The sequence below is a fragment of the Dipodomys merriami genome, unplaced genomic scaffold (assembly GCF_024711535.1).
Source record: "Dipodomys merriami isolate MVZ:Mamm:240054 unplaced genomic scaffold, mDipMer1.0.p SCAF_181, whole genome shotgun sequence".
Taxonomy (NCBI): Eukaryota; Metazoa; Chordata; class Mammalia; order Rodentia; family Heteromyidae; genus Dipodomys; species Dipodomys merriami.
The window spans coordinates 1676077-1748165 of NW_027203171.1; the positions used below are offsets into that span (position 1 = coordinate 1676077).

General features: G+C 38.9%; 2 pseudogenes; both read right to left on the reverse strand.

Annotated features, from left to right (window-relative positions):
* Nucleotides 1-14021: 14021 nt before the first annotated feature.
* On the reverse strand, nt 14022-53904 carry LOC138830038 (protein lin-28 homolog A pseudogene; annotated as a pseudogene).
* On the reverse strand, nt 19416-19516 carry LOC138830055 (U6 spliceosomal RNA; annotated as a pseudogene).
* Nucleotides 53905-72089: the final 18185 nt, after the last annotated feature.

The window sequence follows — 72089 nt, forward strand, 5'->3', positions numbered from 1 at the left end:
GAAGTGATTGTGTGATGACCAAAAATTTACGAAATTGGTAAGGTCAACTATCCCTTGGGCCAACCATAGCTAAAAGTTTAAGTAAAACGGGGCCAAAATAGTGTGTACAGTGTGTCTTGATTTACCAAAGTGAAAATAGACCAATATTTGGAAAGCCACTTTTGGGACATGTCGTTGGAGTGGCAATTACTGCAGTTTATTCAAGTGTTAGTAGAAAGCTACAGGTTTAGCACAATGATAGAAATCTTTCAGTGATCTGGTAGATTTTCCCTCTGTCTTCAATTTCCCTTTTTTTCTGAGAGCTAAAATATCATTACTGGAAGCCTTTGGCAAGTTAACAGATAGTCAGACTATCACATGCCCAAATAAAAGAGAATGGGAACAGGTCTACATTGAGTACTCACAGTAGACGGGTCTCTGGACTTTCTTAGGAAGAGCCTTCTGCCATTGTGGAAAGGATAGGGCTGGATAATATGTAAAATAGACACCATAGATTGAAAGTATTCTGCTAAGTTGACACTTGAGATATCGGGTGTTTTATCTGCATTGTGTTGATTTCTATGAATCAGTTCATCAGATTCTTCATACCATATGATGTTACTAGATTAAAAATGCATGCTTATTGCATTTCCTTTGTATAACATATCGTATGTTTTGAAATTTGGTATAAAACATTCGTCTTTTCATTTATTTATTTTTAATATGGATTACTCTAGTTCTCAAGAGTAGGGAAATGCCCTGGAACTTCATAATTTGATGTCATATGTAATTTTTATATTTTTATTTATTGTCTATTGCAGCACTCAGCTTTCTAATAAATATGTAATATATTCAATTTTGAAAAGTACTGCTGTACCTTCCACTTATTTGTGGCATTTCTGAAATCCAGGTTCCTCTGTGTGTCAGGGTGGTTACTTTTGCTTGTAACAGTTTTGTTATTGAATACATAACATCTGACTACTTAGGGAACAAAGGATGTGAAACTACAGTATCCCGATAAAGAACTTCCAAGACAATACAAGGGCAACTAATATACTCTCTGTGTAGGTGAATAGGAGCATAGAAAAGAAATTCTTATACATGAAAGTGACTGAGATTGTGTGCACATAGGTGTTCACTTACTTATCTGTTGCTATAGTTTTACATATTCACTATTATATACATATCATATATATATGATCACAGTTTCCAAATCCAGAGAACTACATCCATGGGCATCGCTTTCCTATGTTGCTCTTTGGGTAATAAGAATGAAACCTGGTATTGTCCTGTGGTAGAGAAATAAGTCAGAGATTCAAACATTTTTCTTTCAATAGGTTGATTGCTCCTAACTCTAAAACTAGGAAGTCTGTTAATATATAATACATGTTATAATATATTTGATATATTATATAATGTATAATCTATTCTATATTATAACATATATTGTATGTAATAACTGACAGTATTATATATTTATAAGGAAAAATACCACAACGTATCGATGACCATACTTTCCTAGCCATGATTAGGTTCAGTAGAATTAGGTGCATTACATCTCTACAGGATAAGTTTGCTGAAGTTCTGATGACATTGAGCTAGATAAGGAGAATCTCTGTAAAAGGAGCCTCTGTTCAATTACGAGAAAAGATAACTTTTTCTTTTGTTTTATTTTTTTTTGTTTTTATTTAGGCCAGACAGGGGGCCTGAACTCTGGGCCTGTGCACTGTCCCTCACCTATTCAATTCAAGGCTAGTGCTCTACCACTCGAGCCATAGCAGCACTTCTGGCTTTTTCTGCTTATGTACTGCTGAAGAATGGAACCCAAGGCCTCATGCATGCAAGGCAAACACTCTAACACTGAACCACATTCCCAGCCCAAGTTTGGAAGTTTTTGAGAAGAGATATTTGGCATTTACTTTGCATCCTTGATTAGTAAAGAATAGATATGATTTTTCTCCAAATTTTGCCTCCTTTTATGTTCCCTAAACAGTTACACATGATCATCATTACATCGCATATATTTAAGTCCTTCTTTTATTTCTTTTATCATTATTGTTTTCTTGTTGTTGTTTTGCTGATCCTAAAGCTTGCACTCAGGGCCTAGGCATTGTCCCTGAGCTCAAGGCTCTTGTTCTACCACTTGAGCCACAGCACCACTTCTGGCTTTTTCTGCCTGGGCTTGCTTTGAATCATAATACTCAGATCTCAGCCTCCTAGTTAGCTAGGATTACAGGTGTGAGACACCATTGCCCAGCAAGTCCCTGTCTTTTAATTATTATTCTAAAAGCCTCCTATCCAAGGTCACTCCTAAGATAGTTAATGGACCTATGTCAATAGTTCCTTCATACTCTCATCTCCTGTTATGGCCATGGTGTCTTTTCCATCATATCCTGAACCTACTTCACTGCTCTCTTCCTAATACATGATTCTAGATGTATTTCTAATTATTACCTAAATCTTGTGGCAATAAACCCTAAATTACTCAACTATTAATTTCATTTAATTTTTTTTCAATATGATTGTTGTTCTGTACAAATCTGAGCTTATATTCAACTCTTGCATCTACTTCTAGGCATAAGCAGAGCCTGGGCCAATTCTACCTTTAATACAAGAGGTTAGCCGAAGAATAGCCAGCAGTATTCCTGCCTAGGAGTCAGGATAAGTAGTTGAGTGCCTGAAAGAAGCAATGTATTCCTGACATGAGAAGGGGTAAGAGAGACAACAGCCTAGAGAGCAAACTGGCAGTCACAACATTTAACAACTTCTCCTTTGGAGAAATTGACCTCCTGCAAAGTGGCAGTGAGATAACTTATCTAGTGAATTTACTTATATGAAGGAAATTGTCATTTCTCACTACACAACTCCCTTGTAGTCAAAGATAGGGCATTCTTTTGTTTCCTCCGTAGGCCCAGACTCAGTTTATCTCCATCTTAGACTTTGCTAAGACTATATTCCTACCAGAAGATCTCTGATGAGGAGGAAAGTGTGATCTCTTGGCTTCTGAATGGCCCTTTGGGAACTGAGGCCACTTTTAGTTTTCAACCTGTTCTTTCTGACAATGGAAAAGCTCATTCTCTGAATTGTGCCCTAGTATCAAATCTGTTCAGAGAAGGTCAAGGAAGGACAGATTCTGCCTGAGGGAGTGAGTTTCTTCATATCCAATGAGGTCAATTAATATCTGATTCGAGGCCCAGGTGCAAGTCCTTCACCAGATCCCCAAGCTGGAGTGGATGTTAGCTCAGACTCAAAGCCATCCTCATATTTCTGCAGCTCTTTCTCATGAACCAAGAGGTTACAGGAGTTTAGTTCAGAATCAAGGAGAAATGAGAGTAGCAGAAGGACGATTGGCAGGGTGAGTAATTAGAAACTTTGGGTGAAAAAAGGGCTCAGAAAATCTAGGATCACTCACATCATTTGGGAATCACATCATAAGATTAGAGAATAAACGTAATAAATTACTACCTAAATTAGTAACTCCACTATTCTACATTACATGTGTTCTGTCAAAAGTTAACTGTCCTAGCTCTATTTGGTCAGGAAAATGGAACACATTCTTTCCTCACTAAGTTCTACTGAGTATCTTTATCCATAGCCCAGGTTGTCCTTACTCTCTAATTCTCTGTTACTTTCCTTTGCTGGATTCAATCAATGACACTTGAAAGTGTTAGCATCTTCAGACATGTAATTACACTTTCTTTTAATCCATTTGTTATAAAGTAAAACAAATTATGGGGAAACGTATATAAGTGGTACATTATCTTCCAAGGCATATTTATTTAATGTTATTAAGTATTATTTTAATAGTTTCATCGTTAAAACTTGAGGAAAATGTTTTACTATTAGCAGTAATTAGTTGCACATTTTTTGTATTTTTCCATGTCTGTGTATTTGTTAAGCTTCTAACATCATCTTTCCCCCAACTGTTGCCTTCTTAAAATTGCTTCAAATTATAAACTACATATGATGGTATTCTATGTGTTCATTGATATATTTAAATTTTGATCTAATATCCACATAATATAGGATATCTTCAACCTATTGTAACTGGTCTGAAAATCAATATGGACATTCCTCATTAAAGCAAAAACACAATGCCACAAAACCCAGTGAAATTAAGATTAGTTATATATTTAAAATATTTAGCAATTATACAGTAGAAACATTCACCTCTCATATACCAGAACATGTTTGTAGGTATTAATAGCACATTTTCTTCATTCTTTCTTTCTGGTGCATCTAAGTTGATTACACAGCTTGGTTGCTATAGAATATTGCTGCCATGAACATGGATGTTCATGTTGATTTATATTCCTTCAATATGTATCCAGTTGCAGTAAGGTCATCAACATATCTGTCTTTTTGGTGTTGTGTAAACTTCCATTAAGATATCCCTATGGGTTGCACTAGTTTACAATGCCACAAAATCAAATATAGTTCCTGATTTATTTCAACCTATCTAGCAGTTTATTTATTTGAGTGGTAATAGCTATTCTGGTGTGTAAGATAGGATCTCAGTGACTTTCCTCTTTATTTTCCTTCGTGTTTGCTATGTGGATATGAATCTCAAATATTTCATTTATTTATTAAATATTTACATTTGTATTTCATTCCTGATCAGTGTCTTTCTTTTTTTTGGCATTTGATCAGTTTTTAAGATTTATTATATTTTATTTTTTCCCATTACAAATACTCACTTTAGTTAGTAAAAAGATTTTTTTTCATTACAATGGTGCACAATTAACTAAAAACAACAGATTGTACATTTATATCACTGGATGTTTTTGTTTTATTTACAATCAGGAAATTGTTTTAATAAAGATGCTGAACTTCTTTCACTGATATTCTGAAAGTATAGTATCTCATATTGGCCTAAACTAATCTCTGAATTACCAGTCACAGCATGGGCCCCCACAGTCTGGGCTAAGTAAAACCACTAATACAGCACAAACTGGATTTAAAGAGAGGAAAAGGCTTCATAAAAGTTAGAAGAAAGGCATCACCTTCATGAAGCAAATGTTGAAGTTCACAAGCAGACCTTAGGAATCTGAATATCAAGAAGATCAAAGGATAAAAGTATTTACAATGACAACTTTAAAACTCCAGATTGGGGAGGTGGGACAAACAATATATACCAAAACTCAATGCTGAAGGGAAGGAGTGTTTTACTCCAAACCTCATCTGTGTCTGACTCTCTCACACAACACACACACACACACACACACACACACACACAAAACACACACACACACACACACACACACACACACACACACACACACACACACACACACACACACACACACACACACACACACACACACACACACACACCTAGTGAGAGGTCTTTGCCAAAGTACAGTCATTCTGGACATAGACTCCGAATAATCAGAAAGTATCCATTGTGAAGACCTTTACTGAAAGTACCCATTGTAAGTAGACTTTTACTGAAAGTTAGAACTCAGGTTCCTGGAAAAACTGTGAAATGTCACAATAATGTTCTGCAAATAACTCCCCTAGCAATAGCCATCACCAATGAAAGAATGTACATAAAGCTACAGATTTTTTTAAATTTTTCAATTTTTTTTTTACTTTTTATTGTGAAAATACTGTACAGAGTGGTTACAATTATATGGGCAAGATAATGAGTACATTTCTTATCAAGCATTGTAGCCTCCTCCTTTGTTTCCCACTCCTGTAACTTCCCATCCTCCCATAGTTCCCCCATCGAATTCTCTGCCCCCTTCCCCCACCAAAGTTGTAAAATTCGTTTTTCTCCATAAGAAGTTGTACATCTCATTGTTGCAATGGGTCCACCTGTATCCCTATTTAACGATTTGTTTTTTTTTCCCCTTCTCCTCCACAAATTATTGCTCATTGCTTAGCCTGCACTCGCTAGCCAATAAGATTGTTATAAGATTACCCAGTTAACTGAAGGGTCGGGGCTCTCAATTCTGACCCACTGCAATGGTGACAGTTGTGAGTCCAGGCTCGAGCTTGAAATAAAGGACTCTAATGTGCTCACATGAGAACTGGCTCCATGGTGGTCTTTGGGAATCCTTATCTAAGCGAAAGAATAGTGTAAACAGCGAACCCCAGGGGCAGCTGTATGTGGGACAATGATGCTTTTTTCCTCTTCTTTTTAGATAATCAAACATTATGTTGTAGTTAGCTCCACAGCTGCTCCACACCTGAGGAGGAGGCAGGAAAGGATGCCTTAGACTGCAGGGCAGCCTTGTGTACCTCTGGCTTTCTGTGTAAGAATGCAGTTTGTGATCCCCTAGGGAGGGGTGGCCAAGCTGAAATGGGGGTATGCTTTGCCTGGAGGATGGCACCCTGTGAGCCCTGCATGCATGGTGAAACAGCCTGGAAAGCCCTGTGAGCATCTCCAGGATGGCCTCTCAGTGGCTTGGAGAAGTTGACTCCTGTAGTTGCACATGGCAGGAGGCAGGAGGAGAACAGGAATCCAGAAGATGGGAGAGGCACAGAAGCAAATGCACCTCTCCATTGAGACTCCTCGGCCATTCTAAGGAGGTTCACAACCCACATGTGGCGGCCACTGCACAGATCTCCAGAGGCCTTACTTCTCTGGGGAGCAGTGCCTGAGCCTGATCCAGTGCAGTAACTTCCCCAGTGCTCCTGAGCTTGGCTGGGCTGGAGCAGAGCCTACCAGCCATGCTTCCTCTGCCTTGCTATGTATAGCCTTCCAGCATCTGCCCAGGTTCCAGCACCCACAACAGGCCAGCTCCTTGGGGCAGGGTGAGGCTGTGCTGACAAATCCTGGTGCTGGCCTCAAGGCAAGAGCGAGGCCTAACCCACAGGAGAGCTGGCCCTCACTTCCAAGGGCATCGAGAGAGGCATGACAACCACAGGCCCATCCTTGCTGCCCTCACTGGCCCTAGAGGTTACCTATAAGTCCCTGACTTTGTTCTTGAAATTCTTCAGCCACTGGTTGTCTCATTTTTCATTATCTGTATGGGTGGGACTCGAGACTTCTTCCTCTCCTCACCAAGCAAATAGGCCCTAGCAAATCCACCCCAAATTGCACACCTCACAGACACTCTCCAAAACCCAGCTGCCTTTAGGGCTGCTGTTGCATGAGCTGTTGGCCAACTGCCTCTTCCTCCCTTCACAGCCTCCTTCAGGGCCTCCCCACCATCCTCTCCCCATCGCTCTCAGCCCCAACCAAAGCTCTGCTTCCCCTGTGTCCTCCTCCCTCTCCACCCAGCCCCCATCCCCAACCCCAGCAGGGCCAGTGCTCTAGGGAAATGAACTGGCGCAGCAGAATCAAAGGTGTCACAGTGTGCAGCCTGCTGAGAATTGGAGGCAGCATAGGTCTCTGATCACTGTCTTTCACTTCACTTACACATGTATTCATTATATTAATTTGGTATTTAATATTGGATCTCATAACTTTTTTTAAGCCTTTGCTGAATAGCTGGTAGAAATATAGTCCCAAATTCGAATTGTCTCTTGTTTAATTCTTTCGAGATTCAGAGATATTTTAAGTAGATATAACCATCATAAATTCTCAATTACATAACATAGTGTTATTCAGAAAACATTTGCTTATGCATCTGTCATCAATTATTTACAAAACTAGAAACTTTTAAAGTTTCAACTATTATAGGAAAATCTTTAATTCATGTTGAATGGATACGAGAAGGTTGAGCTGTTGCATACATTCGTGTGTGTGTGTGTGTGTGTGTGTGTGTGTGTGTGTGTGTGTGTGTGTGTGTGCATGTGCATGTGCGTGTGTAGGGATTATATGTATCATTGAAATCAAGGACAGGAACTTTTTCCTTTTTCTGAGATATGCATTATGGTGTTTCTTTGTTGGTGGTAGGCTCTGATTTCTTGCTTTTACCTGATGTGCACATTTCAGCTCAATTTTTCAATTAAACCTTCTTATTTAATATTGAGCATATAGTACTCTGATATTGCTTTGTCTTTAGTTTGCCATTTAGGATCTCTTTTTCCTCTTTAACTATTAATATTCAATATAGATTTTACCTCCTGACTGATTTTCCCCTACACAATTCCATGCACCTGTTATTCTAAATTCCAGGAAGAATAACATCAAGTAGACTGAGGCTAAGATCATACACAAGTATGAATTTAGTTTCTAGCTAAAAAATAATCAGGATAACAGGGCTGGGGGCATGACAACGTGGTAAGAACACCCATTTAAGGGGCACAAAACACTCAATTCAAACTCTAATATTAGGGGTAATAAAGAAAAAAACTATGATTTTAAATAATTAGAACAATTGTAACACTTGAGTATTTGAGTGGAGAAAAATCCATGAGAGAGATAGAATGAACCTACGTTCCAATGCTTTCTACTTTAGTGATAATGTTTAATGGTACTTCAGACAAAAGAGAGTTACTTTGCAAATGAGCATGGATGTGCATTTGGGTGATGGAAATACTCTACTTACACAGGTGTAAATTAAATAGATTTTTTTCGGGTAGATTGTAATTCTTGAACTAAGAGCCTGGGTGATGTCCCTGAGCTTTTTCTCTCAAGGCTACCACTCTAATACTTTGAACCACAGTTCCAATTCTGATTTTCTGTTGGTTGTTTGGAGATAAGAGGCTCATGGACTTTCCTGCCCAGGATGGCTTCAAACCACGATCGTCAGATCTCAGCCTCCTGAGTAACCAGGATTCCAGTCATGAGCCATCGATGTTTTTAATAATTTAGTAAATTGTATAGTTATAGAAGTTATACATTATCATTGTAACCTGTGTAATATATGTGTGTATGTATAGATTAATGCATAGATAGAAATATTTCTACATATTTTTGCATGTACAGGAGACTTATGAAATCATCATTCATTATAAAATAAAATGGAAACAAAAGTTAATAGGAGCAAAACAAAGGGAATTGTTACACGTTTCTTTTTGTTGAATGCAATATTAATTGTGAGAATCAGTTTGGGAAAACCATCTCTACTTTAGCAAAATGGATAATTGCTATTAATTCCAATCCATCTATTGGCCCATATTGTGCATCCTCACACAAGAGTGTCAAAATCAAACCACACTTTTTGACTTTGTATTTAACTTACCTGTTATAATTTAGGCGATAGATGAAGTAATCAAATAAAGATTAAAATAATAGTAAGCGAGGCTCTAAGTTAGAGCTGAAAAAGATTTTAAATATGATAATAGCTAAATAAGATGCATATTTCTTAATTTCATTCTGTTGTTATGTCTCTCATTCCCACATTAGGAAAGTACATAGAAGTTTCTCAGTAAATTATATGTACAATTATTAAAAATGTATTGAAAGAATATGGGCACAGTGTGGTTTTAGCTTATTGAGACCTATATGGGGTAGTGTGTTTTTGAGGACTTGCAAAACGTTGCGATGGAGATGATGGGAAGGATGTGCTTATTCTGGAAAACAGGTTAGGGGATTGCTCCCAGAAAGATAGTGATGAATTCTTCCAAATGGTTTCAGTAAAATCACTTTCACAACCATGTTCACTATTGCACTATTCACCATAGCCAAGTTATGGAAACAGCCCAGATGCCCTTTGGCAGAGAGATGGTTGGCAAAACTGTGTCATATATACATAAGTGGATTGTACCTATCCTTTATGAAGACTGTTACATTATTTACAATGAAATGGATAGATCTAAAAATATGTTAAGTAAAATAAGTCAGAGCCAGACACAAAAGGACCCATGTTCTGTCTCATATTTGGAAGCTAGAACTTTATACAAGTTTACACAGCAATATTAACCAAATCATGCTATTTACAGAGGAGTATTTAAATGATGTCATATTTTTTATAAAATTGAACTTTTAATACAACAAAATGAATACCAGGAAACAATCTGTTGGAAGATGTGAGGGGAAGTCAAAGGGAAGGAATAAAGTGAGCTATGGAGGAAGAAAGTGAAGACATAATATTCAATGCAGATAGTATGAAACTAGAAAATATTAAAGTGTGGTGAGGTTTTGAAGGGTAGGGAAAAGTTATATAAATATCCATTATACATAAAAACATGATTTATTGAATGAAAATTCCCTTGTACAACTAGTTAAGATAATAAAAATATAATTAAAAACAATGGAGACATCTGATCTTAAACAGTGCTCTCTTAAGCCATGAAACAATATAATAGTTTCTTCCTCAGAAATTTTCTTTTCAGGTTTTTTCCTTATAGTGACAGAAAAATGATCAATGCAATGAATATCAATACATCACATTGCACATCATAAAGAGACAATATAAAACCAGAGTAAAAATGTTAGAATTCATCACATGATAAAATAACAGGTAGAATTTGCCAAATGCTAATTGATTGTTTTTCCAATACTTTACCTATGGTATCTAATTTAATCCTCACAATAATTGCATAAAGTGGAACTACTTACATTTTTAATTCTCAGATGATGATATTGAAGTCTTCAGAGTTGTAATTACTACTACAACATTGCACACATGGTAAGTGTTAGCCTGAGGTCCATCTCCAAATGTATCAATTAACCTCATTCTATTTTATGACCAAAATACCATCCCTTTGTCTACAAATTCTAGGAAAAATTCCCAGTATTGTGTACACTCATAATATTTCACTTTATCTTTCTTAGAAAATAGATAATTGTAATATGAAAACTCAAAGTTCATAATCCATACATACCTCCATTGTGAAAGGAACTGCTAAAGTGTAACATTCTTGATTTCTAGGTCAAAATAGCAGAAATAATATTCTATCCCTTCACTCAACACTGCGCTGCCTGGGGACCCTATCTCTGTTTAACACTGTCTTACTGAAAGAATGACCTCCCCAATTCCTGATGGAAACAGACTGCAGGTCTTATACACCAATCATTTCCACAGTGTAGCTCACCTAGGTTGTTTACTATTAGAAGTTTTTTGACTGCTTTTTATACCCAACATTTTGAGAAAAGGTATACTTTAAAATGCTATTAAACCAAGACTGATATAAAAATCACCTTTGACCCCAGATAAATATTTTACCTTTCTTGTACCCAAAAATACAGACTGACCTATCATTAATGTTAGGAATGAGAGGATAAAAATCATAGACAACAAGACCTAAGCATGAATTAAAGCCTTTCCAACTTCTGAATACAATTGGTTTAAAAAGACATAAAGGGCTGGAAGGTGTCTCAGAGGTAGAGACACCAGATAAGCACCAGATAAGCAAAAAGAAAAAAGCTGGAAGTGACGCTTTGGCTCAAGTGGAAGAGTGCTCGCCTTGAGCTGAAGAGCTAAGGGACAGCGACCAGGCCCAGAGTTCAGGCCCCACTACCAGACTCCACTCCCTAAAAAAGACATCAATACTACTATATTTTTTCAAAATTTCTTTTTTTAAGTATTTATTTATTTATTCATTCATTGTATTTTCCCAGGAAAAGAAAGGGAAGGGAAGAGTCAGGATGTGTTAAAAAAAAAATGGTTAGAAAGGAGGAAAGGAAGTACTTGGGTACAGCACAAATCAATCATGAAATAAAACACCCAGGACTGGTATCATAAAAGCCCAAGGGAGCTTTAGTCTGCAGGGATCAGAGGAAGGACAGACAGGTACACACTTTCCCACCCTCCCTCCCCATAAATTCAAGATTTCTCACAAAACTTTGGTTTCTCGCAGTAAACATGGAGTTACATTTGTCCGTCTCCCATTAAACAATCTTGTGGCCACTTTGACATGACTTTTCTTGCACCTGTGTACAAGTTCCTGAGTGACTGGAACACACATTAATATTCCCTTTCCTGGTCTCCTGACCCCACTTTCTACAAGGAAAGCCACACTTGATTTTCTCTAGTATTACAGAACAAACAAGTTTGGTCACAAATGTCATATTTGATGAGAATTATGTTTAAAAAACATGGACTCAGGTTGGGAACAAGGTGTGTGTGTGGGGTGTGGAGAGGTTGGAGCCCTAGCGTCTTCAGAATCTTTGCATAAGTCACATAAAAGTTGAAGAGACATTCCAAGAGTCATCTGTGTATGGGCATGTAGGTTTTCTTTTGAGGGAGAAAAGGGTAGAAGATAGGGACTTATTATTATTATTTTTACCAACGAAGATCTAGTCCAAAATGGGAAATAGAGGAAGAGAGGGAACAAAAGAAAAACTAGTTCAAGATCCTCACTTTAGAAGGTCCCCCAACTTAGCTTCAGATCCTTTTGTCTAGTGCATAACCTTCTGTCAAAGATGGTTTGGCTATTTTTCTCAATTCTAAAAGAAGTTTGTAAACAATAACACCTCAAAAAGAACATGGAGAAAAAACCCACACATTATTATTTACGCAAACTAGGCCACCTAGCAAATGATCAACTCAGAAACTCAGTAAAGTCCTACAGAGCCTAGACAAATACAATTAACTAGAGGGGCCAGCATTTGTGGGGAGACAAGAAACTAGGATCAGACACACATCACCCAATGCATTCTATTGCATTTGTCCTGTTTCAACACAGTGAGGTAGGTTTGCGGTGATCTCACAGAATGTAAACGAAACTCCCTTTTTCTCCTTTAGCTAACACAACACTATGAACAATTATGCAGCAGGGCAGGACACGGGCTCCAGAGAGAGGCCTTCACTTATGGATTTCCCTGGAAGCCGAGACTGAGGATTTTGGTCCTTGCTTTTTATAGAGCCATCCCTGCATGGCTAGTACAAGGTGGACACATATCTGTGGTCTTAAAATCCAAACATATCAATTCCCATTCCTTAGAGGAAAAAAAATACATATACAGTTACTTGCACAGTAATCCCAGGCTAACCTAGTAAAGGATAGATGTGGTATATGGAAAGAAAACAAGTCCCAGAGCCATAGGATTAGACAATCATTACTAACCTTGTCTTCCTCTTTGGGCCTTTTCTACCTTGTCTGCACCACCATTTCCTGTTTAGACTAATTTCCATTCTTCCAGCAGAAGGAGAACAAGTCATGGGGCAACCCAATTAAAAACTTAGTCTCCCATGAAACATTTCCAAGGGTTGATGGGGTTTCAAGATGACCTTATGGCAGAAAAACCAGCTCTAATTGGCAAAAATGAAGTAGTTCAATAGGCTAGGCACTACAAATGGTTGTTCTCCATGGTGATAAAAACAACAAATTCTTCCTGCTGTGCTGACCTGGAGTTGTTGCCTACTTATCCCTGAGATTGCTCATGTACCTGAGAACACAGTGCAGGAAGGAGGGCCTTAAGATTAAAATATATAAAAATACAATACCAGAATATTTATAATAAGAAAAAAAGTTAAAATGCACAAGATATATCATTCTCACATATAGTGCAGTTTTGGCATCCTGAAGAAAGCGGGGACCCAAGGTGCAGTTATCCAAGGGAACAAATAAATTACAATCACATTGGCCCAGAATTGGGGCGGGGCGGGGAGAAGCACAGAGCAGCAGGTTTACAGCCATTCCCTAGTAACCCATGTTGCCTGTCATCACAACCAAATGCCTGGACAAGCTCTCCCAGCACTACGGCTCAAGATAGGGTGATGAGGAAACAAGATGTTTAGGAGAGGAGGTGGTGGAGAGACAAAAAACAAAACAAAACAAAACAACCCTACCTTGCTCCTGACGGGCCCTCCTACCCGAGGTATTACACCTTGGGGATTTGGGCCCATGGATCTGCTGGTCTGATGCTTATTTGTTTCACACCCTGGCAAGAGAAATAGGACACATCCTTCTTTAAAGGAACAACTTGCCAATCTGGGTCATTTTTAGAAGCTGGAGGCTGGGGGGGGTGGGGCGGAGGGAGGGGAAGCATGTAGGACAGGTGAAGCTTATCATATAAAGTATGCAGGTTTCAAAATGGTTCCCCCAAAGCCCCTCACTTGAATTGGGATAGATCATGATGGGATTCCTATGCATAACCCCTTCCCCTCATCAAAAGACAAGATGGGGTGATGCTGGGACATTCCGGCCTGAGACATATGGCAGTGCCAGCTACTCACCAACCCATCCCATATCCCCATTTTCTCCACTTTGCCGTTTCATGCCTTCTCCTTGAAACTTCCTGCTGGCAAGAGTAGCCCCCCTTACTCTGGTGGCTCAATATTGGGCCTCGGGGAGCAGGGCAGGGCTGTGATCTCTTCTTGTTCTTCTTCCCTAAAGTAGGCAGGCTTTCCCTGGGAACTGGGGACCTGCTGAGCCTTCAGTGGACAGGAGGACACCATGTGGTTGATGCTTTGGCAGAAGTGGCACTTCTTGGGCTGTGGTGGCAGCTTGCATTCCTTGGCATGATGGTCTAGACCACCACAGCTGTAGCACCTGTCTCCTTTGGATCTGCGCTTCTGCATGTTCTTCAACTTTGGCCGCCTCTCACTACCAAAGAGAACACCGCACTGGGCCCAGTGAATCCAATGGATTCTACGCCTTTGGCAGACTTCTTATAGGTAAACTCCACAGCCTCTCCCACCCTCAGGCTCCAGAAGCCCTCCATGTGCAGCTTACTCTGGTGCACAAAGACGTCCACCAGGGGGTCCAGCGCGACCATGGTGCAGGCGGTCATGGATAGGAAGCCGAACCCCATGATCACGTTGAACCACTTACAGATGCCGGCCCTGTGCAGCAGCTGCAGCTCCTCGGCCGCCGGAGCCGAATCCCCTGGCGCCTACTCGGGCGCCTTCTCCACTGCCTTGGCACAGCCACCTGCAAACTGCTAGTTGGACACCAAGCCCATGGTCATTTGCTGAGCCCTCGTTCCCGTGCCCCTGGTCGGGCTGCTGCTGGCCCCTGAGAAGTCCGGAGGCAAAGGGGAGGTTCGGAGAAGAGGCAGCTACATCTTACCCCGCACAATCCATTTTTTCAAAATTTCTTATGATACTGAAGATTCAATTATAAACTATTAACACTTGAAAATAACTCATTTTTAGGGGAATAGGACACAAAACACAAGATTAATCCTAATCATTTTCAAAGACTATTTATACTACAAATTCACTCTTTTTTTTTTCAAATTCACTCTTATAACTACAAAGATTCTAAAATTAACAAGCATAGTGTCACAAAGGACATAATTTAACTTCATCATGTAATTCAAAAGACTATGCTAATAGAAAACAAAGTTATACTAATAATTAGCTCACCCAATTCACTTCCATTCTTTTATTCTATATCTTTTAGTTTCATAAAAACTGGCTTTTCATAAAATGATGCATAAAAAGCCTATATACCCATTTACATTTTCAGATTTTAACAATGTTTATTTCAGAAATGTTTTTAGCTGTATAGTCAATGAACTGAAAACCATGATCCTCAGATCTCAGCCTCAATAGCTAGGATTACAGGTGTGAGCCACCAGCACCCGGCTGCTTTATTTATTTATTTATTTATTTATTTATTTATTTATTCATTTTCGGTTGTGGGGCTTGAACTCTGGGCCTTAGCTTTGTCCCCAAGCTCTTCAGCTCAAGGCTAGTGTGCTGTTACTTTGAGCCAGAGTGCCACTTCTGGTTTCCTGGTGGTTAATTGGAGATAAGAGTCTCACGGCCTGGCTTTAAACTGTGATCCTCCGATCTCAGTCTCCTGAGTAGTTAGGATCATAAAATATTCAAAGGGTTTTCAGAAATTGCAAGACTTTCTTTGGGATCTTATTTATATTGGAAAAGATATTCAAAAATCCTTATTTGTTAAAGTTGTGATAGTTACTCCCACAAAAGAACAATTAATTAAGAAACATTTGTATGTACAAAACAACTTCAAATGCATCCACAATCTGGAGGTGACACATGCTTTTTGTTTGTTTTTGCAATGTATATCTAACAAACATATCCACAATACTGATTTTCAGTAAATATGATGGGATATTCAAACCTAAAAAATATGGGGTTTATTATCTTAGTGTGAATAGATATGATCTTACAAACAAAGTTATTTTCAACAGAAATCTGGAAAGTGTTTATCCACCTTGAGTTTCACAGGAATAACCAGAGTAATACCTGTTTGGTTGAGTTGGTCAAAATCACTCTATGAGTATATCTTAAAAGTATATCCAATTTAAGATGTCAAATACATATTTTGTACTGACAGTCATCTTACAGCAATAACTCACTACCTAATTATATGTGTATCTTCTTGCCTAACATATACTAAGAACCGAAAGTGATCTCTTTTATCTAACTTAATGGTGTAAATGCTTTGATTATGAGGATGTTATTATTTGACAAATAAAATGTACAGAAGGGTGGTTCCACTGAAATGACAGGATGGAACCCTGATAAATAACAACATTTCAACACAGCTCTTTTCAGCCTCACTCTATCCACATTGGCAAGCAACATTGCAACCGCACACACACACACATACACACACATGTGCGCACATGTACACACACACATACATGCATGCCAAACTCAGGGTTTATTGTACAATAAAGTTCAAATAAAATATTAATGATTAAGAAAAATGATAATTTGCATTTTTACAAAATAATACATAATCCAGTCTCCACGATTGTTATATTTTACCTGCCTCTCCACATGTGACCACTTAATTTATTTTTAGTTAATTCATTCATTCATTCATTCGTTTTGTGCTAATACTAGAGCTTGAACTCAGGGCCTGACTCTGTTCCAGAATTTGTTATTTTTTCGTTTTAGTTTTCTCAAGGCTAGCATTTTAATGCTTATACTACAGCTCCATTTCAAGCTTTTGTGGTTACTTTCAAATCAGAATCTAATGGACTTTTTTTTCTTGGTCTGGTTTCAAAGCACAATCATCCGATTTCATCTTTCTGATTAGGTAGGATTAAAGACCTGAGCCACCGATGTGGCTCCTACTTTTTCCTATACTTATTTAATGCACATACTTAGATAGTAATTTAAACCTGAGAGCATACAACCAAGATGTACAGTGATGATATTTTCCTGTCAGAAATTCATGTTAGTAATGTAAATTTATTCTTAAGACCATACGCAAAAAATAAGAAGAAATCTGATGATGATGATGATGATGATGATGATGATGTGTGTGTGTGTGTGTGTGTGTGTGTGTGTGTGTGTGTGTGTGTGTGTGTGTGCTGTTGCAATATGTTCCACATATAAGCACTGTACAGGGGTGTCCAGCCATTCACAGTTATTGCATGAATATCTGCCTTGAGCTACCAACTCATGGACAATTTCTAGTTTTCCACTCTAGGCTTCCCAATGAAGAGGGGTTTACTCATCCTCATCCCTATTATTCATATGTGTGGCCTTTTTGGAAATAGTCTCTGCTGTAGTAAGCTGCAAGGCAAGCACTCTACCACTGATCCAGCATCCCAGCACAAGTTTTAAGATTCTTGTTTGTAATTTGGTCAAAGCTCTGACTCTTTATGTAGGCTACTAAAAATGTATTTACTAATTTCAAGTAAATACATATATTCTAATTCCATCTCTTTTAAAAAATAGAAGCATGGATTTTGTGGCTAGCTAGGTCATTGCACATCTCTATCTATTTTCCTCTCTCTCTTTCATGGTTCTCATAGACAATATGATTGCTCCATAATTATTCTAATTTATTTTGTTTTTATATTTTTGGTTGCATCATTTCACTTTCTGCTCTGCCATTTCCCAAATCAGCACCACATAAACAGAACCATCCAGAAGTGGTGCTGTGCCTCAATTGGTAGAGTGCTTGCCTTGATTTGAAGAGCTCAAGACAGTTCCCTGGCCCAGAGTTCAGGCCCCACAACTAATTTTTAAAAAAAGAATCTAAATACTTGATAATTCTACTAACAGATCGGACTAAAATCAGTTGAATCACACTTTTCCTGTACAATGAAGGAATAGGTTCAGGCTAGGAAAGCAGCTAGAGAAGGCAGGCAGATTGTATCTGTGACAAATCTTTGTGGATAATGGTATCGAGGATTACTTACTGGTTATTCACTTGCACTGCAAGCATGATTCTGAACGATTGCTTGCTGATTCTGAATTATTGCTTTGATCATTATATCCTCCAAGAAGAAAAAGTGAAATTTATTTGATAGAAAAGGACTACTAATACATTTTGACTTCTCATTAAGCATCTTCAATCATCAAAATCACCTGAAGACAATAGACAGGCCTATTTTTTAGATGAAAACAAATGTCTTTAATAAAACAAGAATTTAGGTAGTCATACAAAGGACTTCTATTTTACTACTGCATTATACATTTTTTCTAATGTTGAATACCAACATTAGAAAGCTATTAGAAAGTTCTTTAAGCCCATAAGTTGAATAGTGAGTTCTCTTACACTATAACATGGTATTTCCCAAATCATTTACATAGAAGCCATTGTTTCCTATTTTCTCATTCCTAGAATAAGCTACACATGAAGACACCACTGTTCCTAATTTTCAGTCTGTACCTTTGAATATTGAGGAAAATCATTCCTCTGCTCTCTATAAATTCCCTGCTCTCCAGTTAGAATAATTTAGAGTAGTAAAAATGGAAAAAAGATAAAATAAATCATGGTGAATAAATATATGCAGAAAATTCACCAGATTTTTCTGACCAGTTCAATCAATGTGAACTATTGGAGAAAAACATGGACATCTCATTCCCACAGGCACTCAAAGTCTCCGGTTAAGCAATTCTGACGAAGACAGGAAGTAAGATGAAAAAATGAGGAATGGTATCATTTGCAAGAAAAAAATTGAGGAAGATCCAAGCAAATTTCTTCTTTTGGATCTCGAAAACTGCATTTGATATTTCCAAAAGGATAAGTAAGTATTACTACCTCTTTGAAGTTGTGGAAGACTGTACAAATTGTTCTCCTAAGTTGTAATGGTTTGGTTGAGTTTCTTAAATTTCAAAAATGCCAGTCCATCCTTTGTTTCCCTACAATTTTTATTTTCAAAATACAAAGCAACAGCAATATCTTACTTTAAAAATTCATGGATTCCATGTATTCATCCAAGTGAATTGCCTGACTTTGATGTCAAAATATATTCAAGAGTTGTTTGTGTACATCTATAATGTTTTCTGCAGAGTTTGTGATTTTTTCAAATCAGAAATAATTTTAACTTATCTTTTGAAATAAATAGTATAGAAACTAAAGATGTTCATGGTGCTTTTCTGAAAAAAGTATATCTGTTTGTATAATGTCCACAATCTATTTAATTCACTCCTAGATATAATACTTTGAATTCTACATTGTTATATAATGTATATGTTCATTAATAAATGTGTCCTTTCAGATTGCATTACATATAGAAAAAGTTTAAGATTCTTTTTTTCCTAGGTCCTTGTATTATTTTATTTCTTTGGGATAAAATGACAATGTTAACTAATTTCAAGTTTTGTAAAGGTTATGCTATGTAAAGGCCTTTCTCAGGTGAAGATTTAATATACTTATGTCAAACTAACCTTTAATTCTATGAATTACACGTATTGTTACACTTCTATTTTTGTAATGAACTTTTTAATAACTGTTTTTAACTGTTTTTCATTTCTTGCATCAGAAGAATGAAAAATATGGAATACTTCACAAATTTTCATATCATCCTTCGGCAAGTGCCATGTTAATCTCTGTATTGTTGTAATTTGGGTAGGCCTGCTGCTGAAAGATGTAGTATCATCTAAATTTAAGTACTTAATGATGCACTCTTTATACAGGCATATATCCATGGTTGACTATTTATAACAAGGAACCCTTATTGTTCCTAAAAATTCTATTGATCTTATTTCTCTAAAATTCTGTGTATAATGGAAAAAAACATATTTCTTGGTCGATTGCTCATATTTGCAATTTTTTGTCAATGACTATTTTGTCTTTTTCATTTTAAATTTTATCATACTTTGAAGCCTTTACAGCTATGTCCAAAGGTGATTGCTTTTCAAGTATTTATCAACTGAGTTAGCTTTGTGGAGCTAATGGATTCAAAGAAAGCCTTGCTTAAGAGCTACTTCTTAACTTGTGCAAATTAAAATTTCCAAAATGAGGTCTTGCTGGGACAAATGTCTAGCTGACCCTTTACCTTTCTTCCATGTAGGAACAGACCAATCAGAATATCTTACCGTGACAGCAAAGATTGTCCACTGGAACAAAACTAACCTTAGTTACAAGAGATCATAGAGAGATGAACAGTTCAGACAGAATTGTTTAGAATGGAAGGCATTTTATCAAAATATAATTGTTTATTATACTTATCATTTCAAAAGTAGCTAAAGCCAAGAAGGTGAAAAAATTGTTCATATGCATGATTACCTACTGTCCTTGCCTGTCTATCATCCAACCAGGCAGGAACTTACACTACTGACTTTCTATCACCAAATATTTCTATAGCTCCTGGAGAAGTCCATAAGTTTCTCCTCGATATTAGGCCTTAAATTGGTAATGTTTTAATCACAGTGTTTCCTCTTGCCTCTAGGCTGTAAATCAACAAATGGTAAAGCTTTAAATCTAACTCTACCAAAAACTGAGGTAGAGATAATGGAATAATACTTTAAAACAGAGTTGCCTTTTTTATATTATATATACTTATATATTTTATATTTATATGTGCTGATTTTAAATTTCACACAGTGAATCTTACTAGAATTGATAGTTTGACAAATATATTGACATTTATACTCATAAATAGATTGGAATATAAATAATTAGGTTTAGAATATATATTAGAATATAAAAAGTATCAATTCAATGTCTTCGGTATAAACTTGTGATACCTTCCATGTGTTCGTGGTCTTCTGAATTCATATGGTAAAATAACAGTATTGTTTTCCACTAATGTATAAGGGATTTTACTCTGATACTCTGTTTATTGTTTTAACTTGCTGGTCCCAAAGTGTTTTTCTCCATATTTCTGAAGCATTCTTACTGATTATACCCAAATTTTGCTGATATGATGTCTAAAAGCTATTATTCTTCTGCAGGACCCACGGGCCCTAGGATACCAGGTTCAAGTTATCTGCAACATCAGATAACAAGGGCAAGACTTCTCACTTAGGCTCATGCAACATGCCAACAGAAAGTAATTGAAGACTAATCTCAATTTCTCATGTCCTATAATATTTCAGGTCCCCAATTCCTTACACGAATTAGCAGTAATCAACTGTGAAATGCAAGGCAACATGAAATGAAAGATGAGATCACAAAATATGAGAGAAAGTACTGTAGTTCAAATTTTCAATTTACAAATGACCAGCCCATATGAGTGAACAAAATCACAAATGAACAAGATTATTTTTAATACCCCTCTCCTAATGATTAATGAAAGATTTCAGTGCAGCATAAGTTGGCCAAAAATAGTTTCTGGAACGATAGATCCATAATTGGTCTACCAAGGCAAGGAATACTTGATTTAGAGGTCAAATATAATTTAGAAAAACATTAACTAAGAAGATCCTTAGTGCTTCAAAACACCGGTACTTCAGAAAACTAGGTTGTATAGTATAAAAATGTTGTTATTCTCAAACTAATGATAACCTACCCTTAATCTCCTGAAAGTATATTCATTTTCAAATAAACTATTTAAAATCACATTTGCCAAAATAACACTTGACAAGTAGATGATAGTGACATTAAAAGGCTTTCAAGTGTAGGGAGCAAGTTAAAATAGAGTTGATTTACTTACCCAACATTAATATCAACCAAATTCATTCATTAAAGTGTAGAAATAGTACCTCCCACCATTTGTGTTGTTTAGTAGGTGCCTTCCATAAATGTGTTAAATAGATCAGCCTCCCATATTCCAAACCCAAGTATTAGCTAATAAAGTAAATTTCATCACATAAGAACGTACATTTTAAAAAGTCACTAATAGTTGCTTTATCAAGTGTTGTTTTATGTTTTCCCTATCTGTCTAATATAGTAAGAAATATGACTTTAAGTCTTGCATTTGGGTACTGATCAGAGATGTGACAAATATAAAATATGTCTTCTATTTCTATCATATTCCTCTACACTCGTAAATTTTAGTTTTCTTCTTTTTCCAAAACTTATAGGTAGTAGAAAATATTATCCTAGGTAAAATTAAATAATCACACACCATTGTACAAAGCCATTTATAAAAACTGGTAGTTAGGAATACATTCTAAGTAATTTTTAAACTTTCTTGCTGCCTAAAGATTAATCTTCCAAATGAATGAGAATAAAATCATGTCTAAGTGATTCACATCTTCAGTCTTGCAAATTGTTATTGCAGATGAATGAATTATGGAAATATAAACTGACATCAGTTCATGTATATGTGGGATTGAAACTCCATGGAATGTATATAAACCTTTCAAAGTATTAACAGGCAGTTTAACAGAATGACTATCAGGAAATTGAGAACAGAGAGGAACAATAGTAAAGAAATAGAATGAATGAAAAATACAACAAGGGACAAGTACAGCTAGAATACTCAATGTACACATGTAATAAAGGAAGTGGTAAATCTGAAATAAATCTTGGAGAAAGGGTTGGTTCAGATTGATAGAAGGAGTGACTCTGATCCAGGAGCATTAGACAATTAGATGGACATATTTAATTGTAACACACTTGCACAACCTTTTGAAATTCAGTTAAAACACACAACAACAAACAAAAACATACAAAAATTACAACCAAACAGCAATCTCTAGACAGTATGAATATGACCTCTCAAAATTTTAAATAGTTAATGAAGGTCAGTCTTTGGAAAAGCAAACAAAGCTGTGCAAAGAGGGCAGTTTGGGGTGTGGGGAGAATTTTAAACAGATTTAAATAGATTGTCTGAGGTTATAAATCACCTATATCTACTGCAAATATTTTCTTCTGCGAATGTTCTTTGTCTGAACTGGATACTCCAGTCCTGAGGCACATTTGATAGCTTGTGAAGACAGAATGGAAGAAACAAGAACAAGAACCTATTACTCTACTGGAGAGAAAGCAGTTCTCTTTGTTTTCTCTCAATCTCTTCACTACTCTATTTTCATACTTTTAATAAAGTCAAGAGATTTGGAATTTTTTCTTTCCTTCTTTGTTGTCACAACTATGTTTATGAAGACCAACACTAATGCAAATCTTTGTCTCCAAAAAACCAGTCCAAGAACCCGTAATCACAAATATTTAGCTATATTTTTTTTCTTTTTTCTTTTACCTTGAAATCTTCTTGTGTCTAATGTGCCCACAAAAATAAGTACTCCACCCCTTTTTGGTTCAGTCACTTTTAACCTCAAAGATATATTTTGCTAACAAAATGCTTAGAGGAAACTGAAGAATAATCCATTTTTATCTTCTCTCTTACAACTTTTATCTTCTCTCTTAAGACTTTCCTTAGATACCATATTATGAACAGTGAAATAATTCTTTGCAAAATCATTTCAATAGATTATTTTTCTCTTGGTCTTGCTTTTGCTCAACAAGATGTATGGAGAAGAATAGAGTTAAATCACCCATTCCTTGGATTACATTGTCTGTTACAAAGGACAATACTTCTATGTCCTACTTCTATGTCCCTTCTTAGCTCTTGCCTGATTTCCAATTAATCAGTTTCTTGGCTTCAAGTCTAGTGAAAGTGAAGGACTACACTGCATCTGCCACTGCTACATCTTCAGGTTTCTCTTTTAAAACTCTTTTATTTGGAGGTGGAATTTATTTTCATGTCTTCATTCATTTTTTTCTGCATTATACTGAGCCAAATAGGCTTTGTAAAATCACTTTATGTAGCAAAAACATTAAGACAATCTATATCAAAAAGTTTTGGCCCCCTCCACGGCTGAAGCCAGGACCCTTAGCTAGGGCTTCTAAGAACGCGTTTTCTTACCTTTGCAATTTGCTCAATTCTTTTCTGATCCCGAAACTTTTTGGCTTATGTAATAAGAGAAGTCTTCACTATCTCATGTTAATGAGGATATTATATTTTTGAGCTACTTAGAAATGTGAAGTATCCAATCAGATTTTTGTTCTGTGTTTCAGTGCTTCAAGTGCAAAGACACTGTGTAAACTCAATACGTTCTTTCATTTTGAAGGGCACTTTCTCCGTAAATATTTTGACCAAAATTATCTTTTTAAGAAAATTACTGTTTAGTTTAAATTACACAACAACCTTGTTTCTCACAGTAAGACTGTATTTCCTGGGTAAGGACAATTCGCATGTTAACCTACAGGATTTACAGCACAGTTTGTGAGGCTTGTGTGTTTAGTGTAAAAATGAGCCATCTTACCCACATTGCTCCCTCTCAGCTAAGTCTCCATGGATTTTTTTGCATGAAAGTCTATTTTCCCAGGCAATTTTAAATTTTAATAGGCTAAGTTAAAAAGTTTGAACAATTAAAAGTTACCTGTCATAATTTTAAAACTCTTTTGAAATTCCTTTATCAGAATCGCGAATTTACCAATCTTAATTCCACCTTTACCATCAAAAACAGTTAACATGTTGTTTTCATGATATATTATCCATGAAACTATTATTTTCCACTTTCTTTATTATGCATATATATGAGCATATAAACTGATGCTGAGCAAAATAAACTTCAAGATATGGACAGAGATATTTATTTGCAGTTGTTGTTTTTAAGGTTTTTTTTTTTTTTTGATTTGCATTTCTTTTTTTTTTTTTAATTGTATTTTATTTTATTTGAGAACATACTGTACAGGGGGGCTACAATTACATGGGCAGGATAATGCATACATTTCTTACCAAGCATTGCAGCCTCCTCCTTTGTTTACCCTTCACTTCCCTTCCCCGCCTCCCCCCTCCCCCCACCCAATTTTACCCCCCTCCCCCCACCCAATTATACCCCCCTTCCCCCCCCCACACCGACATTGTAAAGCTGGTTTTGACATGACATTTTGTACTTCTCATTGTTGCAACAGGTCCACCTGAATCCTTAAACGACTTGTTTGTCCCCATCTCCTCCACATGTTATACTGACATCAAATATAGTGAAAGCGGGGGTTACACTGTGGGGGAGGGACATACAAAGCAACAAAGAAATAATCTTATAAATGCGTTAGAAACACATGCATGAAAGAAACGAAAACATTAAAATACATATTTAAGGGTTCATTTTCCTAACATCACATTATCTGACCTTTTCCGCTTGACTCATACCTATACTAGATATTGCAAATAAGGGAAACCATGGGACCTATGCTTCTTTGGGCCTGGCTTACTTCACTTAATATAATTTTTTCCAAACCTTTCCATTTCCTAACAAATGGGGAAATGTCATTCTTTCTGATGGAGGCATAGAATTCCATTGTGTATATATACCACATTTTCTTGATCCATTCATCTACTGAGGGGCATCTGGGTTGGTTCCATATCTTAGCTATGGTAAATAATGCTGCAATAAACATAGTTATGCTGGTAGCTTTAGTGTGGTCTTGTTTGTAAACCTTTGGTTAAATGCCCAAAAGTGGGATTGCTGGATCATAGGGGAGATCTATGTGAAGTCTTCTGAGGAACCTCCATATTGCTTTCCATAGTGGTTGAACAAGTTTACATTCCCACCAACAATGAAGTAAGGTTCCTTTCTGTCCACATCCCCTCCAGCATCTGTTGTTGTTAGAGTTCTTGATTTTTGCTGTTCTAACTGGAGTGAGGTGATATCTCAATGTTGTTTTGATTTGCATTTCTTTTATGGCTAGGGATGTTGAACATTTCTTCATGTGTCTATTGGCCATCCTTGTTTCTTCTTCAGAGAAGCTTCTCTTTAAGTCTTTCGCCCACTTATTTATTGGGCAGTTGATTCTTTGAGGATTTGTTGTTGGGTGGTTTAATTTTTTGAGTTCCAAGTATATTTTAGATATGAGACCCTTGTCCGTTGTATGGCTAGTATAGATCTTCTCCCAATCGGTGGGCTTTCTATTGATCTTGCCAGCTATGTTATTTGCCCTGCAGAAGCTCTGCAATCTTATGCAATCCCATTTGTCCAACCTTTCTTTGATTTGTTGTGCTTCCGGGTCTCTATTCAGAAAATTTCGACCTGAGCCAAGGAGACCTAGGGTTTCTCCAATTCCATCCTGTAATGTTTTCAGAGTGTCTGCTTTGACTTCAAGGTCTTTGATCCATTTGGAGTTGATTCTGGTACAGGGTAATATATAAGGATCTAGCTTTAGTTTTCTACATGTAGTTAACCAATTTTGCCAGCACCATTTACTGAAGAGGCTGTCTTTCTTCCATTCTATTGTTTTAGCTTCCTTATCGAAGAGTAGATGGCTATAGGTCTGTAGGTTCATTTCTGGGTTTTCAATTCTATTCCATTGGTCCTGAGGTCTGTTCTTATGCCAATACCAAGCTGTTTTGATTACTATGGCTTTATAGTAGAGTTTGAAATTTGGTATTGATATTCCTCCAGCAGTGTTCTTTCCGTTGAGGAGCGTTTTTGCTATTCGGGGTCTTTTATTGTTCCATATGAATTTTTGGATTGCCTCCTCTATTTCCTTGAAGAATGAGGGTGGAATTTTGATAGGTATCGCGTTGAATTTGTAGATAGCCTTGGGAAGTATTGCCATTTTCACGATGTTAATCTTGCCAATCCAGGAGCATGGGAGGTTTTGCCATTTTTTAAGTTCTGTGTTGATTTCCTTTTTCAAGATTTTAAAGTTTTCATCATAGAGGTCCTTCACTTCGTTGGTTAAGTTAATTCCTAGGTATTTTATTTTTTGTGGGGCTATTACAAATGGAGTTGCTTTCCTAATTTCAGCCACACTTTTCTCATTGTTGGCATATAGAAAAGCCATTGATTTTGGGGGGTTAGTTTTATAACCTGCTACTTTGCCAAAGTTTTGAATCAGCTTGAGTAATTTGGGAGTGGAGTCTATGGGATTCTTTAAATACAAGATCATGTCATCTGCAAAGAGGGAGAGTTTTATTTCTTCTTTCCCTATTTGGATCCCCTTTATGTCTGCATCTTGTCTTATTGCTGTAGCTAGGCATTCTAATACTAGATTGAAGAGAAGTGGAGAGAGTGGGCATCCTTGTCTTGTTTCTGAGTTAAGAGGAAATGGCTTTAATTTTTCACCATTGAGTATAATGCTGGCTGTAGGTTTGTCATATACAGCCTTTATTGTATTGAGGAATGTTCCATGGATTTCTAATTTTTCCAGAACCTTCATCATAAAGGGGTGTTGGATCTTGTCAAATGCTTTTTTTGCATCTATTGAGATAACCATGTGGTTCTTATTCTTGCTCCTGTTGATGTGATGAATAATATTAATTGAGTTGCGTATATTGAACCAGCTTTGCATCCCTGAAATGAATCCTGTTTGATCATGGTGTATGATTTTTTGGATGAATTGTTGAAGTCGATTGGCCAAAATTTTGTTGAGAAGTTTTGCATCAATGTTCATCAAAGAAATGGGTCTATAGTTCTCTTTCTTTGATGAGTCCCTGCCTGGTTTTGGGATGAGGGTTATGATGGCTTCATAGAATGTGTTCGGTAGTGAGCTTTCTCTTTCAATTTCATTGAAGAGTTGGAGGAGTATTGTGGTGAGCTCTGCTTTGAAGGCCTTGTAAAATTCCGCGGTAAAACCATCTGGTCCTGGACTTTTCTTAGCTGGGAGGTCTCTTATTGCTGTTTCTATTTCAGTGCTTGATATGAGCCTGTTAAGCTGGTTTAACTCATCTTGGTTTAGTTTTGGCATGTCAATATTTGCTAGGAAAAGGTCCATTTCTGTCAAGTTCTCAAACTTATTAGCATAAAGTTTTGAGAAGTATCCCCTAATAATGTTCTGAATCTTGGTTGTTTCCGTGGTGATGTTTCCATTCTCATCTCTGAGTTTATTAATTTGGGTGTGTTCTCTCCTTTTTCTGATAAGGTTTGCTAAGGGTCTGTCAATTTTGTTAAGTTTTTCGAAGAACCAACTCTTTGTTTTGTTGATTCTTTCTATAGTTTTTTTGGATTCTAATTCATTTAATTCTGATTTAATTTTGATTATTTCTTTCCGTCTACTGGATTGGGGTTTATCTTGCTGCTCTTTTTCAAGGTAGTTTAGATGTGTCACTAAATTGTTAGTTTCCGATCTCTCCAATTTGTTGATGTAGGAGGTCAGAGCTATAAACTTGCCTCTGAGTACTGCCTTTGCTGTGTCCCAGAGGAGCTGGTAATTTGTGTGTTCATTTTTGTTGAATAGCATGAACATTTGAATTTCCTTTCTAATCTCTTCCATGACCCACTCATGATTCAGCAGTGTGTTGTTCAGCCTCCATGTGATACCGGACTTTCTTTGGTGGCTTTTGGTGTTGAGATCTAATTTTATTCCCTTGTGGTCAGAGAGAATGCAAGGTATAACTTCAATGTTTCTGAATTTAGACAAGTTTGCTTTGTGGCCTAAAATGTGGTCTATTTTAGAAAACATTCCATGTGCTGCTGAGAAGAACGTGTATTCTGTTGCTGCTGGGTGAAATGTGCGGTAAATGTCTGTTAAGTGTAGTTGATCTATGCAGCCGTTTAGATCTGCGGTTTCTCTGTTGATTTTTTGCCGAGTTGATCTATCTAGTGGGGAGAGTGGTGTGTTAAAATCCCCAACAATTAATGTCTTTGGATCTACATGGGATTTGAGGGAAAGTAGTGTTTCTTTGATAAATTTGGGTGCTCCATTGTTTGGCGAATAGATATTTAGAATTGTAATATCCTCCTGAAGGAGAGATCCTTTAATTAGTATGTAGCGACCTTCTTTATCTCTTCTCACGAATTTTAGTTTGAAGTCTATTTTATCTGATATTAGGATTGCAACTCCCGCCTGTTTATGAGGGCCGTTTGCTTGGTAGATTTTGTTCCAGCCTTTAACTTTGAAAATATGTTTGTTTTTACGGGCAAGATGTGACTCCTGCAGGCAGCAGATAGAGGGGTCTTGTTTTTTAATCCAACTAGACAGTCTATGTCGCTTAATTGGAGAGTTCAGTCCGTTAACGTTAAGAGATAGGACTGAGAGGTATTTCGGGGTTCCTGCCATGTTCTCCACCTTCTTGGGGGCTGTGAAAACTGGGTTCTTCCTAAAGTTCTTGGATTCTCAGTTTGGGTGCAGTTTCTTGGCCTTTGTTGCGTTCTTGTTGGTTTTCTATGTGTAGGACATCTTTAAGAATCTTTTGCAGGGCTGGTTTGGTGGAGATGTATTGTTTCAATTTTTCTTTGCTATGGAAGGTTTTTATTTGGCCTTCAGTTATGAAGGAGAGTTTAGCTGGGTACAGTATTCTTGGTTGATAGTTGTTTGTTTTTAGGGCATGGCATACGTCATTCCAGGCTCTTCTTGCTTTGATTGTCTCTGCTGAGAAATCTGAGGTAATTCTAATTGGTTTCCCTTTATAGGTGATTAACCTTTTCTCCTTGACAGCTTTAAGGATCTTTTCCTTGGTCTGGGTTGATCCTGTGTGGATTATAATGTGAAGGTGGGATGTCCTATTCTGGTCTGGTCTATTTGGGGTTCTAAAAGCTTCTTGTATCTGAATAGGCCTATCTTTTTGTATGTTTGGGAAGTTCTCTGCTAGGATCCTGTTAAACAAATTTCCTAGACCATTAACTTCTGTTTCTAGGTGCTCCTCTACACCCATTATCCTTAAATTGGGCCTTCTGATGGTGTCTTCCAGGTGTTGGATAGACCTATCATATTTCTTGGACTTGTCTTGGATGGTTGTATGTTCTTTCTCTATAATATCTAGGCTGTCTTCAATCCCTGAGATTCGATCTTCTGCATGGTCTAACCTGCTGTCAAGACTCTCTACTTTGTTTTTTATCTCTTTTCCTTCTAATTGGTCAGCTTTGATGGCTTCAAGTTTTTTGTTGAAGCTCTGTTTTAGGTCTTGTATGATTTTCTTTACTTCCTTAATTTGGTGTTCAGTGTTTGTTCTCAAATCACTTAGTTGATTGGTTATTGTTTCTTTGGACTCCCATTCCTTCTGTTGGGTTCCATTCAGCATTCCCTTTGTGGTCTCCCTGACTTCCTTCAGCTCTTTGTTAATGGATTCCATGAATGTCTTTAGTGATCTTTGTGTATTCTCTACCTGGTCTCTTAATTCGTGAATTACTCTTTGATTAGTTTCCTCCCTTCTGTGGGATTCCTGCAGTTCTCTTTGAGTGTTCTCTGCCTGCTCACGCCATTCCTCCCTTTCTCTTTGAGTATTCTCAAGTTGTTCACGCAAATCCTGTATCAGTTTTTGAGAAGCTTCCTCACGCTTATGATATTCCTATATAAACTTTTGGGATGCCTCCTCTCTCTCCCTATCACGCTCATACAGAGTCCTTTGTACATTGTCAAACTTCTCATTTATCATGTTTGCTATTAATGTTTGTAGAGCTATTTGGGAACTCTCCTCTGGATTATTCTTTATCTGTTCTAATCCCTGATTATCAAGGTTGGGAATTGAGATACCCGAATTTGCCATTTTTCCTGTGTTTTTCCGGCTTACTCGGCCCATTTGAGATAAAGATTGCACCAGTTTTGTGCTAGAACACTATCTTAAGGCAACCATCAACCAAAGTTTGCATTTGTACAGTCAATAGTCTACAGATACAATCTAGTTCAACAGATACATCTATTCAACATCAAACGACTATATGTTAAAGGATTTCGAACCGCAGAAAAGAATTTGGAAAACCAGAAATTATTAGGATTAGGGAGAGATGTAGGTAAAAAATAGGAATAGATTGGTGTGGGGAGGCACAGGGAGAGTTAACTATGTCCTAATCACAGTGCAGGAAATGAGTTGGGTAGGATGCAAGTAGAGAGAGAGAGAAAAAGAAGAGATGGAAAGGGGAATAAAGAGAGACCAGAAAAAGAATAGAAACGTAAAAATTAATGTTATTATAGAGGTTAAAAGACCGTCTATTTAGAGAGGAATGTGAATATGTTCAGAGAAGGGGAGGGACATAGAGGAGATGTGAAAAGCTTTAAGGATGGGAACGGGAGAAGAAAAGATCAGAAGTTCAGTAGAGCTAGATAAAAAACAAAAAGATAATTAAGAAAGAAAGAAAAAGAGAAAGAAGACAAGAAAAGAAAGGAAAACTCTTATTCACGTATTCCTAAAATAAAAATTATAAGATGAAAAAAAAAAGAGGTTACTGGAAAACAATTATTTTTTCAGAAGAGGCAAAAATTAAAGATTAATAAAAGTTTTAGAAGGGAAAAAATTTATATATATATATATATATATATATATATAAGGTAACAAAAAACAAAAAACAAGCAAAAAAAGAAAAGAAGAAGAAGAAGAAAAAAAGAAAAAAAAAGAAAAAGAAAAAAAGAAAAAAAAAGAAAAAAAAGTCTTTTGATTTTTTTTTTTTTTGGGGGGGGAGGAGTGGGAAGAATCCTGTATCTCCCTTTTGTCTGCAACCAGTCTCTTGTTGGAGTCTCTGGTCAGCTTGAGGTCCTGTGGCTTGATTGGTTTCTTAAGTCGGTTGGTTGGAAGAGGTAGAAAAATGCTCTGCTTTACCCAAGATTTTGAGATCCCCCTCCCAGGTTAGTTTTCTGGGAGGGTGGTCTGCTTTGAGAGTCACAAAAGAGGGGGATGTGGTGATGAGGCTAGGTTCTGGGTAGAGTTGAGACCTTTCAATAAACAGTAGCTTTTCCCTGGGGCTATTTTGTGATAAAGCTCACAGCGCCCAGCCTGGAGCCATTCTCAGGGTTTCTGTTTTTCAATTGATTGTCGAGGCTGCTAGTGGGAGGGGCAGCCTCTGGTTCTGGTTACCCAGTGAAGCAAGGCACTCCGGTGGCTGGCGCCTGAGCTGGGTGACTTTTCCCTGGATGGAGCTGAGTCTGGCAGGTCACTTCGCCATTAAGTTCTTGTGACCTGCTAAATGACTCATTTTATTCCAAGGCCTGAGCTGGAGCTAGCAGCTCCTCCGAACTTTGTCGGTATCCAAGATGGAGATCACCGGTGCTGGGGGGGGAGGGGTGGCCTTCCCTCCTATGCTCCCTGAGGAGTGAGGATGTCGGGCTTGTACTCACGCCGAGTCTTGGATCCTGGGTCGTCTCTGGTCTGCAAACAGCAGGATGAAGATGTTTGCTCCTTGTCGGTTCTTGTTGGTGTTGAGTAGAATCCGCTCGTCCGCTGCGTCTGGCTCCTTCGTCCCCGACTCTCTGTGTCTCAGGTATGTCTCCACGGCGGTGGTCGCCGCCGCCGCGGCCCCGCCGCCGGAGCGGCAGCTGCTGCGTTTCCTTGGCTTCCCCTCTCTTGTCTAACTCTCTGTCCTGTGATGACTCACTTGGTGTGATTCTCTGGCTTAGGACTGTTCACTGGAACTCTAAAACTCCTTTCTATGCGAGAGCTTGTTCAGATTCCAGCTTCTCCTCCGCCATCTTCCCGGAACTCTCTGCAGTTGTTGTTTTTAATGTACTATGTGATTTCTATTTTCCTTGGGTTTTTCCCCTATGAGTTATCTCCTATTGTGTTTGATTTTGGTACCCTGTGTATTGTTTATACATTTACCGTAATTAGTAAAGGGAAGAGGAACAACAAATTGGCGAGACAAAGGACAAAGACAAACCAATGCAATAGCAATACTCATAAGACATTATGTTGGAAATGTACATTACAACTTGTGAGGGGTTTGGGGCTGAAGGAAAACTGTGAGAAAAATGAGAGAGGGGATAACAAGTTTGAACAGTTATGTATTCACTGCCTTATAATTGCTAACCCACTGCATATCACTTTCAAATTAAAATTAAATTTTAAAAATAAGCTGCATGAAATAAAATTTCACTGTATTTGGTATAGTAAATATTATTCTTCATGTAGTAACATTTTAAAAAATCCGTATTATTTGGCATCTAATTTGAATTAATTACCCCTTCTTTATCAGAGGACCATCAACTTGAATGTTATATAACTTGACAATTTTTTCACAATATAATTGCCAATATTTTCATAAAATAATAAATTTGTACTTTCTCATACTAAAACTGAAAACTGATTAATTCTATAGAAACCCATAACTTTTAAAAGTAAATAAGTTGTGTAAGAGGACAGAATATGTGTGTTCCTCAAAATAATAACTACTAATAACTACTCACTTTCAAATTCTGAACACTCCATACCTAAGAGATTCAAAATAGTACCTATTTGCATGTTATGTAATTCTGCAATAGTTGCATTTTGCAATGGGGTGTTACACATTGAGAAGTGAACAGAAAAATAGCCACATTCTGGTATAGGATAAAACTATGAAGCTTGTTATAATTAATTCTTCAAGATTAAGCAATTGTTTATCAGATTAAGCTATTATTTCTATGACCATCAATCCCAAAATTTATGCCATAAAGTCATCCTAGACCAACAGTTTCCAACTTGTAGGGTGCACCTCAAAATTCCCTTAATTCCCATCACAAATAACTTATTTCTATTGGAAAAAATACTACACCTATGCTAATGGGATGCCCTCTGTGTTCTGGAAAGAACACCACAATAAACTGGGTTGCATCATTTTTCCTCCACTGGCATTCTTGAAAATATTATATATATTTATACTTTTTAACTATCATAGATAATCAGGATGCTAAGATCGGAAGATTACAGTTCAAAGCCCACCCAGCAGGAAAGATCCCTAGATTCTTATCTCCAATAAACTTCTCAGCAAAAGCCAGACACAAGTGGTACTGAGCTTGAAGTGGTAGGTCACAAGCCTTGAGCTTAACAGGCTCAGAGACAGTGTCCAGGCCCAGAGTTCAACCCCTAGGACAAACCAATAAAACAAAAACAAAAATAAAAAAAACTCCAAACCCAGCATTTTTCTTATTTTATACAGAGGCATTTAATTAAGGAAATTGCTTCCTGTGTTACATACAGGTAGAAGAAAGAAGGCACACAATTATTCTCTTCATAACATGTTATACCAAAGCCTCAAAAATTGCTGTTTTTCTAAATTTATAAATTAATATCCATTTCTTGGCAACTCGGTCTACATTATTTACATTATCATTTTATACAGGAACTGTTGGAATTATCTATTAACTGAGTTCTAATTATAACTCTCTTGAAATAATATGCTAGGCAAATTGAATGCAAGAAACATTTGTAAATTTGTCAATTAAACACACTATTTAAAAGAATTTTGTAGTATCTTATAGAATATGAAATTACAAACAACACCAAATTATTTATTTGAAGTCTGAACTCTAATTTAGAAAGATCTATCAATTCCTACATTATATGAACTTTGCTATTCCTCAAGGCTTAAGCTTTTGTAATCCTTCATCCTTTCCTTGGAATCTAACAGAATGATGATTACTTACTTTTTCTAATTTTGCATGGGAATTATGAGCCATTTTGCATCTAGGAATGTTCTGTAATGAAGAGAGCATTTAAAAGCAGAAGTGAGGATTATATATGAGTTGCATTTCAATAGGAAACGACTTCTCAAAACATAATGACAAAATTAGCCCAAACTTCCAACTGCGTATTCCTTTCTGGTTTGGTATCTTTTAATAATAGAAAATTATACTACCTGGTCCAGGGAAGGTATCACTATGTAATTCCAGTCTCTAATCTCCTGTCAGTCTGAGTGCTAGAATTGAAGGTTTGTATCACATTGCCCCACCGTAGTTTCTTGGTTTATTTATATGTATATATATATATTTATTTATTTATTTGTTTATTTATTTATTTATTCATTTTTGGAACCGGTCATGGGGCCTGAACTCTGGGACTGGGTGCTGTCCCTCAGCTCTTCAGCTCAAGTCTAGGTCTCTACCACTTGAACCACAGAGCCACTTCCGGCTTTTTTCTTTTGGCTTATGTAGTGCTGAGGAATGGAACCCAGGGCTTCATGTATGCAACGCAAGCACTCTACCACTGAGCCACCTTGCCAGGCCCAGACTAGCAATTCTGAACTTCTCCAGTTATATTATCCACTAAACTTCTCAGAATGTTCATGTACTCTTTTCGAAGATGTTCTAACATTTGATGCAGGATATGAACATTTTCAAATGCACCTGCGGGGTCTCTGATTCATTCCATGGATCTAATCCCTTTAATACTGATTACTTGAATCTCTTACTATCCCGATCCCTATATATGTAATTTTCTCACACTTTTTTGAAGAATGTTCGCTTGAGGATTTTTTAATTTTACAAATTATCACTTGATTCTAGTCTTACTCAGGACATATTTTCTATTGTTTTCTAACTTTTCTACATATTCTGAGAGTTGCTTCATATTTGTATTTGTGTGTGCACATATAAGTGTCTCTGTATATATGTGTATGATTGTATGTATGTATGCAAAAGCGTCAAAATCTAATTCAGCAATCTTGTTCATGACTGGTATTCTAATACTTGAGCCATACTTCCAATCCATCTTTTGGCTGGTTAATTATAGTTTCTCAAAGACTGTTCTGCCCAGGCTGGATGCAACCTGAACTTCCCAGACTCCTTTACATTCTTAGGTTTCATTTATCCAGTGGAATCTACTTTTAAACTACAAAGATTTTTTGTGAGTGTAAAGTCAAAGCTGTAGCCCAGATTTTCAACTCAAGAATTCATATAAAGATAGATGAACATACACATTACATATGCTGAGTGTACACTGTCAAAAATGTGATCCTAAGCTGGGTGGTGGTGAGATCTGAGGATTGGAGTTCAAATCCAGCCCAGGTAGCAAAGTCCCGGAGACTCTTTTCTCCAATTTACTGCAAGAAAACTGGAAGCGGCACTGAGGCTCAAGTGGTAGAGCGCTAGCCTTGAGCTGAATAGCAGAGGGTCAGTGCCCAGCCTCTGAGTTCAAGTTCCAAGACCACCACCAACAAACAATATATAAGTAAAGGAAAGAAAAAATGTGATCTTATCCACCAGTTCATAGCTAGTATAATCCCTGCTCTCACAAGATGGACTTTCTTTTCCCAATTAAGTCTATACTGTTATATCTCACTTGCATTGAAAACAGAATTATTCTTCCATTCTACTTTCTACAAAGTTGTATCATTAGCAAGCATGATTTAGAAAGGGAGTGGCCTCATACTTCCTGTTCCATGTAGGAGTAATGCTTTCTATATATCACTCTCATAAATCTACATACTGGACTTGGCTTTATTGTTTCAACGTTGTCTTATTTGTAGAGTCTTCTATAGTGTATTGAACCCTTATACTTAAACACAGAATTTCTCTTTCTCTTATTATTGCTATAGTTAACATGAGTTAACAAATTCATGTACACTTGGGAAATAATGCACAGAACATACACTCACAAAAAAAATGATCTGAGAAACTTCTTCCCCTTTAAAATTCGCCTTAATTTACAGACAATTTACAAAGTTTGAACTCAATATACTCATGGATAATGTATTTATAAGCAATATAAATTTCATATTTTCTCTTTACTAAGTTGTCTCTGAAACTCGTATTACTTCAGGTCCGAAGGTGTCCTTGTGTTATTTCGTTGAAGTCAGAAATTATTCACTATACCTCAAACAGCACCATAGATTGTTCCCGGAAGTAACCGTTACTGGATGTGGAAACTGATCCAAGGAGAGGTATTGACCATAGAGGATTTACAAAGTTCAAGTTAACTTGTGCTTTCCTTTTTACTGTAAAAGAAGAGAATCCGAGGTCTTGAAGAAAACTCTGTCCTTGACTTTGTCTAGTGTGTTTTTACTCATATATAATTTTTCTGTAAACTTCTAGTTGAGAGAATTACAAAAAGAACTAATGTACCATTTGATGGCCAGCATAGAACAAAAGGAAATAACGTTGTTTTAAATATGTTCTACTGCAGGGGCTGGGAAGGTGGCTCAGTGGTAGAGAACTTACTTTGCATGCCTGAGGCCCTAGGTTCGATTCCTCAGCACCACATAAGCAAAAATAAGCCAGAAGTGGTGCTGTGGCTCAAGTGGTAGAGCACTAGCCTTGAGTTGAAGACCTGAGGTAAAGCGCCGAGGCCCAGAGTTCAGGCCCACGCCTGGACCCCCCAAAAAAAATTCTACTGCAAAGAAACAAAGACATGGAGGTTTTAAAGTGTTTTATGCATGGATATTTCACTCCTGACATGATTCTCTTATTGTAGGAGTCAGTTATCAATTCCTTTATTTTGGTCCTGAGTTCTCCAGAGCAATAAGGATTCCAAAAGAGCATCCAGTGCGTATGATCAGCAAAAGGAGCCATTTCTCACACCAGTAGTCCTTAAAGGAGGGTCCCAATGAAATACCTGTTTTTCTTTGTTTGCATTTTTGTTTAGTTTATGTTGGTTCTGGGGCTTGAACCCTGAGGCTGGACCCTGTCCCTGAACAGTTTTTGTTCCTGCCCACCAGCCCCCAAATCTAGTTCTCTACTGCTTGAACCAACACTCCACTTCTTGATTTTTTGCTGTGTAATTACAGATAGGAGTTTGACAGACTCTGCTGCCTGGGTTGGCTTTGAACTAAGATAGTAAGAAAGCCAAGTGTCATCAACTGTACAGTCTTCTCTTTTCAAATGAGAAATATTAGATGAAGCTTATTGTAAAGCTAATATTTGACCATATTTTCTTTCTTTTTTTTGTGAGCATACCGTACAGAGGAGTTACAATTACATAGGCAAGATAACGAGTACAATTCTTATCAATCATTGTTGCCTCCTTTTTGTTTCCCCTTCCCATCCTTTCCCATATACCCCCCTACCCCATCTGGTCCTCCCCCCCCCCACCAAAGTTGTAAAGTTCATTTTTCGACATAACGATTTGTACATCTCATTGTTACAATGGGTCCACCTGTATCCCTAGTTAAACGATTTGTTTTAAAGAATATATCCAGCAAAGAATCCATAACATAACTCAGCAAAAGTAGGTGCACTGAATCATTTTGGAATTATTTTTTTTTGGTTGGGAAGATTATTGATCTTGCCGTTCCTTTGGGGGAAACTGAAAGTCATATTTCACCACTTTTTTTCTTGTGGGGCTTGAACTCTTATCCTGGGTGATTAGCTACAACACCACTCCTGGTTTCTGGTGATTAATTGAAGGTTAGGGTCTCATGGACTTTCCTGACAAAGCTGGCTTTGAACCACAATCTTCTGGTCACAACCTCCTTAGTAGCTAGGATTACAGGTGTAGACCACCAGCACCTGGCTCATATTTGCATTTATGTGCACTGAATGACACTGTGTAGAAAAAGAATGGAAATTTTAACCAAATGATGACATTGCAGCATTTCAGAAAAATTGAAGTAGCAAGAAATATATCCTCCTTTTCCATTTTGTTACATTAATGACTGATGAGCTCTGGGACCCTTACATTAGCATCCTCTGCCATCTGTATAGATGTATTTAGTATCAGGAAATGTTCATAGAGAAATAGAGAAAGAATGAGATTTTTAGAAATCAAAAGAGATAAGGTATGAAAAATAGCATAGAAGGAGATACATTTATGTATGGAGCCAGGGTAAATGCCATTACAAGATGGCACCCACTCCCTTGCAGCTTTGAAGTAACCACTCCATTTCAGGCGGTGCTTGGCGGGACGGTGGGTCCTGGGCTTTGCACATGCACGAGCCACGTAGAGTCCCCAGCCAATCCCATGGCACCTGGTGACGGTGAAAGGCAGAAGACCAATGATAGAAAGACCCGTGTTCCTATTCCCTATATAAGCAGCCATGTTTTGGGTGCACGCTCTCTCACGCTCAAGCTCTCCCATCAACTAAAAGGCTCTCCAATAAAGCGTGATCTGAGAAGACTCCTGGTGTGGTGGTCGTTTTTTCTCGCTGGCCGAGAAGGCATTCGCCGCAAAGTGGTGCCGAAACCCGGGACCCATGCGAGAGGCCGAACCGGAGCCAGAACTCAACACGCGGAGAGGTATGCTGTTCACTGTAGATTTAGATATTTATTGGTTGCTTGCATTGCTTCTTCCCTTGTGGCTTGTCTTTTTGATGGTGCGCACTTGCCTCGAGGAGGGAGGGTTTGATTTAATCCAGGAAGGATGCAAAGTACTAACACAGCATCAGGATAGTCTATCAGAGTCAGCATCCAGTAATGGGGAGGAAAATAGGCCTAAAAGGAAAATGGAAAAAAGACAAAAGGATCCTAAAGAATTAAAGCAGGAGGGACTGCAGCCCTCACAAAAGGAGAAGGGTCTTAGGGAGGAGGGGGTCTCAAGGAGACCCCCATGCCCTTCTTTAAAAGCAAACCGGTTCTCAGCCCTACATGTGGAAGGGTGGGACCAAGAATGCGGTGAACTTGTGAGTGACTCAGAGGAAGAAATGTTAGAGGAGGAGGGAGAGCAGCTCGATCCAGCTGATAGTGAAGACTTAGAAGAGGCTGTGGCAGAGTATGAGGCAGACAGATATGGGGGGGGTGGCGCCCCCTAGGGGTGGGAGTACCGAAGCAGCCAGGAAGAGGAAATGGAGCTGGCCCTCACCCGTCGGCCCCCCGGGCGTGCCCGCCGGCGGGGCGGAGTCACTTTATAAAAGGAAGCACCTGGTCGTGGCTGGTGGCCGCCTTTCCAGTTTTTGAAAATCCAATTACTAATGAAAGAAATTTTGAGCCTGTTTCCTACTTCCAGCTTAAGGATTTAGTTGAGGCAGTCCAGACTTATGGAGTGACGGCTAATTATACCACTGCCCTGCTCCAAAGACTGACTGTCAATGCTATGACGCCCACGGACTGGTTTGAGGTAGCCAGTACCTGTCTCAATCATGGGCAGTTCCTCGATTTCCGGTCTATTGTTCAAGACAAGGCTCAAGCCCAATACAGACAAAATGTCCGTGACGGGCACCCGGACTGGACCGTAAATATGCTTCTCGGGCAGGGACCCTACACGGTAGACCAGACAGGATATCCTTTTGAAGTATACTGCCAGGTAAATGAGATCTTTTACAAGTCCTGGTGGGCCCTCCCAAACAAGGGAGAGATGGCTGGCAAACTAACAAAAATCATGCAGGCCCCTAATGAGCCATTTTCTGATTTTGTTGCCCATATGCTAGAGACAGCCGAGCGGGTGTTAGGAAATCTGGAAACAGCAATGCCATTTGTACAGCAAATCATTTTTGAACAAAGCACCAAGGAATGTCAGAGGGCAATTACCCCAGTAAGAACTCAAAGCCTAGAAGCTTGGTTAAAAGCCTGCAGAGAAGTAGGTGGCCCCCTGACCAATGTGGGGCTGGCGGCTGCTGTCTTGTCAGCTGCCGGGCCCGCAAAAGATAGTAAAGGGAAAGGGTGTTTCCGGTGTGGTCAGTTGGGACATTTTAGACAACAGTGCCCACAAAATGGTGGTCCTGCGCAAAACGTACCCAGGCCGCCAAGGACTCCAGGAGTGTGTCCTCGTTGTAAAAAGGGAAAGCATTGGGTCAACGAGTGCAGGTCAGTTAGAGACATCAATGGACATTTTATCCCCCAAAATACTCCAAACGCTGATTCAGAACCAGAGCCAAAAACCGGGAAGGAGGGCCCTCGTCCCCAGGGCCCGAAAATTTACGGGGCATTTCAGACTCTGGCTCCCGGACAGCACCCGCAACAACCCCCCAGCCAAAAAGAGCAACCTCAGGCTCCGTAGGGTTGGACCTCTGTGCCACCTCCGGACGGGTATTAACACAGCAGATGGGTGTCCAGATTGTGGAGACAGACATGACAGGACCCCTAGATGAAGGCACTGTAGGAATAGTTTTAGGACGCTCCTCCTCCACAATGAGAGGATTAATAATTTTCCCGGGAGTGATTGACCCTGACTATACGGGGACTATCAAGGTCCTCTGCCATGTCCCCCATGGAGTGGTGTCCATTTCTCCCGGGGATAGAATTGCACAGCTCCTGTTTTTGCCTTCTCTTCATGGCAACTTCCCTGCTAAGGAGATAGAGAGAGGAGATAAAGGGCTAGGCTCCACTGGAGTCGACCTTACATGCCTGTCCATAACTTTAGACCAAAGACCCATGCTAACTCTCCAAGTGGAAGGGAAAAGATTTGAGGGACTGGTGGATACAGGGGCAGATCGAAGCATCATCCAAAGAGGGGAGTGGCCAAAGCAATGGCCAACTCAGAAATCCTCCCAGACCTTACAAGGGCGGGGCTATGCCGATGCCCCACAGTTAAGTGCAAAAGAATTGACTTGGAGAACAGACGAAGGCCAAGTTGGAAAAATGCAGCCATTTGTGGTAGACGTCCCTGTCAATCTTTGGGGAAGAGATGTGCAGCAACAGCTAAAGCTAACTTTAACTAATGATTATTCTGAGGCCAGTCAGAATATGATGAAACAGCAAGGATTTGTGCCAGCCTTGGGGCTTGGTCGGCGTCTCCAAGGATGCAAGGAACCGATAGAGCCACTTCCTAAACAGGACAGGAAGGGTTTGGGTTTTTCTTAGGGGCCTCTGAAAACAAAGCTTCCACTGAAGGTGCGGTACCCATACCTTGGTTAACACAAAAGGCGGTGTGGGTTCCTCAGTGGCCCCTATCTCGAGAAAAATTGGAAGCAGCTCAAACTCTTGTCCAGGAACAGCTGCAGCTGGGGCATGTTGAGCTTTCAGTGTCATCTTGGAATACCCCAAATTTGTGATTAAAAAGGCCTCCAGAAAATGGAGATTATTACATGATCTTAGAGCAGTAAATGCCCAGATGCAAATTATGGGACCCATCCAAAGGGGACTTCCATGGCTCTCTGCGTTACCTCGAGAGTGGCCTATTTTAGCTTTAGATATTAAGGATTGCTTTTTTTCCATACCTCTTTATGAAAAGGATAGGGAGCGCTTTGCCTTTACTTTGCCCTCTGTTAATCATGAAACCCCGGATGTTCGCTATCAGTGGAAAGTTCTCCCCCAAGGGATGGCTAATAGCCCGACAATTTGTCAATTGTTCGTAGGGGCTGCATTAATCCCTGTTAGGAAAAAATTTCCAAAAGTACGGATTGTCCATTATATGGATGATATCTTGTTGGCTGCTCCCTCGGTAGAGACTCTTCATAAAGTGTTTGGGCAGGTAACGGAGACCTTAGCTGATAACGGACTGATTATTGCCCCTGAGAAGGTGCAACAGACTAGTGTTGTTCAATTTCTGGGAACCTTTGTTTCTCCTACTGAGATTAAACCACAAAAACTTTCCATTCGAACTGGTCATCTCAAAACACTTAATGATTTTCAGCAATTGGCAGGAGATATTAATTGGATAAGGGGGTTTCTTAATCTCCCTCGGTCAGAGTTGTTACCTTTATTTGCCATTTTGGAGGGCGACCCTGAAGTCACCTCCTCTAGATCCCTGACACCTTTAGCACTAAATTCCCTACAAAAGGTTGAGGCAGCTTTGTCTAGGGCTCAACTTTCACGGGTTGATTTAAAATTACCTATCGATTTATGTATATTAAAAACAAAAAATTATCCCACGGGGGTTCTTTGGCAAAATGGCCCCTTATTGTGGCTCCACGGTAATTCTGTGGGAGCAAAAACTGTTCAATATTTTCCTGAATTAGTGGCTAAGCAGGCAATTTTGGGTATAAAGTATTGTTTGATGCACTTTGCAAAAATTCCAGATAAATTAATTATTCCATACACCCGTGAGCAAGTTGAAATTTTAGCAGCCACAGTGGATATGTGGGCAATTCTTGTTTGCTCATTTCCAAATGTAATTGATAACCATTATCCTAAGCATCCTCTGCTTGCCATAGTTAACAAAAATTTAGTGTATTTTCCTGTTGTCACTTCAAAGGAGCCCTTGGTTGATGCTCTGACCATCTTTACGGATGGATCAAAATCTGGACAAGGTGCCTTTTTTGTTCAAGGACACAAACAGCCGGTAGTCTTTAATTTTCGGCCGAATATCCCACAGGCTGTTGAATGTTTAATTGTGCTTGAAGTTTTTAAAAGATTTGATCAACCTTTTAATTTATTTTCTGATTCATTATATGTTGTAAATGCCGTTGCTTCCCTTGAAGTTGCTGCTTCAATTAAGCAGGCCAGTACAATTTCTAATGTTTTGTTACAGATTCAGTCCCTTATCTTAAACAGAAAACACTCTTTCTATATTGGACATATTCGCGCCCACTCTATGTTGCCGGGCCCGATGGCAAGGTGTAATGATTTGGTGGACCAGGCAACTCGGGCTGTGGCTCTGGTCGCTGCTGATCCTGTAGAATTGGCAAAAGACTTTCATAGATTGTATCATGTACCTGCTAATACCCTTAGGAAAAGATATAATTTGTCCAGGCATGTGGCAAGAGATATTGTTAAAGCCTGTAAATCATGTGTTACCTTTCTTCATCCTCCCCATGTGGGGGTAAACCCCAGGGTGTTGAGACCAAATGCCCTATGGGAAATGGATGTTACTCATCTGACAGAATTTGGTAAGTTAAAATATTTACATGTGTCTGTGGACACCTTTTCTGGTGTCATTCATGCCACACCTTTGGCAGGAGAAAAGGTGTCTCACATCAAAATACACTGCTTAGAAGCTTGGGCAGCTTGGGGAAAGCCCCTTAGACTCAAGACGGATAATGGCCCTGCTTATACTTCCCATGGTTTTCGCGCCTTTTGCGCACAAATGCAGGTTGCCCACACCACCGGACTGCCCTACAATCCTCAAGGACAAGGTATAGTGGAAAGAGCTAATAGAAGCATAAAAGAAATGCTTCAAAAACAAAAAGGGGGAATTGCTGAGTCAGCATCCCCCAGGGAAAGACTTTCTCTTGCGACCTTTACCCTTAATTTTTTAATTCTAAATGACAACGATCAGTCTGCCGCAGATCAGCATATGACAAGAGACCCCATGGATACTAAAGACATGGTTATGTGGAAGGATGTTATTAATAATAAATGGTATGGACCGGATCCGGTAATAACGAGATCCAGGGGAGCTGTTTGTGTTTTTCCACAGAGTCAAGAAGTACCTCACTGGGTGCCAACGAGACTGACCAGGCTGGTGGAGAATGCAGAAGAACCCCCTCTTGAAGATGCCATCCACTCGTCTCCTGATGCTGCTGATCTTCCTGCTGTTAGCAACAGTGCTAATAGCAATCCCTGTGATAGCTAAACCGATGATGCTGTGGGCTGTTACAATTTACTGACTGGGCCTCTGCGGTGTCCTTTTTCAAAGAGTGGGTGGGAGTCGGAATGTTTTTAGCCTGCTGCCTGAGAAGATGCGTGGTCTGCCTATGGTTGGTCTGTCGCCTTCGAGCCCAAACCAGAAGGGACAAGGTTGTTATCTTGCAAGCATTAGCCGCTTTGGAGAGTGGATCCTCACCCCAGATCTGGCTGTCTGCCCTGAGAGGCAATTAAGCCTTACCATCCTGCATAGCCTTAGCACCCCGAGGGATTAGGGGATCCCATTGCACTGGGACAGGTATGCAACTTGCAATTTGGGACAGGGTGCAAGGCAAGTGCACTGCACTTGAGGAGGACCATCTGCTCAAGAAGAGCATGCTGGGTTGCAAGTGGGTTGATGCCCAAGGTTCCACCTCTGCAAAAAAGGCATCGGACGGGCCTGGTCATCACTGGGGAAGGCGCCCCTCAGGCGAAGGCCAGTGCAAGGTCCTAATGTTTTAGACAGAGGCCCAACCTCTACTCTTACCTGTTGTCAAAAAACAAAATAGGGGGAACTGTAGAGAGCCAGGGTAAACGCCATTACAAGATGGCGCCCACTCCTTTGCAGCTTTGAGGTAACCACTCCATTTCAGGCGATGCTTGGCGGGACGGTGGGTCCTGGGCTTTGCGCATGCGCGAGCCACGTAAAATCCCCAGCCAATCCCATGGCACCTGGTGACGGTGAAAGGCAGAAGACCAATGATAGAAAGACCCGTGTTCCTATTCCCTATATAAGCGGCCATGTTTTGGGTGCACGCTCTCTCGCGCTCAAGCTCTCCCATCAACTAAAAGGCTCTCCAATAAAGCGTGATCTGAGAAGACTCCTGGTGTGGTGGTCGTTTTTTCTCGCTGGCCGAGAAGGCGTTCGCCACACATTTATCACACAGAGACTAAGAGCTAGCCTAAGAGATTTAGAATGCTAAAGGCAAAGAGGAAAAGCCTAGTTGGCAACAAGTTCTACAATAACCAAAAATGGTTCTCTAGAACAGTTTCTGGTATGCCTTAATTAATATCATTTATTCCTTCTATCTGGATTTATTCTTTATTTTCTTTCATAACTATTAATTAGCCTCTGCCTTTTTGGTGCCTTAACTCACCAAAAAGATTTCAAAACCACACTTAGCGTACCCTTCTCTTTGTGATTAGCAGTGACGACACATATCCTGGAATCATTGAATTTCCAGAATTAAACTTTACCTGACATCTAAGCACATTCCTGGCATTAATAACTGTGACTTATTGAACAAAACTTTTTTAACACTGTATCCTAACATAACTAAAGTACATAAATTAGGGACTGTTGTCAGGTGTCAGTATGGAAGAAGCAATTATATATTCCAAGTATGGGGTCTTTATTTTGCATTTACTAACTAAATGTTTTTTGTTTCGTTTTGTTTTTGTTCTTTTTGCCAGTCGAAGGGCTTAAACTCAGGGATAGGGAATTTTCCTGAGCTTTTTTTCTAGCTCAAGGCTAGCACTCTACCGCTTGAGGCACAGCACCACTTCCAGTTTTTTCTTTTTTAATGTGTTACTAAGGAATGAACCCACAGTTTCATGGCTGCTAGGCAATCACCGTACCATGAAGCCAAATTCTTAGAGCCCTAAATAACTTTCTTAAGATGGCATTACATTTTCATTCCGTAACTATATATCATAATTTTTTTTTTTGGTTGGTTGTGGGGCTTGAACTCTGGGCCTGGGCGCTGTCCCTCAGCTCTTCAGCTCAAGGCGAGTGCTCTACCACTTGAGCTACAGCGCCACTTCCGGTTTTCTGGTGGTTTATTGGAGATAGGAGTCTCACAGTCTCTCCTGCCCGGGCTGGCTTTGAACCGCAATCCTCAGATCTCAGCCTCCTGAGTAGCTAGGATTACAGGCGTGAGCCACCAGCACCCGGCTATATATCATAATTTTGACAAGGTTTTAGAAAATGATGTAGAAAGCAATACGATACAATAATTCTACTAAGGCTGGATGGACAATGAATAACTGTCAAGGTCTAGACAGGGAACAGAAGGGCTTATCTCATGAATCTGTTTCAACAAGCTAGCGAGACAGCTACAGACCCACAACCCATCTCCAGAATGAGAGGGCCACCTTGGGTTCCAACCACATGGGGATGCTGGGCCGCCCCTTCTAGCTTCTATTCAACCAGGTCTTGGGAAAGAGAGAGAAAAAAAGTCAGAATTACAATTAAGTTGGTTGTGGTAACTCAGAATTCTAATCCTAACTACACAGGAGGCTGAGATATGAGGATCATGGTTCATAACCAGCCCAGGCAGGAACGTCTGTGAGACACTTATCTCCAAAAACCACCAGAAAATCAGAAGTAGTGCTGTGGACTCAAGTGGTAGAGCACTAGCCTTTTGCTGAGGCTCTCGGCAACAGCGCCCAGGCCTAGAGTTCCAGCCCCAAGACTGACAACAAGTGAACTTCCTAACAGAAGAAGTGGACTGAATAGCACCCATTGTCCTAGGGAGCATGGTAGCGAAGTCAGGCAGAGCTTCCTGTGAAACTGAAGTCATAAGTAGGTCACCTGGCTTCTCTGTGCCTTGGTTTCGCCAGCTGCAAAACTCAACACAGTGAAGAATCCTCTTCCTCATGGGGATAGGGTAATGATGAAAGAGAGCCATGTTTTGTTTGATAATCCCACATCTGTTGCACGATTAATAACAGGGCCAACCTGAGCCCTTTCCGGGTATCTTCCTGTCATTTGCTCACAGAATTGCGAGAACCTTCTCTGAAAGCTGCTCCCTCTGTGCCTAGCCATGCTCCAAAGATCCCTCTGTATAAATCCCTTTTTTCCTCACAACTGTCCTGTGAGGAGAATGAGGTTCGATGGGTGGGACCCTACCCAGAGCTTCCCCTGTGGTCAAGAATCATCTGCTGTGATTTTTCTGCCTGCTCAAACTGACTTAAGAAACCATTCAAGCCACAGGAAAATCAAAAACCTCAAGCAGACCAGAGACTCCAAAAAGAGACAGGTTAAGGACACAGGGAGATACAGGATCTTCCCATCCCCCCACCCAAAAACATCTAAGAACTCTTTTTTTGTAGCTTTTATAAAAAAATTTTTTCTAAATTTTTTTTTTAATTTTTAATTTTTAACTTTTAATTTTTTTGTTTTCTATTAACTTTTTTTCTTCCTATTATAATTTTTATTTTAGGGGTATATATGTGTGTACTTTTTTTCTTTTAAAAAATTTTTTGTTTAGCTCTACTGACCCTTTGATACTTTTTCCTTTCCTTCTCATTCTTTTTAATTTTTCTTCTCTTTCATTCTTCTTTGCATGACATAATTTGTTATGCCAACAGTTGATTATTAGACCTTACCCCCATTGTGTACATGCTTAATCCAGAAATTTATTACTTAATTTAAAAACTATTAGACTTAAATTCCTTAATAGCAGTACTACCTCTTTATACCTATATAATATTTTAAGCATTTTTATTTTTAAGTTTTTCACATGTCTTTTATATCCATCTGCTTCTCTTATTCTATCCATGTTCTTTTCTGAATATTACGTTTTAAAATTTGCATAATTTTTAAGTGTTGCTTTTCTTAATTTTTATTTTTTGTTTTTCTATTTTTTCTTGTCTTTTTTCTTTCTCTTCCTTCTTATTTTCTGTCTCTCTACTATCATTCTATCCAACTTATTTACCGCTTTGAGATTAGGATTGAGTTAAGTTAACTCTCCCACAGCCTTTCCACATCCCTATATGCTTATTTTTACCCATATCTCTCCTTAACTTAATAATTTCAGTTTGCCAAATTCTTCTTTGCAGTTCGTAGCCCATTAATACATAGTTGTTCGGTGTTGAATAGGTATATCTGTTGAACTAGATTTTTGCTGATTTTTGACTTTGCAACTACAGACTTTCGTTGATGCTTGCCTTAAAATACTGTGCTAGCACAAAACTGGTGTTACTTTCATCTCAAATGATCAGAGCAACTGGGAAAAACACAAGAAAAACAGCTACTCCGGGTATCTCAAATCCCACTCATGATAATCAGGGGACAGAAAAGATAATGAATAATCTAGAGGAGAGTTCCCAAAAAGCTCTACAAACACTACTGGTAAACATGGTAAATGAAAATATTGAAAACCTGCAAAGGACCCTGAATGAGAGTGATAGGGAGAGAGAGGAGGCAAAACAAAGGTTAATACAAGAATATCATGAGCGTGAGGAAGCTACTCAACGATTGATACAGGAATTGCATGAGTAGCTTGAGAACACTCAAAGAGAAATAAAGGAATGTTGTGAGAAGACTGAGATCAATCAATGATAACTACAGGAACTGCATGAATGTCAAGAAGCTAAGAAAAGGGTAATACAGGAATTGAGAGAGCTGGATTAGAATGCAGAAAGATCACTAAAGGCATTCATGGAATCCATAAACAGAGAACTGAAAGAAGTCAGGGAGACCACAAAGGGAATCCTGGATGGAACCCAACAGAAGGAATGGGAATAAACAATCAACTAAGTGATTTGAGAATAAACACTGAAAAACAAATTGAGGAATTAACGAAGTTCATACAAGATATAAAACAATGCTCCAACAAAGAATTTGAAGCCATGAAAGCCTACCAACTAGAAGAAAAAGAAATAAAAACAAAGTATAAAGTCTTGATAGTAGGTTACACCATGCAGAATATCGAATCTCAGGGATTGAAGACAGCCTAGATATTATGGAGAAAGAAAATACATCCATCCAAGACAAATCCAAGAAATATGATAGATCTATTCAACACTTGGAAGACACCATCAGAAGTGCTGATCTGAGGATAATGACTGTAGAGGAGAACCCAGAGACAGAAGTTAATGGTCTATGAAATTTGTTTAACAGGATCATAGCAGAGAACTTCCCAAACATGTAAAAAGATAGGCCTATTCGGATACAAGAAGCTATTTGAACTCCAAGTAGACCGGACCAGAATAGGACATCCCACTGTCACATTAAAATCCACACAGGACAAATTCAGACCAAGGAAAAGATCCTTAAAGCTGTCAAGGAGAAAAGATCAATCGCCTATAAAGGGAAACCAATGAGAATGACCTCAGATTTCTCAGCGGAGACAATCATAGCAAAAAGAGCCTAGAATGATGTATGCCATGCCTTAAAGACAAACAACGATCAACCAAGAATTCTGTACCCAGATAACCTCTCCATAACTGAAGGTCAAATAAAAACCTCCATAGGAAAGAAAACTTGAAACACTATATCTCCACCAAACCAGACCTACAAAACATTCTTAAAGGCGTCCTACACATAGAAAACCAACAAGACCCCAATAAAGGCCAAGAAATTGCCCACAAACTGAGAATCCAATTACCTCAGGAAGAACCCAGTTACCTCAGCCCCCAAGAAGGTGGATAACATGGCAGGAACTCCCAAATACCTCTCAGTCCTATCTCTCAACATTAATGGACTTAACTCTACAATTAAGCGACATAGACTATCTAGTTGGATTAAAAAGCAAGATCCTTCTATCTGTTGCCTTCAGGAGTCACATCTTGCCCATAAAAACAAACATTTTCAATGTGAAAGGCTAGAACAAAATCTACCAAGCAAACTGCCCCTGTAAACAGGCGGGAATTGCAATCCTAATATCAGATAAAATAGACTTCAAATTAAAATTCTTGAGAAGAGGTAAAGAAGGTCGCTCCATACTAATTAAGGGATCTCTCATTCAGGAGGATATTACAATTCTAAATATCTATTAGCCAAATAAGGGAGGACCCACATTAATCCAAGAAACACTACTTTCCCTCAAATCCCACAGAGATCCAAAGACATTAATTGTTGGGGCATTAACACACCATTTTCCCCACTAGATAGATCAACTAGACAAAATCTCAACAGAGAAAGCACAGATCTAAACAACTGCATAGCTCATCAAGATTTCACAGACATCTACCGAATATTTCAGCCATTAGCATCAAAATACATGTTCTTGTCAGCAGCACATGGAATGTTTTCTGAAATAGACCACATTATTGGTCACATAGCAAACTTGTCCAAATTCAGAAACATTGAAGTTATACCTTGCATTCACTCAGACCACAAGGGAATAAAATTAGATCTCAACACCAAAAGCCATCAAAGAATGTCCTGTAACTCATGGAGGAAATTCAAAGGTTCATGATGTTCAACAAAAATGAACAAAGGAATTACCCGCTCCTCTGGGAAACAGCAAAGCCAGTACTCAGGGGGAAGTTTATAGCTCTGAGTTCCCACCTCTACAAATTAGAGAGGTCTGAAACCAACTATTTGATAAGACATCTGAGCCTCATTGAAAAAGAGCAGCAAGATAATCCTCAATCCAGTAGATGGTAAGAAGTAATTAAAATTAAATCAGAATTAAAAGAATTATAATCCAAAAAATATATAGAAAGAATCAACAAAACAAAGAGTTGTTACTTTGAAAAAATTAACAAAATGGACAATCTTAGCAAATCTTATCAGAAAAAGAAGAGAACAAACCCAAATAAATAAACTGAGAGATGAGAATGGAAACATCACCACAGAAACATCCAAGATTCAAAACATTATAAGGGAATACTTCTCAAAACTTTATGCTAATAAGTTTGAGAACTTGGCAGAAATGTACCTTTTCCAAGCAAATATTGACATGACGAAACTAAACCAGGATGAGTTAAACCATCTTAACAGGCCCATATCAAGCATTGAAATAGAAACAGCAATAACACACCTCCCATCTAAGAAAAGCCGAGGACCAGAAGGCTTTACAGCAGAATTCTATAAGGCCTTCAAAACACAGCTCACACCAATACTACTTCAACTCTTCAATTAAATTAAAAGAGAAAGTTCACTACCGAATTCATTCTATGAAGCCATAATAACCCTCATCCCCAAACCAGACATGGACTCATCACAGAAAGAGAACTATAGACCCATTTCTTTGATGAACATTGATACAAAACTTCTCAACAAAATTTTGGCCAATTGACTTCAACAATTCATTCAAACAATTCATCATCTAACAGGATACATTTCAGGGATGCAAAGCTGATTCAATATACGCAAATCAATTAATATTATTTATCACATCAACAGGAGCAAAGATAAGAACCACATGGTTATCTCAATAGATGGCAAAAAGGCATGTGAGAAGATACAACGCCCCTTTATGATGAAGGTTCTGGAAAAATTAGGAATCCATGGAACATTCCTCAATACAATAAAGGCTGAATATGATAAACCCACAGCCAGCATTATACTTAATATTGAAAAACAAAAGCCATTTCCTCTTAACTCAGGAATGAGACATGAATTTCCAAGCTCTTTACTTCTCTTCAATCTAGTATTAGAATGCCTAGCTACAGGAATAAGACAAGATGCAAACCTAAAGGGGATCCAAATAGGGAAAGATGAAGTAAAACTCTCCCTCTTTGCAGATGTCATGATCTTGTAGTTAGACAATCCCATAGACTCCACTCCCAAATTACTCAAGGTGATTCAAAACTTTGGCAAAGTAGCAGGGTATAAAATTAACCCTCAAAAATCAATGGCTTTTCTGTATGCCAACAATTAGAAAAGTGTGGCTGAAATTAGGAAAACAATTCCATTCGTAATATCCCTACAAAAAATAAAATAACCAAAAAACTGAAGGACCTCTATGATGAAAACTTTAAAAACATGAAAAATGAAATCAAAACAGATCTTAGAAAATGGCAAAAACTCCCATATTCCTGGAATGGAAAAATCAACATCTTGACACTGGCAATACTTCCCAAGGCTATCTACAAATTCAATGCAATACCTATCAATATTCCATCCTCATTCAAGAAAATAGAAAAAGCAATCCAATAATTCATAGGGAACAATAAATACCCCAAATAGCAAAAGCAATCCTCAATAGAAGGAACAGTGCTGGAGGAATATCAATGCCAAATTTCAAATGCTACTACAAAGCAATAGTAATCAAAATAGCTTGGTACTGGCACAAGAACAGACCTCAGGACCAATGGAACAGAATTGAAAACCCAGAAATGAAACTACAGACCTATAGCCTTCTAATATTCGATAAGGGAGCTAACAAAATACATTGGAAGAAAGACAGCTTCTTCAGTAAATGGTGCTGGCAAAACTGGTTAACTACTTGTAGAAAAATAAAGCTAGATCCTTATATACCACACTGAACCTGAATCAACTCCAAATGGATCAAAGACCTGGATGACAAAGCAGACAATCTGAAAACATTACAGGATGGAATAGGAGAAATCCTAGGTCTCTTGGCACAGGCTGAAATTTTCTTAATAGAGACCTAGAAACACAACAAATCAAAGAAAGTTTGGACAAATGTCATTGCATGAAATTGCAGAGATTCTGTATGGTAAAGGACCTAGTTAGCCAGATCAATAGAAAGCCCACGGATTGGGAGAAAATCTTCATTAGCCATACAACAGACAAGGTTCTCATATCTACAATATACCTGGAACTCAAAAAAATTAAATCCCCCAACAACAAATCTTCAAAGAAACAACTGTCCAATAAATAAGTGAGCTAAAATCTTAAAGAGAATCTTCTCTAAATAGGAAAGAAGGATGGCCAATAGACACATGAAGATATGGTCAACCTCTCTAGCCATAAAAGAAATGGAAATCAAAACAACATTGATATAACACCTCACTCCAGTTAGAATGGCTATACTCAAGAACTCTAATAACAGCAGATTCTGAAGGGGATGTGGACAGAAGGGAACCTTACTGAATTGTTGGTGGGAGTGTAAACTTGTTCAAACACTTTGGAAAGTAGTATAGAGGTTTCTCAAAAGACTCCACGTAGAACTCCCTTATAACCTAGCAATCCGACTATTGGACATTTACCCAAATGTTCACAAACAAGACCACACTAAAGCTACCAGTACAACTATGTTTATTGTAGCCTTATTAACATAGCTAACATATGGAACCAACCCAGATGCCCCTCAGTAGATGAATGGATCAAGAAAATTTGGTATATATACACAATGGAATTCTATTCCTCCATCAGAAAGAATGACATTGCTCCATTTCTTAGGAAATGGAAAGACTTGGAAAAAATTATATTAAGTGAAGTAAGCCAGTCCCAAAGAAACATAGGTCCCATGATTTACTATTTTCAATAACTAGTATATGTCTGACTCAAACAGAAAAGCTCAGATAAGTTAGGGAAATGAACCCTGAGATATGTATTCAAACATTTTTACTTTCATTCCATTTTTTCTAGTACATTTATAAGTTTATTTCTTTGTTGTTTTTTATGTCCCTCCCCCATGGTATAATCCCTGCTTTCACTGTATTTTGTATTGTTATAATTTATGGAGGGGAAGGGAAAGAAAATCATTTAGGGATTACAGGTGGAACCATTGCAACAATGAGATGTACAAGTCCTATGTTGAAAATGAACTTTACAACTTTGTTAGGGGGAGGTGGAGGGTCGGGTATGGGATGGGGAGAGGATGGGATGGGAAGGGGAATCAAAGAAGGAGGCTACAATGCTTGATAAGATATGTACTCATTATCTTGCCCATGTAATTTTAACCCCTCTGTACAGTATTTTCACTATAAAAATATGAAGAAAAACGAATCAGCTCCTGTGGACTAAAAGTTTACGGTAATCCATCTAAATCGTTGACTGTGCATGAAGTTACATTTCTACCATCCCAACTCCAGAGGACCAGGTCTGGTGAAGCATACCTGTCATAGATAGGAGGACCTCGATCCAGCCTAGCCAGAGCATATCTTGAGTCTCTGTTTCAGAAATGCCCAAGACAGAAAGGTGGCTCCTCAGACCCAGGGAGAGGACACAAGTGGGGGGTCATGGTGTCCCCATAGGGGTGTCTGACCTGGGGTAGTTGTGGTTTGGGGGCAGCCACTCACTTGGGCTTCTGGGAGAACTTGCTGTAGGCTGCTCCAGGTGGGGCGAGCAGCGATGGCAATGGCATTGCAGACACATGGCCTCAGAGCAAAGAACCAGGGCCAGGGAGCAGGTTGGGGCTTTATGCGGCCTGGCAGGGTACCATTGCCGGATGTTTGAAATTCCGCACCTTGGGAAGGAGCGAAGGAAGCCAGGGTGTGTGCAGGCATCTCAATTTCCTTCTATATTCCAAAGTTGCCTGGAGTCTCTTCCTCACCACTCAGCCATCTCTACCTTCCTCAATTGCTCGTAGTGGTGTAAACTAACAGAGGGAATCCTGGTGCTACCAGGCAGCATGGAATGTGGGCATGGCCACCATTCTTGTATATCATTGGTCAGAAAGAACTATGAATGAATGGGGGTGTGGCCAGAATCCTGTGATGCAAGCAGCATGGGTGGAGTCAAGAAGAGAGCTGCTCCCCCAGCCCTTTTTCCAGGGAACGATGGGTCCAATTCTGTTGGAAACAAGGGGGTGACCTCATTTACCTGGATGGCTTCACAGATTGTTCTGTATGTCTGTTTGTTCCCAGTCCCAGACCTTGTACTCAGGATATGAGCACAGTCTGTGAGCTGCTTTTGATCAAGGCTGGCCTTCTACACTAGAGCCACAGGGGTTCTGGCTTTGTTGGCACTGAACTTGGACTTTCTTGCCTAGGGTGACTTCGACAATGATCCTCCCATCACAGCCTTGTAAGTATCAAGGAGGACTGCTGAGAGCCAATCGTGCCTGCCTAATCATTGGTCTTGTTGATGTTCTTGGACAGACTGGTGTGTTCCCTATGCTCGGGTTTAAGTGGTGGGAGATGTAGCCAAAAGTTGGAATCTTGGTCCTGCCACCTCCAAATGGAAGGAGATCCTAAGAAACATATTCCTGTCCATATGATTACCAATGGAATATGATGTATGTCATGATTGAAAGAGCAGTTCTTGAATGATTCTGGGATAAAATTATAAACAATTATGTTATAAGACACTGATCGTTGTTACTTAATATTTTATAAGGCATTTAAACAATCACATTAATAAAATGGAGGTATAATGAAATACCTTAGAATTACTATACTATTACATACTATAATGGTGCCATTTTTTCTGCCAAGACTGGGATTGGAACCCGTGGTCTTGGTAACTCTGTTGCACTGTGTGGGAAGGGGAAACTGGCCTCCTAGAAGTCAAGAAATGCATGTCTATTCCTTAGGCCTGAAATAGATCCCCACCACTAGAAAACATCCTATTCATGTACAATTTACATATATGATTTATATTTATATACATATGTTGACTCCATATTGCATTCAGTGCAGTTATTTTATTTTTTGTTTTATTCATGTATTGACCAATTATTTTGACTATTATGGCACATAAAACATTGATTACATTGATTACATAAGATAGAGGTCTGCATATGTATTCTACTTCATACCTGACACCCAGGACTTTCATAGAAAAGGAAAACATGTGTCACCATCAACTTCTTACTCCACAATTCATTTTTGGGGAGTACTGGCATCTGAACTCACGGCCTACAAGCCTACAAGGCCCAATTCATGAATGGGTGAATGTCAGCCATCCTGGGGCAAATTGAGCTGACAGGCTGTTCCCAGGACCTGAGCTCAAGCCCCAGTGGTTAACAAAATAAGAAAATATTGACATTCAGATGGAAGTATGTTAATAAATATGTGCTTTTACAAAGTATCAGAGATGTCTATACATTATTCAGTTATATAGACTACAATCCTACTAATTCCTGGTTATTAATTATGTGTCCATTTAATTAATGTTATTGTTTTCATCCTTATACTATTAATAAAATCAATCAGTGTCCTGAAATTATTGTGTTCCTGTAAGTAATAATATTCTTTTTATGCTTCATAAATATTAAATAAAATCAATTAGCTTCCTGAAATACTTCTAATTTTATAGGAGCATCATTCATGATCAACTCATTGAACCTTGACATTGATAATATTCCATTGTTCTTCCTATGGATGGGTACCATTTTTTTAGTCTCTCCTGCCATTGGTTGGTGTTAGGAGGGGGATTCGAAATCAGGGCCTATGTTGCCATGTGGGCCTATGGCTTCCCAGATAGTCTGCCAGCCTTCAGCATTGCAAGGTGAAGTACCCTTTGCAACAGTGTCATTCAGACCCATGAGGGTCACCGAGCAAAGGAAGAAAATATAAAAAGGCCACATTTTTTCTGTGCATTGCTTTCCCTACAAGACCTGTGGGTCTAGGATCCCAGAAGCAGCTGTAGATCTACAGTCTGCACCCCGGCCTAGGGTGATTGAAGCTGAGGCAGAGTTGCCACAACCTGATTTCAAGCCCGGTACTGAGATAAAAAAAATAAAAAATTTAGCTCCCTGGCTTGCAATTCACACAGTTTATTCTTACTGGCTTTGGATTTGAACTCAGGATCTGGGTAAATCTGCAGCAATGTGGATGAAGGGGAAGATCACTGTACTTGAAGATAAGAAAGGCAGACCTTTTCACTATCCCTGAATTCAAGCCCCAGCCCTGGAAACATAGTATTTATATATATATTGTAAAGATAGGATTTATATTTACCTATAGATGTTCAGTCCATACATGTTTGGTGTGGTTGTTCCTTGAATTTTTTCTTTTATTTGTTTATTTACCATTGATTGTACTATGATGAAAACCATTCCGTTTATTACATTGATGACATCCTATCACAGAGCATCTAGATTTGTAGAAATGTTCTCCACCATGCCAGGATTCTCAGGATCACCCAGGATATTCAGAGAGAAGGAAAACAAGTTTCACACTTGGCTTCTTACTCTACAACCCACTTGTTGGTAGTGCTGGGATCTGAACTCAGGGTCTAGTAGGACCAATTGTCCAATAAGTCAAGGTCAACACACCAACCTGTGAACTAAGGAGCTAGGCCATTCCCAGGATCTGACATTGATCCCCAAGGTGGTCCACTATAGTCATGAATTCATAATTTAAACATACAATCTATATTGACATTCATGTATCCACAGCATCTTGTGTTTAGTGAACTTCTCCTTATTTTTTCTCTTTTTCATGGAGGTATTGTGTATTTTACTAAATATGGTGACAGGTATAACTTTGCTGACATGGATGACAACCTGTTCCTATGGTTATAGGGTTGCCTATGAATTCCCCTTCTTGGTTGAGAATCAGGACTTTCACAGGAGAGGAATACATGTGCAACAACTGGCTTCTGACATCAGGATGAATTTTTTGTCAGTGCTGGGATTTGAATTCAAGGCTGAGTATCTCTGTTGCACTGTGGGGGAAGGGGAAGCTCACCATCCTTGAAGACTAGAATTTCCGGCCTGGTCTAGGACATGATTTGAAGCCCCAACACTGGACAAAATCGCATGCCCACCTTTTTTAAACATAGGATCTTTCTTTACCTACAGGAGTGGTATGCATATTACATTCAGTGTAGTTACTCTTTTTATTTTGTGTCTTGTTCATTGATGTATTGTGCATTTTATTGAATATGGTGACAGATATAACTGTGCTGACATGGATGACAACCTATTCCCATGGCTATAGATTTGCTTATATAGCATTATCCATACTCGATGAGACCCAGGATATTCACAGAACAGGAAAACATATGCAACCTTGGTTTTCTCACATCAGAATGAATCTTTTGGCAGTGTTGGAATTTGAACTCAAGGCCTGTCAGGCCCAATTGGTAAATGGGTCATGTTAAGCACAGCAGCCTGTGAGCCTCTAAGGAGCCAGGGCATTCCTGGGACCTGAGATTGAGCCCTGGTGTGAGGCCAATATAGTCATAAATTCATAATTAAACAAAGGATCTATATTTCCAAACATGGGTGGGCTGCATCTTGCGTTTGGTGTAGTCATCCTGGCTGAGACCCAGAAGTTGTACAGCAAAGGACAACATGTACAATGCCTGGCTCCTCTCATCAGGGTGAATTTTGTGCTGGGATTCGAACTTTGGCCCTAGGTGGCCCAACTGCCCAATCTGTCCACATGATTAAACCAGACTGTGAGCCACTAAGGAGATGGGCTCTTCCCAGGAACTGAGATAAAGCCACAGGGAGGCCAAAATAGTGCTCAATGCATCATTGAAACATGGGATGTATATTCACATCCCTGTGTGGACTGCATCGTGCATTGAGTGTACTTATTGTTTTTATTTTGTATGCTATTCATGGATGTATTATGTATTTTCTTATGTATATAATGAGAGGTATAACTGGACTGACATGGATAACAACTTATTCCCATGACCACAGGGTGGCCCATGCTTTCTGCATCCTACCTGAGACTCAAGACTTGCACAGGAAAGGAACATAGATTCAACAATTGACTTCTGACACCAAGATGAATCTTCTGACAGAGGTGGGATCTGAACTCGTGGCCTAGCATGCAAAATTGGTGAATGGGTCCAATGAGCACACCAGCCTGTGAGCGACAAAGGAGGTAGGCGTTCCCAGTACCTGAATTTGAGCCCCCTGGGGGGAGAGTGGGGAGCACAATAGTCATCCATTCATAAGCTGAAGGCAGAATACAAATAAGTACATATTTGGATAGAGTAGGATTGTGGTGACCTGTGATGGAATCCAATCTGTGAGTACCTATATTTGGATCTTTTCTGATGCCTCCATTTCATGTATATGATGATTATTGTCATGCTTCATCAACTCTTCTTTACAAATAATCTATACCCCATGAGTCTTATGTATCATTTCCTACTCACATCATGCACGAAATACTCATTCAAGGCTGAGATCTTTCGCATGCTATGGCTCTTCCTAGGTCCAGAAATGAGTATTTCAGGATTTCGTTTTATTCATTTATTTACCATTTATTTTATCGACTCTGATGACACCTCTACAATTTATTACATTGTTTACATCCTATCACCTAGAATCTAGATTTTAGATGTGTTCTCCATCATGCGTGGCAATGTGAGGATCTGAACTCAGTGCCTAGCAGGCCCAATTCATGAATGGGTGAGTTTGAGCATGGGAGCCTCTAGCCAATGAAGCTGTCAAGTGGTTCCCAGGCACTGAGATGGACCCCCATGTTTGGCCAAAACAGCGATACATGGATAGGCAGACAGTGGTATACAAATAAATATATATTGTTAAAGAGTGCCAGAGCCATCTATCTATGATTAAATGACACCTACTACATTCCTACCAACTCTTAGGTATTTATTATACCACCATTGAAGGAATATTATTCTTTTCATGCTTAATAAATTATACATTAAGATCAATCAGCATTCTAGGACTATTGCATCCAAATTTAGATGAGACGGATGCATGAACTACTCATTCAATTGGTATTCCCATGCATAGGAATGAGTCTCTTGTGATCTCCTGCCATTGGTGCCAGGACTGGAATTTGCACCCAGTGCTTATGTTGACAGATTGGCCTATGGCTTCACTGATAGCTCACCAGAATCATCAATGGCAAGTCAGGTCCACTTTGCAGCCATATCATTCAGACCAGGATGGTCACCATGCCCCCAAAAATCATAAAATGCCAGCCCTCTGCAGCTCACCACTTTTTGTGTTTTCCAGCTTTTTTTTTCTTCCTGCAAGCCCTCTGGACTAGGATCTTAGGATCGGCTATGGGTCTGGAGACTGCACCCCAGCCTAGGGAGATTCAAGCTGAGGAAGTGTTTCCACGACCTGAGTTCAAGTCCCATAGATGGCTAATAACTAACTAAATAAATAAAAATATTAATTATTTAACTAAATAAAAAAATAAAGCTCCCCGGTTTGGAATTTCTGCCAGTTTTCTTTCCTAGCCTGGGATTTGAACTCAGAGTGTTGGTAAATTTGTAGCAATGGGAGGGAAGAGTTGCCACTACTTGAGTTCAAACCCCGTGCCAACCACAAAAGAAAAACTAAGTCACTGACCTCGGCAGGGGGAGGTAGATGTGGAGATGGGAGGGAAGGGATGATAGGGGGAAAACAAAGAAGGAGTCAACAATGCTCAATAGGAAATGTACTCATTACCTTCCTCCTGTAACTGTAACCCCTCTGTAAAACACTTTTGCAATACAATAGTACAAAATAAGAGAAACACTGTCATTCTCAGAGATGCACTTTAGAGGCAAGGAAAGGATATCTGAATAGCTGTACAAATTCCACGCTGCTTTTTTTAATGTTCAGTATGGAACTGAGTAAACATAACTGCTTCCATAAAAATAGAAGTCACTGTCTTGGAACTTGGGCCACTATTTCTGCCATTGCTAGGATTTTAGATCACTGTCCAGGTGTTCTCCTTGACTTGAAGGTCTAAAGGACAGTGCCCAGGCTTGAGTTCAAGACACACAACTGGGAAAAAATGAGGGTTCATCAAGGTACTTTTCCTATTTGCTAATTATGAGAACATCCTTTGGAAAATGAACACTGATGTATACCTGAATTGGAGTCAGGGCTTAAGAATCAAGTGTAACACATCCATATGCCCAGCCTCTCAGACTCTAGCATTGTAATCTTGTGTCCTACAGGATTCTTAAAGGTCCAATGTTGAAAGGCTTAATATGCTCCCCAAGCCCTTTGTGATAAGCAGTTGACTTGTATTGTCAAGGTCATCACAGTTCTGAACCTAGCAGAACACCAGTAGTTCAGGCCCGTCATCCTACCTCAGGAGCCTGAGGTCTGAAGATCACAGGATGAAGCCAACCAGGGCAGAAAAGTCTATGACACTCTGACTTCCACTTGTGAAAGTTCAGATGTTCAAGAGCTTCCTGTTTTTCCCTTGGTGATGAGAAGTACTTGCACTCTAAATGTTCTTAGAGTTCTTGAGCTATAGAAGCAAGAATGAAACATGATTGACCCATACTTTAGGTTTGTTCAGGCCTATACTTCAGGTTTGTTCGTTTGTTTCTTTCTTTTTTTTTTTTTATTATTGTAGGAGTTGATGTCTGGGCCTGCGTGCTGTTCTTGAGCTCTTCAGCTCAAGTCTTGTGCTCTACCACTTGAGCCAAAAGCCACTTCAGCTTTTCTGGTTGTCCATTGGAGCTAAGTGTCTCAAGGACTTTCCTGTCCAGGCTGGCTTTGAACTATGATCTTCAGATCTCATCCTTCTGAGTAGCTAGGAAGACAGGAATGAGTGACAAGCACCTAGCTTCCACTTCAGGTTTCTTAGAAGTGAATTGGAGATAATAGGCTAAGGGGACCTTTTGTGTCTGGGATAATTTGGAACCCAGATCCTCAGATCTCAGCTTCCTGAGAAGGCAGGATGAGAGACCTCAGCTACAGACCAGTAGGCTGTAGCCTTTGCTGAAAGGGGGTCCATGGCTCCACGCAGTGGAGCTAGTCATGAGCCCAAGAGGTGAGGGTGAGAGCTTAGGCCCCTAGTTCAAGGTTCATGACTGAGAAAAAACAAAAGAAACAATTGTCTGTAGTAGACAACTCACTAGTCTTCAGTAATACATAATTTTTTCCCTGCCATGGAGACATATCTGAACCTCAATATTCTTGTCTGCATAATCATCTCAGTGGGGAGACCTTACAAGGACCCAATGAAAGAATGCACCTGGTGAAGGACACAGCACATGGCACTCTTTGCATTATTCAGCACACAGCATCCAGTGAAAGACTCAGAACCCAGCACCAATGCAGGACTCAGCACAGTGCACCCTGTGAAGGACTCGGCACATAGCACCATGTGCAGGACTCAGCGCAGAGTACCCTATGGAGGACTCATCACATAGCTCTGTTCCACAAGCTGTCATTATATTTAGGGTGCTCTAATCATTATCTCCATTCTTTGAGGAACATTTCACAAACCACAAAAGTTCACACCTAAGTGTTTAGTGGGATGTTTTATTTGGGGGGGCAGAGTTAGTCATGGAGCTTGAGCTTAAAGCTTAGGGATCTTATTGTTCTAACCACATTTGCACAAGGCTAGAACTCTACCACTTTGAGCCATATTTCAAAGAGTCTCACAGACTTCCCGCCAGGTTTTAAAGCCCCAGAGTGGCCAGGATATCGGGGGTATGCCAGGGTAAGCCAGGATGATGGGGGTACCCATGGAGCTGGGTTGCAGCAGTTTATATCTAGCTAAGTCAGGTTAGGTGGCAGCTGTCAGTACCCGACTCCTAACTTGCTCTGTCATGTGGTATTTGAAGTACTGTCCTTATATAGTTGCAGTTAGAACATAGTACCTCTTTTTGGTGGCAGTCTTGTGGCTTGAGTAAGGGCTTTGACACTGTCCCTAAGCATTTGTGCTCAAGGGTAGAACTCAATTGATTGAAAGACAACACACCTTCTGGATTTTCGGTTTATGTATCACTGAAGAATCGAACTCTGGGCTTCATGCTCACTAGGTGAGCACTTAACCACCAAGCCCCAGTAGTGAACGAGGTATAAATAGATAGAGATTGATATATATAAGCATTATATACAGAGAAAGATGTCTGTATATTATTATTTTATAGATATTACTACCAATTATTACTTATTAAATCATGTCTCCATTTAATGATGTGTCCCAGTTAACAATTATTCAAGCATTAACTAAATTACTCAATATCCTGTTATTGTTTATCATATATGTACATACATCCATACACATAATTTCATATTTTATAGAATGAGACAGATTTCTATATATTATTAAATTATGCATCATGTGTTACTACCAATTATTAGGTATTTATGTTTCCCATGACATTTTTATTCTGGTAATACTTAATAAAATATTAAACTTAATCCACATCCCATAGTTTTTGTTTCTACTTTTATCCTAAAATGATTCACTACTAATTCAATCTGTATTTTATTTATGGTAGTGACAACTCTTCCACCTATGACATTTCTTACATTTATGACATCCTATTACATAACATATAGATTTGCATCTGAATTATACATCTTACCTGTCACCGAGCACTTTCAAAGAAAAAGAAAACATGTGTCACGCTCGGCTTCTCACTCCAAGATTACATTTTTTGGCAGTGGTGGGATCTAACTCAGGGCCTAGAAGGCTCGATTCATGCATGGCTGACTTTCAGCACAGCAGCCTCTAGCCAATTCAGCTGCCAGGCACTTCCCAGTTCCTCAAATCGAACACCATATGATGACCCCATATTGTGCTTAGTGTACCTATTCATTTTATTTTTTGTTTTATTCATTTATTTACCATTTATTTTATTGACTGTTATTACACATGAACTATTTATTACATTTATTACATAGGATATAGATTTGCCTATGTATGAAACTTCACACCAGATTCCCAGGACTTTCACAGAAAAGGAAAACATTTGTCGCCATGGGCTTCTTACTGCATGATTCAATTTTTGTGAGTGCTGGCATCTGAAGTCACAGCCAACAAGGCCCAATTCATGAATGGATAAGTGTCAGCATGCCAGCCTGATGCATATTGAGCTGACAAGCATTTCCAGAACTTGAGATCCAGCTCTAGGAGTTGACAAAATTAGAACAGATTGACATGGAGATGATAGTACAAAAATAATTATTGATTTTTATAGAGTGCCAGAGATGTCTATACATATTGAGGTTACATTCCTATCAATTCTTGGGTATTTAGTCTACCTCCATGTAATTAATATTGTTTTCATCCTTAATTATTGATGAAATCAACCACTGTCCCGAAACTATTGTGTCCATGTAATTAATAGTATTCTTTGAATGTGTCAAAAATATTCATTAAAATCCATTGGCTTCCTAAAATCACTCTATGTATACAGTAGTATTCAGAAAAATCTACTTCAACCTTGCCATTCATAATCTTCCATTGGTATTCCTATGAATGGAAACGAGACACTTAGGATCTCCCTCCATAGGCCCTTCAAACACAGGGCTTACATTGCCATGTTGGCCTATGGCTTCCCTGGTAGTCCACCAGCCTTCAGCAATGCCAAGTTACCAACATTCTTCAACCAGGTCATTCAGACACAGGATCTCACCTAGCAAATAAAACAACTGTAAAACTGGTAGCCATCTGCAAGTTGCCAGTTTTTTCTGTGTGGCATTAATTACTTTTTGTCTTGTCAGCCTCTGGTTCCCAGGAACCCAGGTTGGGCTGTGGGTCCTGTGGCTTCACCCCAGCCTACAGTGATCAAAGCTGAGGCAGAATTGCCATGAAATGAGTTCAAGCCCTGTGCTTGACAAAAGAAAAATACCTACCTACCTACCTACCTACCTACCTACCTACCTACCTACTTACATACATACATACATACATACATACATACATACATACATACATACATACATATATACATACATACATGCATGCATACATACATTAAAATATTTTAAAAATTATGAGGCTCCTTGGTTTGGAATTCATGCCATTTTTTCTGCCAAGCCTGGGATTTGAACTGAGGGTCTGGGTAAATCTGCACCACTGTGAGGATTGGGAAGATCACCATTCCGGAAAAAAGAAAGTAAGGCCTGTTTCTAGGGCCTGAATTCAAGTCCTAGAACTCGAAAAAATAATATTCGTATATATTTTAAGTACATGAATTTTATTGTCCTACACATTTTTACTGCATATTGCAGTTAGTGTATTCATTTTATTTTGTGTTTTATTTGTTTCTTATTTATTTTAGTGAATATGATTGCACATATAATAGTTTTTGTATCATATTACATAAGACATAGATTTGCCTATGCATTCTACATCATTCCTGAGTCCCAGGAATTTCACCAATAAAGAAATCAAGTGGGACAATTGGCTTTCCACCAGGATTAAGTTTTTGGCAGTTCTGTGAATTGAAGTCAGGGACTAGCAGGCCCACTTCATGAGTGGGTAAATGTTAGCACACCAGTCTGATGCAAGAGAAGTTGGCGGGCAAATTTGAGGACATGAGATCAAGCCCTAGGAATGGCCAATATATAAACAGATAGATGATTAGACTACAGTGTGTGTGTGTGTGTGTGTGTGTGTGTGTGTGTGTGTGTGTGTGTGAGTGTGTGTGTGTGTGTGTGTGTGTGTGTGTGTGTGTGTTGTGAGATGCTTTTAATCAGGGCTATCCCTCTACCACTGGAGCTACACAGATCTACTTCTGGCTTTGTTGGCAATGAAGTAGGACAGGGATCTCAAGGAATTTCCTGCCTAGTGTGAATATGACTATGATCCTCTTATCACAGCCTTGTAAACGTCAATAAGGACTTCTGAGAGCCATTGGTGCCTGCCTAATCCTTGGTCTTGCAATTCTTGGACAGACCAGTGAGTTCCCTATCCTCAAGTTAAAATGGTGAGAGCTGGAGCCCACAGTTCGAATCCTGGTCCTAGCACCTCCAAATGGAAAGAGATACTTAGAAACATATTCCAATCTATATGAATACCAATGGAGCATGATGTATGTTATGATTGAATGGGCAGCTCTTAAAAAATTCTATGATAAAATTATACACAATTATATTATAGGACACTGATTGATTTTAATCAATACTTTATGAAGCATTTAAACAATCATGTTCATTAAATGGAGGCACAATGAAATACCTAAGAATTGGGCGTCACATAGTATAAAGCTGCCACTTTTTCTGCTAGGACTGGGATTGGACCTCATACTCTGGGTAACTCTGTTGCACTGTTTTGAAAGGGGAAGCTAGCCTTCTTGAAGCCAAGAAATTCATGTCTGTTCCTTAGGTCTGAAACCTATCCCCAGTACTAGAATTTGTCCTACTTGTGTACATTTTAAATATATGATTTATATTTACATACATAGGTTGACTCCATATTGCATTCAGTGTAGTTATTCATTTTATTTTTGTTTTATTCATGTGTTTGTGGGGCACATGGGCAGCAATGATGGTCCTGAGAGGAAGTTGAGTGGGCACAGCCCAATTGTTTACCTTAAAATCTGATTGGATAAAGCTTAGGTACATGATAGAGTGTGACCTTTACAGTGATTGGTTGGTTCCTTTCCCTCCCCTTCCATGCCTTGCAGTTTTTCTCTTTAAAAGGTGTTTGCTCTGTGGTAATAAATGAGTTCTTGCTTGACTTGACTCCCCACTGTGTCTGAATGTCTCCTGGGCTAAGGGAGACTGGGGAATGGGCGAGTGGCGCACTTACCTTTACTTGGGCCCTATCCATCTTTCGGGGGTAAACAAAGACCAAACATGTATTGACTGTTTATTTTAATGACTATTATGGCACATAGAACATAGGTTACATTGATTAAATAGGATATAGATTTGCATATGTATTCCACTTATACCTGACACCCAGGACTTTCACAGAGAAAGAAAACATGTGTCACCATCAGTTTCTTACTCCATGATTCATTGTTTGGGCATGATGGCATCTGAACTCAAGGCCTACAGGGCAAAATCATGAATTCGTGTGTGGCAGCATGCCATCCTGGAACAAATTTAATTGATAGGCAGTTCTCAGGATCTGTGATCGAGCACCGGGTGTTGACAAAATAAGAACAGATTGACACACAGGTTGTAGTACATTAATAAATACATATATCTTTACAGAGTGCCAGAGATGTCTATCCATGGTTCACTTATATATATACTACATTCCTACCAATTCTTGGATATTTATTATGCTTCCATGTAATTAATATTTTTATTTTTTATTTTTTATTGTGAAAATAATGTACAGAGGGATTACAATTACATGAGCAAGATAATGAGTACATTTTTTATCAAGCATTGTAGCCCCCTCCTTTTTTTCCACTTCCCATCCCTTCCCATCCTCCTCTGTGCCCCTCCACCCAATTCTCCCTGCTCCCTCACCACCACCACCACCCCCCCACACCAAAGTTGTAAAGTTCGTTTTCGACATCATGACTTGTACATCTCTTTTTTGCAATGGGTACACCTGTATTCCTATTTAAAAGATTTGTTTTTCTCCCCCTCCACAAATTATACTGACATCAAGTACAGTGAAAACAGGGGTTATACAGTGGGGAAGGGACATACAAAGCAACAAAGAAACATTCTTATGAATTTCTTAGAAACAATTGCATGAAAGAAAAAAAAATTGAGTAGATATCTTAGGGTTCATTTCCCTAACATCACCTTATCTGACCTTTTCTGCTTTACTTAGACATATACTAGTTATTGCAAATAAGGGAAACCATGGGATGGGACACTAGCCTTGAGCTGAAGAGCACCCAGGCCCAGAGTTCAGGCCCCAGGATCCACAAAAATAAATAAATAAAAGTTATTATTTTTATATTTAATAAAGTATTAAGTAAATCAGTGTCCTGAAATTATTGCGTCCCTGTGAGAAATATTATTCTTTTAATGTTTCATAAGATATTAAATAAAATCAATCAGCCGACTGAAATCATGAAGTCTAATTGTGTACAAGTATCATTCATGAGCACGTCATTCAACTATGACATTGATAATATTCCATCATAATTCCTGTGAATGGGAATGAATTTCTTAGGCTCTCCCACCATCTGGAAGTGGCATGACTGTATTCGAACTGTAGGCCTATGTTGCTTTGTGGGACGATAGCTTCTCCAATAGCCCTCTATTAAAAAAAAATATTTAGCTCCCTGGTTTGCAATTCATGACATTTTTTTTTTTGGCCAGGCCTGGGATTTGAACTCAAGGTTTGGGTAAATATGCAGCATGGTGACGGAAGGGAATCTGAACATGCTTGAAGACAAAAGTCAGGCCTGTTCCCGAGGCCTGAATTCAAACCTCAGGGCTGGAAAACATACTCCTTATATCCATTTTAAAGATAGGATTTATACTTCCATACAGCTAGTCAGACCATATTTTGTTGGGTGTGGTTATTCATATTATTTCTTGTTTTATTAATTTATTTACCATTTATTTCATTGACTCTGATGACCCCTCTACCATGTATTACAATGTTTATATCCTATCACAGCATCCAGATTTGTAAATATGTTTTCCATCATGCTTGACACCCAGACTCTCACAGAAAAGGAAAACATGTGTCACACGTGGCTTCTTACTCCAACATTAAATTTTTGGCAGTGCTGGGATGTGAACTCAGGGTTTAGCAAGCCCAATTCATGAATGGATGAGTGTGAGCATGGCAGCCTCTAGCCAATGAAGCTGTCAGGTGGTTTCCAGGTGCTGAGATCCAGCTCCAGGTTTGGCCAAAACAGTATGATACATGGATAGGCAGAGGGTGGTATACAAATAAACATATATTCGTAAGGAGTGCCAGAGCCATCTATCTATGATTGAATGACACCTAAGACATTCCTACCAACTCTTAGGCATTTATTATACCGCCATTGAATTAATATTATTCTTTTCATACATAATAACCTATTCATTAAATCAATCAGCGTCCTAGGAATATTGCATCCAATTTTAGACTAGACCCAAACATGAACTACTCTTTCAATTGTTATTCCTATGCATACGAACAAGTCTCTTGTGATTTCCTGCCATTGGTATGTGTCAGTACTGGGATTTGAACACCGGGCCTATGTTCACAGGTTGGCCTATGGATTCCCTCATAGCCTGTCAGCCTTCAGATATGGCAGGTAAGGTCCACTTTGCAGCCATGTTATTCAGACCCAGGATGGCCACTGTGCAAAGAAAAAAAAGGAAAACCCTCAGCCCTCTGCAGCTTGCCCCTTTTTGTACTATGCTACGTTTTTTTTTTTTCTTCCTGAAAGCCCTCTGGGCCTAGGAACCCTAGATTGACTATGGGTCCGAGGGTGCCCCACCCTAGGGCGATTGAAGCTGAGGCAGAGTTTCCATGAGCTGAGTTCAAGCCCCATGTTCGCAAAATACAGAATAAATAAAAATATTAATTAATTATTTAGCTAAAGTAAAAAAAGGAATAAAGCTCCCTTGTTTTGATTTTCTACCAGTTTTCTTTCCTAGCCTGGGATTTGAACTCAGGGTCTTAGTAAATATGTAACAATGTGAGGAAAAGTGCAGATTTGGCACTACTTGAGTTCAAACCCCATGCAAATCCAAAAATAAAAATTAAGTCACTGAGCTTGGCCAGGGGAATAGTTGTGGAAATGGGAAGGAAGGAATGGTAGGGGGAAAACAAAGAGAAGGCAACAATGTTCAATAGGAAATGTACTCATTACCATGTTCATTTAACTGTAACCCCTCTGTACAACATTTTTACAATAAAAAAAATGAAAAATGTAGTGCTCAGACAAGCATTCTGGGGTTAAGAGAAAGGTGTCTGATAGATGTACAAAATTCTACACTGCTTTTTTTTAATTGTCAATACGTAACTGAATAAACAAAACTACTTCCATTAAAAAAAAATTAAGTCACTGTCTTGGAACTGGGGCCAGTATTTCCATCATTGCTGGGATTTGATCTCACCATCCAGGTAATTCTTTTGCACCATGGATGAAGGCAAAGCTCACTGTCCTTGAGGAAAAGAAATTCAGGCTAGAGTTGACAGCGTCTGAATGAAGGCCCTGCAATAGAAAAAAATTCTATATATGTGTAATATATGATATATATTTACTTATGTATGTTTATTACATATTATAATTTTTATGATTGATTTTGTATTTATTTTATTTTTTACTTTTCATGTACTTATTGTTTATTGTATTTAGTATTATTATACACATAATATTTAGTACATGTTGCACATCTATTATAAATTTATACACAATAATTTAGGACATTGACTCGTTTTTATTAATATTTTATTAAGTGTTGAAACATGATACATAATTAAATGGAAGCATTTGTCACAGTCTTCACAGGTTTAGGGACTCTCCTAAATATGAACTTTGTCTTCTTTATCTTTAGAACCTTCCTATAGGAATTTCTTTAGATGATTTTTACTTAGAAGCCTTTTCTTGGGGATAGGTAAGTTGAGGGATAAAATTTTAAGGGTGGGGCTAGAAATATGGCTTAGTGGTAGAGAGCTGGCTCAGCATGCATGAATCGTAAGGTTTGAATCCTCAGTGCCACATACTCAGAAAAAGCCAGAAGCTGTGGAGTGGCTCAAGTGGTACAGTGCTAGGCTTGAGAAAAAGGAGCTCAGAGACAGTATCCAGGCCCTTAGTTCAATCCCCAGCTCTGGAAAAAACAACAGGCCACATGCCTGTGGCTCACAGCAGGAACCCTGCTTCTCAGGAGGCTAAGATCTGAAGATCACAGTTCAAAGACAGCCTAGGCAAGGAAAACCTGTTAGACTCTTACCTCGAATGAACCACAAAAAGACCACATGTGGTGCTGTGGGTCAAGTGGTAGAGTGTTTGCCTTGAGCTGAAGGGCTCAGCAACTGTGCCCAGGCTTGAGTTTGAGACACAAAACTGGAAATAAAGTGAGGGTTAAGCAAATAACCTTTCCTATTTGTTAATTAGGAGAACATTCTCTGGAAAAATGAATGTTCATGTACACCAGAATTGGAGTTAGAGCTCAAGGTTCAAGTATAGCCCATCCATATGCATAGCCTCTCAGACTCTAGCATTATAACCTTGTGTCTGAAAGGTCCAATGCTGAAAGAACTAATATGCTGCCCAAGCCCTTTGTGATAAGCAGTTTACTTGTAATGCCAATGTTATTACATTTCTGAACCTAGCAGAGCACCAGTAGCTCATGCCCATTACGCTAGCTCAGGAGGCTGAAGTCTGAGGATCACAGAATGAAGCCAGCCAGGGCTGGAACGGCTATGACACTCTGACTTCTATTGCTGACAGGTCAGATGTTCAAGAGCTTCCTGTGTTTCCCTTGGTAATGAGAAGTTACTTGCACGCTAAAAGTTCTTAGAGTTCTTGAGTTATAAAAGCAGGCAAGACACATCATTGACCAATCCTGGGTTCACATGAAGTTCTCAGCTTCTAAGCCCTAGCCCTGTTAGCAGGAAGAACTCCAGTGTAACAAGATTTGAAGGCAGAAAACAGTTTCAAAAGCCAGACTAGGTGAAGAGACCTAGGCCTACAGGATTATGAGACAGAATTTACACACTTAACAGGTCAGTGAGCTGCAAAACCACTTCATTCATTCCAGACAGTGCCACCAATGAGGGGTAACCTGAAACATTTGTCAGAGTGGCTTTTCTCAGCCTCTTCAAACAATGACTAATTAACCTTCCTCCCCCAGGTGAAGGGAACCCCAGGCTATCTTTCGGTTAACAATAGACAGCCTTGCTGTTTGGTCTTAGGGAGTGGGTTTTTTTTTATTGGAAAAATACTGTAAAGAGGGGTTACAATTACATGGGCAAGATATTGAGTGCATTTCTTCTGAAGCATTGTAGCCTCCTCCTTTGTTTACCTTCCCATACATTCCCATCCTCCCTGCTCCCCCACCCAATCCTCCCCCCCAAATTGTAAAGTTCGTTTTCAACATGACAAATTGTACTTCTCATTGTTGCAAAAGGTCCACCTGTATCCTTATTTAAACGACTTGTTTTTCCCCTTCCCCTCCACAAATTATACCTACATCAAACACAGTGAAAGCAGGGGTTGTACTGTGGGGGAGGGATATACACAGCACCAAATAAATAATCTTATAATTGCATTAGAAACAAATGCATGAAAGAAACAAAAGATTGAAAACCTAACATCACCTTATCTGACCATTTCTGCCTGACTCATACATATACTAGATATTGTAAATAAGGGAAATCATGGGACCTGTGTTTGTTTGGGCCTGGCTTACTTCACTTAATATAATTTTTTCCAAGTCTTTCCATTTTCTAACAAATGCGGCAGTATCATTCTTTCTGCTGGAGGGATAGAATTCAATTGTGTATATATACCGCATTTTCATGATCCATTCATCGACTGAGGGGCATCTGGGTTGGTTCCAGATCTTAGCTATGGTAAATAATGCTGCTATCTGCTCACATAAAGGGTATACAAATAGGGAAAGAAGAAATAAAACTCTCCCTCTTTGCAGATGACATGATCTTGTATTTAAAGAATACCATAGACGCAACTCCGAAATTACTCAAGCTTTTTCAAAACTTTGGCAAAGTAGCAGGGTATAAAATTAATCCCCCCCCCCAAATCAATGGCTTTTCTGAATACCAACAATGAGAAAAGTTGGGCTGAAATTACAAAAGCAACTCCATTTGTAATAGCTCCAGAAAAAAATAAAATACCTAGGAATTAACTTAACCAAAAAACTGAAGGACCTCTATGATAAATACTTAAAAAGGAAATCAAAACAGAACTTAGAAAATGGCAAAAACACCCCATGCTCCTGGATTAGAAAGATTAATATCGTGAAAATGGCAATACTTCCCAAGGTTATCTACAAATTCAATGCGATACCTATCAAAATTCAAAACTCATTCTTCAAGGAAATAGAAGAGGCAATCCAAAAATTCATATGGAATAATAAATGAACCCGAATAGCAAAAACGCGCCTCAACGGAAAGATCACTGCTGGAGGAATATCAATACCAAATTTCAAACTCTACTATAAAGCCATAGTAAT